Here is a 51,003-nt window from a genome sequence, read left to right as displayed (position 1 = left end):
TTTCCCTTTCCCTCCAACTTCTCCTATTCAAACATACCCTCAAGACCATGTGTAATAGTAAAGGAATTAACATTGGAACAATGGAACCTGTGTGGCTGTGTGGCTGTGCACTTAGTGCATTGTAAAGTGTCTGCTATTTGGTGAAGAGTCATTTTTGCGCACTAGGGTGAAGTGTTGAGTATTGTGTCAGACTATGTTTCTTGTCGAGGCGTGGCTCACAACAGCTTTTGTTTGTCCGTGATACTCCCCGTGACTACATTTCCTACTATAACCGTTGCCAGTTTTATGTTAATGCATGATTATAGGTTTGTCTTATGCAAAAACGTCTTTAAATTAAGACCTCCTTTTTGCCCCCCTGGTGTTTGTATTCGTCTGTTTATATGATCTGAGTTTGATATGGATACTGAATATCTTGCTTTCACCTAGCCTTGAACTTCTTTAATCGGTACACTTTTTCCTATACAAACGGTGCTTCCAACGACTATGCTCTTGATTTCTTTCAAACTTTAGGCAAACCACGAAGGTGATCCCGAGCTCTGGGACGACTCTAAAATTGTACCATCAAATGCTTAATGAGTTTCTTGAATCGGTTAACAACACATCCTCCGGTAAATTATTTTTCATTTAGTCAATAGATTTTTCGTTTTGGTCTCTCGAGATCTGGGTTAACTTTCTCTAATTGATAAATAATTCACTTATTCATACAAGTCTATATAGTTAACTTCCATGATCTCACATATGAACCGACATTGCGTCATTTCATCTACAGAGGCAACATTTTACGCTCTGAAGAATAAACAACCAAAGAAAAGGAAAGTTGTTGATAGGCGAGCCTCCAAGAGCCGCAAGATAAGGTTGATTTCTTATGCAATCTTTCCTAGTTCATGATGGTAACATGGTATCACAAAGATCTATATGAGAGCACTCAGAGCAGTCTCAGTAGTTTCTTTATGCTACTGTCTCGTAATTCTATATATTTAGTGAAATCTTACATTTTCTATTCAATGTGTCAGGTATAACGTTCACGAGAAGATTGTCAATTTTATGGCTCCTCGACCAGTGGATATGCCTGAGATGGCCCCCAAGTTATTTCAGAATTTGTTTGGGCTGAGAACTCAGAAATCGTCATCAGCCGCATAGAATGAATGCTGTTCCTGCTAATTTTAATCTGCATTGTAGTAATGATACCGATCACCGATTCAATTATAGGAATTTTTTTTTGGGATCCCGTACATGTAATGAAATTCAATTTATTTTGAGTTGGACAGTACCATACACTTGATTGTGCTGGAGGTCCAAAATATAATCACCTTCTGTTTCATAAATGTTGACTTTGAAATGCCCAAAACTCGCTCAAGATTTCGTCTCGGCCTCGTAGGTACACAGCGAGTGTCGAACTCTTGAAAAATCATGATTTTACCAATGACTAGTGTAGCTGGTAAAATAATTGAGGGTAGTATGTTGTGCTCTTGAGTTCTGACCAGTTCAAAGTTCAAAACTCATCGGTATACTAGTGTTTTGGTTCAAGTGTACTCGTCTTGTACGCATCTTGGTTGTAAACCAACGCTGGTTCAGCGTCCCACTTTCTAAGTTCGACCTGCCCTGACCCGCCAAGAAAAACAAAAAGGAAAATAAAATTTTGCTTCGGCTTGGTCCAACCTAACCACAAGTCAATCTAGGGCCAGGCTTGAGCCATGCCATCCCTCCCACCCCAACCTAACCACGTGTCAATCTTATATTTTCCGTTTCATGCATCAGGTGTAACGTTCATGAGAAGATTGTCAATTTAACGCACCTCAATCGATGGATATCAAAGTTATTTCAGAATTTCTTTGGACTGAGAACTCGGAAATCATCATCATCAGCAGCGTCGAATAAATGCTTTTGGTTCGTGCTAAATTTTAATTTGCCTTGTAGGAATGATCACAAACCGAGCATCGCCAATTCAATTATACGAAAGTTTATTGGATCCCATACATGTAATGTAATACTTCTTTCAAATGTAGCCTTTGAAATGCTCAAAACTCGGCTTAATATTTGTCTCGAGAGTCTCGTAGTATTGACACAAAAAGTAAAAGAAAAAATCGCTCTTTTTTTTTTTTGAGGGGAAAAAAATCATGATTTTATCCATAGCTAATAGTACAAAAATGACGCAAGGCATTAAATGATTCACGGTTCCTGCAAATATCGACTTGTTAGAACTTGAAAATTACCGAGAAAAAGAATTCAATCGGTTAGTAAATATTGGTCATGCTACAGTACTTCATAAGCAGAGAGCATTACATTTCTTCACTTGAACTCGACTACATTGAAATTTTTTGATACAGAATCACAGAAGATTGAATCAACATAACTTGATCGCTTTCAGCTAAACATAATGCCAATGGCCAAGAGAGCAGACGCCCCCAAACAAGTACGTATATGATTCAATTGGGTCCACGCAAGGCAGTGACAACGACTTCCACCATCTCCGAAAATTACCCGAGGCCTCTAACATATTGGTCGAGGGTAGTGTTGAACAAACTCGATCCTACAAGATTGCATACACATTTGCATAATTAGTAAATACCCAAAATCAAAATACATACTGAAAATGAGATTCTCTTAATGAAAATGAACTATATCTGATAATGAAAGCGTTAGAAGAGTTAGAAATCAACTCCATATTATGGGAAAATAGCTTTTCTTTTTCTAAGTCGGAACTTCCATGTATGATTCGCCGCACGTAAATCGAGAGCACTAAAGCAAAATCTTACTAATTATTACACATGTGATTATGTGATTCTGTGACAAAGGTTTACACTGTTCTATGAAAATAGTGGGGGTACATAATTTTGGGAGAGAAGTTTTGGTAATAAAGATTTACTCTATATTCTTTGGCTCTAGATTACAATGAAAATGACGAAAAGTGATTCACTAAATTAGTTATACTTCTTTTTATTGTGACGTAGTAGTCCTTGAGCGCAATTCTCGACATAATTTTCAGTATGATCCAAGAAAGCTCTAAATGAGGTTAACACATGCATAATGTTAGTATCTCTTAGTCCCCAAAATCTCATATGAGACGGTATCATGATAATTATATCTTGGGATTGAACTATTTAGGGCTCGCTTGGAATGGAGTAATTATTAAGGGAGTAATAGAGGCTAAAATAAGAGGATGGAAGGAGATTGGTGGTTAGTGGTGGTTGTGGAGGATGGAAAGAGGTGGTGAGGGAGGAATTATTACCTCCGTATGGAGGTAATGCATTACTTGAGGGGGGAGGTGGGTAATTATTACTCCTTAATGAATAGACTAACACGCTATCTTCCTCCATTTCTATCTCCACCCTCCATCACTTTCCTCCATTTTCTAGTTCATTTAAGCTCTATTACTCCCTTAATAATTACTCCCATTCCAAGCGAGCCCTTAAGGACATCATTCCTTCTCACTTGTTTTCTTTGTTGTTTTCCGGTAGAGTTTTTAATCAAATGGGTTGGTCTTGCATTATATGAAAATAATCCCATTACTTGGGAATCTAATTGTTCATGGGCATTTAATAGATGAAACACGAGCAATTGAAGGATAGAACAAGATTGTTGGCCTTATTCGGGGGAAAGAATAGCAAGAGTTACGAGAAGGCATAACACAACTTTATTAGCAGGAAGAAGGATGGCTACAAAATATGCATTCCTAAGCATTTGGCGAGATAAGAGATCACATCGTTCCTACTAATCGCACCAAGTTAATCGTGAAAGATAAAAAAGAACACCTTTTTCTTGTAGGATTGGTAGAAAACTTGGAAAAGTATGGATCCAGGTGTTCAAAGTAACAAAGTACTAAATCATGAAGTCAATCACTTACCGGATAGGAGTTCCAGGAGTGAGTAAGAGGATTCTTGACTACGTATTCAACATACATGTTGTAAATATACTTCAGTGATTCACGTAGATCGCCAGTTCTAGGATTAGTGACCAGAATAAGCTGCAAATACAGAGACAGATAGGATATATATCAGAGTCGATGAAAGAAAATAGCTTGCATATAGAGAAATGTTACACGAAATTGTTATGCTAGACAGCTCCCGAGATCAAGATACAATGTCCATGTTATACATGCAAACACAGAAAAACAAGATATTGATCAACGAAGGTTTGTCCAAAAGCTGGTCCAAATTTGAGGTAGAGATAATCCCTTTGGTTAGATGGACAGATAAGGTAAGGAAAGTTAGGTAAGAACATAGTCCAATGGCCTCAACTATACCTCGAGCTAAGAACATAGTCCAATTGCCTCAACTATACCTCCTATGTCAGGGTAAGAAGGCCGTGTGTACAGATTCTAACCCCTGTGTTGGAAACGATATGCTATTTCTGGATGATCAATAATAAAATGCTTCGAGACTTGAACCAGCCATGTGCTACTTCGCAATATGCTCCAAGGTCAGCCATTAAGTCTTTGGTTTGAGACAAAAGAAAAAAAAAGGAGAGAATGGGAGATCTTTGCGTTTGTAGCAATGAGGAAGGAGTGGGATCGGAAGAAAAAATAACAAAAAAAGAGGGTAATCGATCCCTCAATAATCCTAAGTTGGAGATACATGAAAGGAAAACTCCTTTCAATTTAGAGGAAATTGATAGCTCCCACCTTTTCTATATCATTTTGTTAGAACTTCCACCTTTTCTAAGAGGATTTCAAAACTCCCACCTTTTCTGAACATTTCCTCTAAAACTCATACCAAAAACCCATTTTCACCCAAATAAATGTCATTCTTTTAGCAAAAATCATCACGATATATCTTTTTGTCGAAAACTAATGTTTGCTAGAATAAAAAAAAACATTTATGATTGATATGGACAAAAAAATGTCTCTTATTTTGGCAACAACTGGCTTTTGGTGGGACTTTTAGACGAAATGTTCAGAAAAGGTGGGAGTGGTGAAAAAAAAATTCGAGTAGGTGGCGAGTTTTGAAAAATCGCTAAGAAAAAGGAAAGTTGTCAAATTTCTCTTCTTTTTATTTTAAGTGTTGTCCATTATGAATCTGTCCTCTCCCCCTTCCCTTATCTCTGGCTTAGAATTGAGAGTAGTCCGTTCCTTTACCATTGGATTTGGTAATGTGAGAGATAATCTGGTAATCTAAAAGTAAATCAGGAGTCAAGCTAATCTAAAAGTAAATGTAAGATTTCCAAAGACACTGTTGCAAAATCATAAATACCAGGGTTACGGCTGGCAATTTGGAAATACTTGAACAAAGTAGCTGGAAAAACATTGAGGGTTAATGGTTGTCGTAAGCTTACAAGCCTAGTTTCAGAAACACGGAAAGCATTCAACAAGAGATCCCTCACAGTTGGATTCCTAATGCAAGAAAAAAAATCTGACTACTTTTGAACTCCTAAGACACGAAAGGATGCAACCATAGGAGCACAAATGACTAGAGAACAAAGTTGATCAAGTACAAAACAAAATCACAAAATTATTAGAAAAAAGAAACTCAAATTACAACCAAACAAAAACAGCAATTGGATTGTGAGAACCAAAAGGTCTAGAATATAAGTGAATGCAACATACCTTTATTCCAGATGGCGTCTCCATGAAACTAAGCTTATAAGTATTGGTGCGGAAACTATGAAACGAGCACCCCTGGCCTGGCAATTGCGGCACCCCAAGGTTGACCTTTTCCGCACTGCCTCGACATCAGAAATGTAAACATCAGCAATGTTCTATTTATTCCACCTTACATTCAACAAAATGCAACTTATGCAATTTGGTCAAGGATTGGTGATCTAGATGATATTCAAGTTGCACGAAATTGGTCAAAATATCAATACAGAAAGAACATATTATTTGCAATCTTGTAGCTTAATTTGATCGTGTTTCTTTAAATTGCACAGGTTCTGGTACTGGGATTTATCCTTTCCCCCAAGTTTCAGCTATATTACTCTATCTCTTCAAAATTACCTCACATAACCAACACTGGACACACGAACATGGTTATGATACTTGGACACTTCACTTCAAGCCAAAAATATGAGTTTTTATAAAATATGAGTCGGACGCTTTCTAACCAAGGTTGGGTAACAAAAATTCCAGTGTAGGTTATGCTAATAAAACTTTAGGCATTGTCGAGAGTCTGATACAATATAAGTGAATGTGGACAAACTATCTCGCTCTCCAAATTCCAAAGGAATCAAAGACTAGTCATCAAATTTACACTTTCTAGTTTCTACACAACACCAGAAGAAGATTACACTTTCTGAATTGGAATTCATCTTCATCCATCAAGTTTCCATTATACAGCTCTGGACACTTCTATAGTCAAACAAATCACACCTCCACCATCAAAAGCTCAACAAATAACCCACCGTCCAAAAACCCAAAAAGATCAAAACTTCAACAAGTTTGATCTATTCGATTCGTGCTAACCCATATATACAATATCCTAGGCACATCTTATGACACATCACATTAGTCCATCAATCACCAATGAATTCCTGCAACCTACCAAATCATACACCCACCATACAAAAATCATAAGGGTGTGTTTGGATTGAGGAATTTGGAGGGAAAAGAAAGGGAGGGAGAATAGGGGATTTAAAATCCCTTGTTTAGATAACAAATGAGGGTGGAGGGAAATGGAGGAAGAGATTTGGAGGATCCAATTTCCCCCTCCAAGCCTAATCAAAATCTTTTCTTAATAGGCAAGATTTTGAGGGAAATTGTATCCAAACAACCACATTCCATTCCCCCCTCCCCTCCCATTCTCTCCCTTTCAATTCCCTCCTTCCCCCTCCCCTCCCTTTCCCTCCACTTTTGCTATCCAAACACACCCTAAGGGTGTGTTTGGATAGCAAAAGTGGAGGGAAAGGGAGGGGAGGAGGAAAGAGAGAAGAGAAAGGGAGAGAAGAGAAGGGGAGGGGGAATGGGAAGTGGGTGTTTGGATACAATTTCCCTCCAAATCTTGCCTACTATGGAGAGATTTTGATTTGCCTTGAAGGAGGGAAAATGGATCCCTTAAAATCTTTCCCCCTTCATTTTCCTCCACCCTTATTTGCTATCCAAATAAGGAATTTTAAATACCCTACTCTCCTTCCCTTTCTTTTCCCTTCAAATCTCTCAATCCAAACACGCCCTAAAAGATCAAAACTTTGCCTAATTGATTCATTCTAACCACATATACCATATTCTAGCCACATTTTGCGACAAATCGTATCAATCACAACAACAACATTACCCGAGTACCTCAATGGCTCCCGCAAATTACAGGATAAGGGGAGTCGGATGTACACAAAGAGACTGTTTCCGAAACCAATAAACTCAAACAAATTAACAAATCCAAAATCAGGAAAACGTTAAAAAAGTTGATTATTACCAAGTGGGGTCCATCTTAGCAAAGAAGAGATTTGAGGAAAAGAGCAAACCAAACATAAGTTTGTGATCTTGTTGAGGATCTAAAGTATGAAGATGACGATTCCATTCCTCGTAAAGCAAACAAACACCATTTCTATTGAAGATATAAATCATATGTGCATTGTTTCCTCGATGTCTTTATCTTTGGTGGTGATGGGTTTATCTCTGTTCCTCCAAAAAACTGCATCTTTCAACCTTACTTCTAATAATAATAATAATAATCAAACTAAAACAAGAAATTATTGTTGCACTTTGATCACTATTTATAACCCAATTTGTAGTTTTTATAATCGAAATCAGAATTCAGATGAGGTGATGATTTAGAATTTCGGACGGATTTAGGAGACTCTCACTGGCTTTCTACCTAGGTAGCACCAAAACGGACACGGACACGGGACACGGACACGACACGGACACGTGACACGGCATCCCTTGAAATTTAGGACATGGGACACGTTATTTAAATTTAATAAAATATATATTTTATAATTATATACGTTCGATTTTATTTTTATAAAAGTATTTGATATTAAATTTAAATAAGTGAAGCTAAAACTTGCCTTGATTATAACTCATTTTCATTTACTATCCAAACGAATCTTCTAATCAATCTCTTTCGACAACTCATTTCACGCTTAAAGAACATCATTCACCCCAAATGATGTCCAAATGTCATGGACACGCGTCGGACACGGCCGAAATACCATGGACACGCGTCGGACACGTGCCCGAATAAATGTAGAAAGTTAGACACGGCTTTATAGGTGTCCGACACGTTTCGACGTGTGTCCGAGGAGTGTCGGTGTCCGACACAGTGTCGGACACGGGACGGCTGATTAGGAGAAGTGTCCGTGCTACCTAGCTTTCTACAATAAGGTCGGAGATTTTTTTTTTCTACAATCGGCTTGGCTTCGGGTCGAATTATTTCGAGATATATTTAGGACTCGGAGTGATAATGAGACGAGACAGTTTGCGACAACTCAAGATCGGCTCGAAAGCTTAACGAGTCAAGCCAAGCAAGCCCGGGCTCGACTCGAAAAGCTCACAAGCCGCAAGCGGTTCGAACTACGTGATTAGATAAGATATTGTTCATGTTGTATAAAAATATTATATTATGATTATATCTTTGTATCATACCTATCAAATGTCCACTAATTTGTCAAATATTTTTAACAATCAATCAATCATCAATCATCTATCTATCTATCTATCTATCTATCTATCTATCTATCTATCTAATCTATCTATCTATATTAATCTATCTATCTATCTATCTATCTATCTATATTAATAAAGGAAGCTTTTTTCGATCGTTTATAGAGAGTCCAGGTTCCCTGAACGACTTTCGACCAATGAAATAAAAGATAATATCTAAATTAATACTTCCTCCATTCAACTCCACTCTACCACTTTGCTTTTTCACGTTCGCCAACGCGTGTTTTACGCGGTAAATATCGTTAGCTACGTATTTGCAAAAATTATAAAAATTAGATATTTTTAATGTACTCGTAAAGACGGATCAAACAAGATCCCACATGAATATATTTTCACTTATATATTGAGAGAAAATCGAGATTGAATGTGCATTTGTGAATAGTGTAAAAAATAGAAATAGGTAGAGTGGAGTTGAATGGAGGAAGTAATTATTAAAATACGATATGGAACCATCAATTAATTAATACGGAATCAATATCTATAATGAAAGATTTTCGAGCAATCAATATTGTTAATGTTATACTCCCTCCTATCCATGGTTTTTTTCCCCTTTGAAGTGGGCACGGGGATTAAGGGTGGGAGTATAATATTGATAAATATATGAGTGAAGTTTGGTAATTGGAGAGAGGTATGAATAATTATGATTAAATATTAATAAAGGTGATGGGTGGGGTTTGGTTATTGGAGAGAGGTATGAATAATTAGAATCAATCTATATATTAATCTCATAAGTGGGCTGCTTACATGGCATCATATTAAGCCACCAAATATGACGTGGCAGCTCATGGTTAAACTAAGTTATAATATACAGCAAATTGTGAATTATGATTTCAGAAGATAAGAGATAGAGAAGCATATTGGATGGATTGGATATTGGATTGACGTCCAATACATCAAATCTTCTTCAAAATCCAATAAATCTTTTCAAATCTTTTCCAAAATCACACCAAAATAATCGTCCAACAATACATCAAATCTTCTTCCAAAATCACAATAAATCTTTCCCAAAATCACACCAAAATAATCGTCCAACAATACATCAAATTTTACAATAAATCTTTTTCAAAATCACACCAAAATAATTCCTAATTTGCTAACCTTAAAATCGTCCAACAATACATCAAATCTTCAAAATCACAATAAATCTTTTGCATCCTTTTACCTTTCACAAATGATATACCATTGATTTTGTGCTGCAAGATAAACAAGGAAACAAAATATTAGGTGTATATTATATTATTACGAGATCACATCAAACAATATTTTTGCATATCACAATATAGGAGTATACGAGTATATTAACGTTGATGGTAAAAATATGAGACTATATAAATTATATTATATTCCTATTTTGATGGTAAAAATATTCCTATTCCTTTCCTATTATATTCCTATTCCTATTCCTGTGAATTATGAATGAATATGAATATATATTTACTTCAAATACTTCACAATATCATTTATACGATTATCACCTAGAAGCCCTTACACAGTTTATTAATTTGGAGATCAAATCACACAAAATATTAGGAGATCATAATCACAATATTATTTATATTTATACGATTATATTTATACGATTATGTATATAAATACATACCAACACACGGTTCATTACTACACACTACCGAACAAAGCATACAAATCTAATATCTAAGCTTAAAAATGGCCCAAAACAACACCCTCACCACATCCATGACCTCAAAGACTACCCCTGTGACATCCACCATCAGTCAACTAAAGCCAAATGTGAGACACCAAACATTGCTTGCTAGAGTGGTCCGCAAATGGTATCGTCCTGAATTTCTTATCCCAAACCAGCATTCAACTATTGAAATTCTTTTACTGGACATTGAGGTAATTTTTTTGCTTAATTTTTGCTAGATTGATATGTTGATAATGGTGATTATTTTGATCTCTAAATTATTGTACAGAAAAATATCATTCAAGCAACGGTGCGAAAACTATTAGTCGACCGATTTGACCCAAGAGTAGTGGAAGGTGTTGCTTATAAAATAACTGGATTTAAAGTGGCTGAAAACAATGGATCAGAGATTGCAACCCCTCAACCATTTCGTCTGTACTTTGAATTTGGCACCTTAGTTTTACAGTCACCGAACTCTCCAATCCCTAGGTATGGATTTTCATTCCAGGAATTCGGTGATATAATTGCCAATGACTCTCTAGACAAGCATTTCATAGGTACGTATTATTACTCATCCATACGACATATGTATGACTCATACGACAATTACAATTAAAAAATGTAACTGACAATTACTTTCAATGAAGATGTTGTTGGCCAGTTTGTTGGAGTCGGAGAACTCAAGAAAACTACAGGGGGCCATCCAATTAAGACGGTCAAACTCGAGAATATTGAGTATTTACTTATATTTTCCTTAATTTCTTTCATATTTATTAAACATAATGCATACACCTAAAATGTCTAACCCAATTATAATTGTAGGAAGGAACAAATAACATGCTCACTTTGGGGAAAATATATTACTGAAATAGATGAGTTCATGAAAACTCAAACAGCATCAAGTGGCCCAACATTCATGGTCATACAGTGTGCACAACGGATTATTTTCCAAGGTCAGTAAACTTTTACTATCCATAAACCAACATACTTTATCTTAAAGCGCGCTAATTTCTATGATAATTCAAATATAGGAGTGCGCATTCAAACCTCAAGATATGCGGCTAAGATTTATATCAACCCAGACATCCCCGAAGTCGATGCTCTCAGAAAAAAGTAACATATTATTAACTCCATTTTTATCCTTTTAACTTATTTAATAATTTAGTGTGTATCTATCAACTTATTTAACGTACTACAGGTTGAATGAGGGTAATGACCCAGTGTCATCTCGCATAACTCAGATCACTGATGAGCATACCGACATTCTCTCCACTGATAATATACTTAGCATCAAGGAAATCAAGAATTGCCAAAGGGTATATATTTTACATACGATTTGACTTTTATCGATATCATATAAATGTATCACCGAATTTACTCTTATTTTGTTAAAACACAAACAAACAGGCTGATGATTATGTGACACTTGCAAGCATTGATGACTTAGAATCGAGCATTGGATGGTACTATGATTCATGCAAGTTATGCAGAACGAAGGTTGAACTCCATCAGGATAACCTTTGGCATTGCAAAAGGAAGCAATGTGATGGTTTTACAAAAGGGTTGAAAACTAAAGTACCAAGGTAAATATGTATATATATATATATAATTTTTAAAATATAGTTTTTTGCTGAATTTGTTTAAGAGTGTAAGCAAATATCTTAACTGCTTAGACAAAATAAAATACACCACTTCAGGAATGACAAGGCACAGACAGATAAGGCTCTTGCCTTCTAATCACCTAGCCTGCAGCATTTACGCTGCAATATCAGAAACTTCAACCAGGTAAAACAATTGCAATGAAGGTCCACAGCACCACACTATTACCCATTTTCACTCATTCATACAAATATAAAACCGATAATCACCCTTCCAGCAAATCATGTTTCATGTTTTCAACTAAATCAAGTTCCATTCTCTCTTCCGACAAATTAATACTCCGTCTATCCCAAAATAATCTTCCTACTTTCCTTTTTTAAGTCATAAAAACCGAAAAATATGTATATATATATATATATATATATATATATTTTTAAAATATAGTTTCTTGAATGAATTTGTTTAAGAGTGTAAGCAAATATGTGTTAATAACATACCTTCTTGGACAGGTACCAAGTCAGATATCATGTTGTTGGGATAGAGAATGATTATGCTGAATTCACCCTATTTGACAACCACATCGCAACTTTGGTGAAAGTGACCGCATCAGACCTTCTTGCTGCACAGGAAAAACCAAAGATACCCGACGAATTAGGCGTATTTATCGGGAAGACGTATGTATTCAAGGTCCGGGTTAAACAGGATTTCAACATTGAACAGAAGTCAAGTAGCTATGCTGTGGTGAGTATGAGCGATGATCCCGAAGTGATAAGCCAGTGGGAGAAGAAATATCAAGCACTCCAGGTATTCAATTATATACAAATAACTCAATACAAATGCTACATTATACAACAAAAATCGTCACATCATTTATATTACTTAGGATTGTTCTAAGCCTGCAAACCATCAGACAAGTACCGAATCTGATCCGATCATCCAGATTGAAGATAATACTGCTCAGATTGAAGATAATATTGCTAGCAGCGAAATGGTAACCTTTACTCCTATTCACATCTCTATTTATGTATTGAAAGTAATTTTAGGTTTACAATTATTTATTTATTTTTGTATTTTTTCAGATTCAGATACACGCATCCTCTGAGACCGGTGAAACTGGTGACACTGACGGTCAATTGCTCGATGTCCAAGATCATACCCCTCCTCTGAAAAGGAAGGTCTCAAGGATGCTAGAAGTTGTCGAAGATGAACACGATGAACCATCTATGACTGACCAAGAATCGGCAACTAAGAAAATCATGAAGATCAAAATGGAGAAGAATTAAGCATCTTTTTAATATAGGTTATAGGTAATACTTATAGAATAAAAGCATGATAATACTCTGCTAATAGGTATTGGTGACATTTATTTTGCTTTGATTTTGGTTCCAGTGTGTGTTTAAGTTTATTGCTCGAACAACTTATTCATGGCTTCACATTTGATGCAGTACTATTGAGATAATTAATATAGATTGATAATTGTGATGATTATTCAAAATTGGAGATTTTTGCACTAAAAGGCATATAAGCATTAATTTAAGAAGATTACAACTCAATGTAAAATATGGAGATCATTGCACCAAAAGGCATATAAAAATATTGACAAACACAATTCGAAATTTTAAACGCTTTGTACCATAAGACAGAAAAAAATTGAACAGGCGACTACGGAGTTTCCTTTTCCCTTACTCTGCTCATTTTCATAAAAAGTCCTTTTTATAATTTGAAACTTTAATCAATTGGCGCAAAAATCCACTTGGACATTAAAAATAATGGAGAAATTAGAGTTGAAAATACTCTCCTCATATATACATAAAAACACTCTCCTCATATATACATAAAAACTTCAAAACCTAATTTGAAACTTAAATCGTTTGCTGTCAAAACGCGCCTGAGCATGAGCCGTATCTTAAATTAGATACTCTGCTCATACAATGGAGTATGGAGAAGACTTTCCCCTCAGTCTGCTCATTTCCATAAAAACTCCGTTTCCGATTTTTTTACAATAATCGTTTGTCGCCTAAAGGAACTTGGACAAAAATTCAGAATGTTGGGAGTATATTTTCCCCTCCAAAACAGAAATTCAATTTGAAAATACTCTTCTCATTTAAATCCCATGCTCATTTACAAAAATTTAAACTTTAATAGTTTGGCACTTGGACAGAAATACAAAAAAATGGAGTGAATATTTTTTCCCTCCAGAACATGGCGTATATTTGCCCTCGAAAACAGAAAATAAATTGGAAAATACTCTCCTCATATACATAAGAATTCCTTTTGCTAATATGAAACATTAATCGTTTTGACTCCAAAAGGCACTTGGACAAAAATTATATTTGAAAATACTCCTCATATACATAAAAGCTTGATTTCCTTAATTGAAAATTAAGGAAATTGGCGCCAAAAGGCACTTCAAAAATTCCAGTTTTTAAAAATATCCAAAATTGAATTTAGAAATCTGTTGGCGCCAAACAAAACTCCATCTTACATTTCAATACTAAGAGCCACCCATATATAAATAAAGAGGATGTCACTCCATTAAACTACACAAAGCTGTACACAAATTATCATTATGGATCCACCTTCATCTGAGCATAGTCAAAAGAAAAGAAAAGACATTGAAAGAGAAACCAATCAAGGTAATCATGATATCAATATTCATATCAAATTCGATATAATATCAATATGTTTTAGTTATCTATGAGTACTATCATGTTACTATGTTTGTTTAATATGACTTACACAGGTGCAAGAAACATACGCCGTTCGCCACACCTATGGCGGAACCACACTAATCGTAGTAGCCATAATAAAAATCAAAATTCTGTCAACCCGAGAGGTAAAAGACTATATTATCTATGTAATTTGCATGAAAATTAATGTTTATATAAATTTAAAATAATGTATCACCATCATATGCCGTCTTCATACAAATAATTTAACTACCGAACAGATTTGTCATCAACATATCCAAATCAACAACTCGCTTCCAACTTGGACACACACCTCAATAGTAGATCTAAAAGTACAAGTAAAGGAAAAGCTCTTATGTCTGGAAACGCTCAGGGTATTTACCAAAATCTAACTTCTATATTAATGTAGACAAAGAACTTTAACCTAAATCTCTATTAATTCGATTGTGTTTGTTTTTCCATATTCTATCATGTGCTTATGACGACATACACAGCTTCAGGAAACAGGCGCCACATTGCCACACCTCTAGCAGACATAAGCAATCTCAATCTCAGAAGCATTAATCAATTCCCTAATTATGGTAACACAAGAGGTGAAAGAATATAATTCATCTACGTCCTATAGAATTATCTTAAGATCATCATAGTGTTTACCTCAATATCATCATTTATGCTTTACCTTCCCATATTGTGTGCTTAGATATTATTTAAGTGACTAACAAAATTTATATGATGTGTTTGAGTAACCAATAAGCAGAGAAGTCACATCCACAATTTCCAACTCAACAAATTGTATCCGACATGAACTCGCAGCGCAATGATAAGTCTAAGAGTAAAAACAAAGGAAAAGCTCTCATAACTGAAAACAATCAAGGTATTCGTGAATACTCTCACTTCTTTACTATTATGATCAAATACTTTCAACTACATTTTTGAATTACCGTATATTTAACATTCACTCTGTTATATACCCCATTTTACACGTAGAACATGTTGGACAATCAGTATTAGAGCTAAACAAATACAATGAGATGGTCTTCAGCTACGTTCCGCTTAATATTCCACTTACGGACCACAATCATGGTAATTATATACATCCTAACGTGAAATTCTGTTAAACTATGATTACAATTATATACATCCAACCTTTTTGAAAATATGTATTTACTAAGATTAGTCATGTTTATGTTTGCAAGCATGTTTTTTATGCTCAAATATATCAAGAAGGAAGAGAAAACTGATCCTTTCAAATAAGAGATCGACAAATGCAAGAGATTCACATCAATTACAGAGTTATCCTTTAACATGTCCATTTCACAGAAGTACTTACGATATAACGGGTCCCTTACATGTGGATTTTAACGGTAAGATCCACTTTTCGTTATAGTTAATAGTTAATGACTAATATGATTGTTTATGTCGTTGACATTATTTACCATTCTTACTGGTGTGCTTAGGAGTATTCAATATTGATACACTAACACGCAAACTTAACGCGAACAATGCAAGAAAAAGGAGAAGTTATATCTTATCTGAAAAGAGATCTGGAAATCCCCGATCTGGTCTCGATGAACTTTCTACTTCATCCACGCCTTTGAGCTGCATTAGCACAGGTACAGTAAAAAAAATAAGTTCCACCAATTGCATATTATGTTATTATCAAAATATCATATTAACGATTGTATCATTTATAATGCAGACGTATTCAATTTGAGTAGCAAAATGAATTGCTCAGGAAACATAAACATGAACATGTTTGCAAACAGTACTCCAACATTCGCAAGTCATTCCGGTTAGACCTAACTTCTCTAAATATAATTCAGTTTTAGTTCTACAATTATTTTTTTTTTTTTTTTGCATTGGAACCATTAACATATAATTATTTATGAAGTCAAACAAAGTCAGAGTAAAAAAAAAAACTTAATTGAGTAACTATAAAAATGATTATAACCGAGTCAGCTAACTACTCTAAATAATATATAGTTTCCTACCTCTTATAGGTTATAACACACAAAGTGTTATCAGTAATTTCAAGAAGCCAACAATGCAAAGCACAGAGGTTATTCAATCACTGATACGAAATCTTAGTTCGTCCTACGAAGAACAGGTGAACAGAACACACAACAATGATGCACAAGATACTGTCAACAATTTTGAGCAACCAACTTTACAAAGCACAGATATCATTCCATCAACTATAGAAGATATATACGATGAGTCGCTGTACGACACGGACAGCGATAATGATGGTACAGTCGACGAAGGTATTTAGCTTAATTTAAACTGTGAACAAATATACATTGAGTTTAACATTAAGTTATATTGTCAACTCTGCTTATTAACATTCCCCTTCACAGCTCTACTCCAAGGTTATTGGGATATCGGAGACCCAGATTTTGAGTGTAAAAAGTGCTATGCACAAATGTGGTATGAAGAGAGAACACCCAAGAGTACCAAACCTAAACAACCTTTGTTCTCAATGTGTTGTAGTGGTGGTAAGGTACAACTACCTTTATTGAAAAAACCACCTCAATTACTCCACGACCTACTAAGTTCTGTACATCCACAAAGCAATCATTTTTATGAGAACATTAGAGCATATAATTCAATGTTCTCCTTCACATCAATGGGTGGCAAAATCGATCATTCGGTAAACCGAGGTCGAGGTCCATACACTTTCAGGATGGGTGGTCAGAATGTTCACCTGATTGGCAGTTTGTTACCAACAAATGGGTCCCGTCCAAAATTTTGTCAACTATACATATATGATACTGAGGAAGAAGTCAACAATAGAAAGGATGCTGCAAGGTTAGCCAGATACATCTTATATTCTTTGAGCTAGCATGAATTTAATCAGTACTCTTTCTAATTTAAATTGTATGAATTGTTTCATAAGCCTATTATTGTATTTTTAATTTTGCAGTTCAGGGGGTGATCCTCAAAGGTTTGATGACGAGCTCATCAATTCTCTAAAATCAATGATCGACGAAAAGAACACGTTGGCATTAAATTTCAGGATGGCTAGAGATAGAATTAGTTCGGGTGTTGCTGGTGACATAAAGATGAAGCTCATTTCCAAGCGAACGACTGACGGTAGAACTTATAATCTCCCAACGGCTTCTGAGGTTGCAGCTCTTATTGTTGGAGATATTGAGAACACTATTGATAAGAGAGACATTATAATTGAGCGTCAAAGTGGCAGATTACAACGTATATCAGAACTGCATCCTAAGTACCTAGCGTTACAATATCCATTACTTTTTCCATATGGGGAAGATGGGTTTCGACTTGGTATCTCACATAGTGATGAATCGATTGCCTCATCTAGCAAGTCAGCTAAACCACATAATGATCTAACATTGCGTGAGTGGTTTGTATTTCGTCTACAAGATAGGCCAATTGATAAGGAGGCCCCAACCATATTGCTTTCCCGACGACTATTCCAGCAATTTTTAGTCGACGGTTATTTAATTGTTGAAGGGCAACGATTAGCATATTTTCGATTTAATCAGCCAAAACTTCGATCAGAGAATTATAATAACCTTGCTAACGCAGCAGCTAGAGGCGAAACAGAAGCTGGGAGTCGCATTATTCTTCCGTCCACATTTCTAGGATGTCGGGGGTACATGAGGGAAACGTATCAGGATACTATGTGTATCTGCAAGTGGTGTGGCTACCCTGACCTCTTTATTACTTTCACATGCAATCCAAAGTGGCCAGAAATAACTAGGTTTGTTAAAAAAAGAGGAATTAGGCCTGAGGATAGACCCGATATTCTATGTCGAGTTTTCAAGATCAAGCTAGATGAGCTTATGAAAGACTTGAAAGAGCGACACATATTTGGACGCACAAGGGGAGGTAATATTACAAATACTTTGTTTTATTACCAACTATTTGTAATTATGCATTATAGTAATATTATATTACTGAAACTTATTACTTTCTGCTCCATTCAATTTGCAGCCGTCTACACTATTGAATTCCAAAAACGAGGTCTACCTCACGCTCATATATTACTGTTTTTACACCGCGACGACAAGTTCCATCAAGCTGAGGAGGTTGACAAAATTATATGTCTTTGAACTCGGGATCAAAGGATGATCCACTCTTTATAATGCGGTCGAGTACATGATGCATGGTCCATGTGGGTTGGAATATCCTAATTCGCCATGTAATGTTGGATCCATATGCTCTAAAAACTTTCCAAAGGACTTTTGTGAAAGAACAACTTCTGATCGTGATGGGTATCCTATCTATAGGAGGAGAGACACCGGTGTTTCAGTCGTTAAAAAGGGACACAAGCTTGACAATAGATATGTCGTCCCATACAATGCGAAGCTGCTTTTAAAGTACCGAGCCCACATCAACATGGAGTGGTGCAACCAATCAAATTCCATCAAGTACTTATTCAAATACATCAACAAGGGATATGATCGCGTCACAGTCCACACATCCTACCAGCGTCCAAATGAACAGAATCCTGGCGTAGTTGATGAAATTCAGCAGTATATGGATTGTCGTTATGTGTCGGCATGCGAGTCTGTATGGAGATTATATGGGTTCGAAATCCATTTTAGAACTCCACCCGTCCAACGACTGACGTTCCACCTGCCAGGTGAGCAACCGGTAGTATTCAATGATGACGACCCAATAGACGACGTCATCAACAGACCCAAGGTACAAAAGAGTCAGTTTCTTGAATGGATGAAGTGCAATGACATATTTAAAGAAGCAAAGGATTTATTGTATAGTGAGTTCCCCACGAAGTTTGTGTGGAACAAAAACACTAAAAAGTGGACTCAAAGAGAGCGTGGGTTTTGTATTGGCAGAATACATCATATCTCTCCATCTTGCGGGGAACTTTATTATATGAGAATTCTTTTGAATTATGTCAAGGGACCTAAAACCTACGAGGACATACGGACTTTCAATGATTTTGTACATCCTACTTTTAAAGAAGCGTGCTACGCTCGAGGGCTTCTAGGTGATGATAAAGAATATGTTGAAGCAATAAAAGAAGCGAGTTCTTTTTGGGGTTACGGTTTTATCTCAGAAAGCTGTTTGTCATATTGTTGACGTCCAACAGTTTATCTAAACCCGAAACAGTGTGGGCTCAGACTTGGGATCTGCTTTCAGACGATATCCTCCACAGGCAACGAACATTATTACAAAATCGAGGTATTTATCCTTTTTTTAACTAAATGATATAGTTTTGTGCAAAGTGTTTATATGTAATAATATGTGATTATGATTGTCTATGTGGTTTAATTTAATGCGTTTAAATAAATTACAAATTCACAGAACTGGAACTAACTCCTGAGGACCTGCAAAATTTTGCATTATGCGAGATTGAATCCTTATTACAGAGTAATGGTACCAGTCTGCGCAGATTTGAAAACATGCCATTCCCTGATTATGAAATGGCTGCAGCACAAGGGAACAAGTTGATAATGGATGAGTTATCATACGATAGAGAGGCCATGCGTGAAGAGCACATGAGACTTACCGCCTCTATGACCGAAGAACAGAGATCTGTTTATGAAGAAATAATGGATAGCATTCTAAATTGCCGGGGAGGTGTTTTCTTTGTGTATGGTTACGGCGGGACAGGTAAGACGTTCATTTGGAAGACCTTATGTGCAGCACTAAGAAGCCAAGGAGAAATTGTTCTACCCGTAGCTTCAAGTGGAATTGCAGCGATTCTACTTCCTGGAGGAACGACTGCACATTCGAGATTTGGTATACCCATTAATATAACAGAGAATTCAACATGTTATAGGATTAAACCGGGTACCGATTTGGCGGAGCTCCTAATCAGGACAAAACTGATCATATGGGACGAAGCGCCTATGACTAATAGGCATTGTTTTGAGGCTCTTGATAGGAGTCTCCGTGATATTATGAGGAATTCAGAGCATGGAGACCCGGATAAACCCTTTGGTGGAAAAGTCGTCGTCTTCGGTGGTGATTTTCGTCAAGTACTACCTGTTGTCCAGAATGGCAGTAGGCAAGATGTCGTTGGCGCTTCAATTAGCTCTTCTCCTCTATGGAATGACTGCAAGGTATATATACGTATTTGATCCTCTACTGTTGTAACTATTTTATAATTTTTTATTTCTTGAATATTATGAACAATGTTTTTTTTTGGCTATTCCGTAGGTACTTAAACTTACAAAAAACATGCGTCTACAAGTTGGATCATCCAATTCAAATGTTGACGAGATAAGGGAATTTTCAGAGTGGCTACTAAAGGTGGGCGATGGATTAGCCGGAGATCCTAATAATGATGGGGAAGTCGATCTAGAAATGCCTAGCGACGTCCTTATCAATGAAGCAACTAATCCTGTTGCATCAATTGTTGATAGTATATACCCATCACTGAAAGAAAATTTAGGTAATCCAAATTACTTGCAGGAAAGAGCAATTCTTTCACCTACTCATGAAATTGTGGAGTTGGTTAATGAGTATGTATTGTCTCAAATTGAAGACGTTGAAAGAGAATACCTTAGCTCAGACGAGATTAGCAAAGACGAGGTGAATATAGGTGTTCATGACCTTTATTCCACTGAATTTTTGAACACTATTAGGTGCTCCGGTCTTCCAAATCACGTCTTAAGGCTGAAGGTAGGCGCTACAGTCATGCTCCTTCGAAACATCGACCAAAGGAACGGACTATGTAATGGTACTAGATTGGTAGTCACTCACCTAGGAGAACGTGTTATCGGAGCTACCGTCATATGTGGGAGCAGACAGGGCGACAAGGTATTGATCCCTCGGATAACATTGTCCCCTTCCGATAATACTAAGTTCCCAGTAAGGTTTGAGAGGAGACAATTCCCTTTGTCAGTTTGTTTTGCAATGACAATTAATAAGAGTCAAGGGCAGTCTCTATCTCATGTTGGTTTGTATCTGCCAAGACCGGTGTTCAGCCACGGTCAGCTATATGTAGCTCTCTCCCGAGTGACAAGTAAAAAGGGATTGAAAATCCTTATTACTGACAAAGACAGGGAGATTTCGCATTCTACAACCAACGTGGTTTATAAGGAGGTTTTTAATAATTTGTAAATTATGATATTTACCATAGTAAGAGCTTTACATTTTCAACTTTTTAATCAAGTAATGAGGATACATTTATAATTTTTAGTTTTTACATTTGGCACCGATCAATAAAATTTGTGTATTAATATTGTATATTGTTTATATGACTTCCTACATCATGTCTACCATAATTATTTCTACTTTAATCGGTTTAACGTAAGCTACTAGCACACATAGTAACAAGAGCAACCACCAAATGAAATACAAGAAAGAAATTCAAAATTTAACAATTAAATCGAACTGATATAAGAGGAACCAATTTACTATAAGAGGAACCAATTTACTGAAAGTAACAAAAAACCCAAAGTAATTATTTGCAAAAATTCCCAAAACCATGGACACTACAGGGTTTTAGTAAACGCTATTCTCTAATTTTTATAGTTCAACTATTCTATATAGATTCATTTTCGGAAAATACGAAGAATACCATGAGATGGGCGGAAAAGCCAAGGAAAGATTAACAGTAAAAATAATCGAATTCTTTCAATGCAATTATAACGACATTTAATAAGCCACACCAATTAAAAAAATCAAGAATTATAAAATCAGATAACACTACTGGCATCACTCTGTTAATTATAATGCCAACAATAAAAAAAATGCATCAGAATTATAATGCCATTCAGAAAGTTAAGTATACTTTTATCGGATGAAAAATACTAATATTAACAATGTTTTTATCAGAATTATAATTTATAATGCCCTATGTATTCATCCATCAGTTACAAATTATCACACAAGTTAAAGCACCACATGTACAAATGAAAAATACATGCTTCATAAAGACGAAACATTATACTAACTCCAATCAAGAAATACGATTGTGCAAAGTAACATTAAGAACGGTAAGTAGAGAGCGATGAAAAATACTTACACAGAGCAAGAAGTTGAACTTTTGAATTTTTTACTGCCATGTCTCTACTTAATTATCTTCAATGCGTCCTTTGCTTGCCTGCAAGATAAATGCTTGATTATATGCAAAATTTCATCTTCGGTTTTTCCCATAATACAAAAAAAATAACAACCAAACTTTTTACTCTAAAATCACACATTAAAAGATATGATTAATAATGATTTATTTTTCTTACCAGGAATAACAATATCACCCAGTCCCAGCACGGAAAACGGTCGTTCAGCAACTCCTCTAGGGAACAAAAGCTGTCGACAAAATGAAATTAACAATATTGGCCTAACCGATTAACTCCATATTAAGAAACAAAGCTATTTTTGAAGGACCTAAGAAACTCATCTTTATAGGAGCATCGATATGATGACTGATGTTAAAGGGGCAGCTGCTGATATCTAGAAGAGCTTAGGTTTCTGCAAGCTCTACCAAATTACACAAATTAACACAACATAAGAGGAAACATTAGATCAATAATGTAATACAGACATGGAAAAATTCAATTTAATTCAAGAGGCTTACAATTTGTCTTGCTGATAGCATAAACACCAGAAAACTGATCCCTGTGATAATTATTTGCCATGACCACTACAAAAAAAAAAAAAAAAAAAAAGATGAAGTTTGTTCATCTGTATATGTCCTTAAGTTGCTAAGTAGTATACATCCTTAAGTTGCTAAGTACTCCATATTTTATTACCTCATTCTTGTGGCTAAAAACAGATTTTAGGACGGGAACAATCTGCATTTTGTTGGTGAAATGAATAATACCAAGCAAATCTTTAAGCTGTTGGAGAGAAACGATGATTGCTATCCCGGCTGTGAAACCAATAAGTGTCGCCTTCGATAGGAAATCTATTATGATACGCAACCTACATTCATGTGATTCCGCCATGGATTATGAAGAAAAGGTTCACCAGTCCATTTTAAAAACAGTAATGAACCAATTATAAAGCTTATAGTTACATAATCATTTGATTAGAGAGGTACCTGAAAAAGCCCAAAGAATGGCACCAGTTTTGAAATAGCCGAGAGAAAGCTTCTCAATAATGGAGGTAAGGATGAGATCTGTCGTCGCGCATGCCGATTGAACCTATTTCGATGGTTTATAAATCAACAGGTATTATGCATGTTTGGCGAGAGAGAAGGGCAAAACGGTGAGACGGAGATGACGATTAATGGCCGGCGGAGGAAGAGCAATCGCCGATTTAAACTCTGAATCGGTGTGAGGGACATGAATCGTTAGGGAGATGAGATGACAGATTTGAGGTGGAGTTTTGTTAGTAGAAGGAAGAGGGTAGGTGAGGAGCAGATGAAAGGACACGGTGGGGAAGATGATAGAGTGGAAGTGGAGTTTTGTTAGGTAGAATGAAGAGGGTAGGTGAGGAGCGGTGGATTAATGTATCTGGATGCGGTTTATTTTTGTTGTTCTGTTTGTTATTCGAAATAGATCATAATTTTACGGTGAAACGATGTTAAAATATAAGACGGTTTTTTAAAATAAAATGATATTAATATGACTAACTGATAATATGTTATGTCAAACGATCTTAAATAAAAAGAGAATCATTAATTATGAAAATGTGAATATATTTTTTTTAATTTTAATTATAAACCTTCTTGCGGTTCAAACCGTCTAACTATACGCTTTTTGAATAGTTGTTTTCCCGGCTTCACGTATTATTTGTTTCCAAGAATTTTTACTCTATATGACTAATACAAGGATAAACGGATTACGTTCTTAATTTATATTACATTTGTCTCAATCATTTATTTACGTTGTTAGACTCTTTATCATTTAATGCAACTTATATGGCATACAAATTGTATACTTAACCATTCTATTTTGTTTCATTTTATATTTATAATAACGATTTTATCAATTATAATCCATTTTTGAGTGTTAACAAATATTAGCCGTATTTTTCTTAACTTACTATAAAACAGCCCGTGAAGTTCACGGGTTTAAAACTAGTTAAATATTAATAAAGTATATAGTGGGGTTTGGTGAGTGGAAAGAGGTAAGAATATAATATTAATAAAAACTTTCTAAACCATCTAATACAATTTGGTGAGTGGAAAGAGGTAAGAATTAAACTTTCTAAAGTGGAAAGAGGAAAGAGGTAAGAATATAATAGCAAGTAGACATGGAAAAATTGACCCGCTCCAAATAACCCGACCTGAATAACTCGGCCTGATACCTGACCTCAAGACCCGAGATTGACTCGAATCTAAATCAACCTGACTCGAATATTTACTGTTGCACACTGATTATTATCTATAAATAATTTGATAATAGTTAACCCAAAAATAACCCGAATCCGAAATGAACCTGCCCCAACCCCGAATTCAAGCCGAAGTCTGTAACACCGAAATTAATCCGACTCGACCCAACCCAACCCAACCCCAATCCGATTAACCCGTTTGATAGGTCTAAATTGGCCCCTAAAAAAAACAAGGGCTTCACTTTCGAGTTCACAATCATCATATTAAACGTTCTGAACATCTAACAACTCAAAAGAGTCGAAGTAGCATCCATTGTTTTTGTTCCGGGTGTAATTCAGGAGGTTTATCAAAGGTTTTAAGCAGCAACTTCCGCCATTTTCTCTTTTCTTTCTCTCACCTAATATTCTAAGTTCAACCCTAATCAGTAATCATTCTACTTTCTATTTGATTTTAATTAATTTTTATTTGCTATAAATTAGGTTTTTTTTTAATTAATTACAATTAGCAGGATTGCGATATGGTACTGAAGCGAGCTCGGGTAAGCGAAAGCGAAAGCGAAAGCGATAGGGAGATGAGTTCTGAAGAAAACGAGTTTTTGAATGAGGTACTAATTTTAAGGAATTATTATTGTAATTATGACAGTTTTGGATGGTTGAGTGAGTTGTTATTTGATATTTTGATTGATTTTTGATTTTGTAGGTTAGTGAAGAAGATGAGGAATTAGGTGCCGATGATGGTAGTTACGAGGACGGGAGCGGTAGCGAAAGCGGTGAGGGTGAAAGTAGTGGGGAAGACGAAGAAGAAGAAGATGATGAGGATGGGGACGGGGACGAGGACGAGGATGAGGATGGCGAGGGTAGGGAATTTGTGATACCGAAAGACGATGAGATGGAGGAACTTGAGAAAGAGTATCGGGATCTTCAAAATAGGGAGGAGTATGTTTTGTTTTGTTCAAGTTTTGATTTTTAGTGTGGAAATTAATTTGTTTTGATTATTAGATATATATATGAGGAAATTGTTGATAGAAAAATTTCATTGTTCGTACTATTTCGTGTGTGTTTGTTTTAGTTATGATTGTTCAACCCCGAGATTGATAGACTGTAAAAGACTAGAAACTGAGTTGATTTGGGGTGGAGAATAATAGAATATCACCTACGATTCTAGTAGAGAATAATAGAAATGGAAATAGAAGTGTTGAAGGAAGATGGTGGAAGTGTTTTGTTTTTATTGACCAAATATTTTTTGGATAGCTACATGAAATGGTGCAAGTAAGCTTATAAATGAAAGCTAGGGATAGAAGGGTACTATAAGAAAGTAAGAAAATAACAAAAATGCAAATTAACTTATATGACTAGTTTGCTGTGTATCAGTAGCCTTCGCGTAGAATGCCACTTGGTTGAAGATGTGTGTGGGTCGTTCTAGGTAGCCTTTGCATAGAATGCCACTTGGTTGAAGTTGTGTGAGGGCTGTTCACTTGTTCTAGGTAGCCTTTGCGTAGACTAACACTTGGTTGAAGATGTGTGTGGGTCATTCTAGATAGCCTTTGCGTCGAATGACACTTGGTTGAAGTTGTGTGTAGAGATGCAAAAGTTATTTGGTGCTCTGTAAGTTAATGAATAGCAAAAGGACTTATTTGGTTGCACAATGAAAAGTTGGAAAATTTCTGTTTTGGTATCTTGAAGTTTTGCTAAATTTCACTTTGGTCGCATGATTCAAGAGAGATTGATATTTACCCATTTCCACAGGGTAACTAGAGGTTTTTGACGGTTTTACAGGCTATCAAACTTTGTTAGCTAATTTGCATGAGCAACAACCTTTGGCTAGCTATTTGATCTTTTTTTAGTTTTTTTGAAACTTAGGGTTTGCGATCCTTACTGGTCTTCCATTTTAACTTTTCGTGATTTTAATGCATCATTAGGAAACTGGTACATACTCTCAAGCGGCACAAGGATGAAGACGTTGTCAAGGGACAGGCTATCAAGAGCCAGAAGGTAGTTTGCATTTATTTATCTGAGCTATTTTCCCAAACGTGCACTGCTCTATACTGTGTCAGTGCTGCTTGTATCTTATGAATAATTTCCATAATGAGCTCATCTATTATGACGCTCTGAAATCTGTGTGCTCTTTGTCAGCTGTTCTTGCCTGATTTGTGCCCTTGTGGCTTATTTGCAACTTTTCGTTTAGTTTGGAATCTGAATGAATCAGATTTTTTGTAATTACTTTGGACGGTCGACGAAGTTACTACTTACTGAAGTCACTGCATATATGTGAATTCTTTTTTCTGCTGATTTTTCAAAGCTCTATTGTCATGCTAGTAGTTTGAGGCTTACTTTATTCTGCCCATCTTTTCAGGCTCTTTGGGACAAGGCCCTTGAGATCAGAATTGTATTGCAAAATCCATATACTAAGTCAAATAAACTACCACAGGTGATTGTTTGTTTCTTTATAATTCTCGCGCCTTCCAGTTTTCTCTGCCCATGTCTGTCCTTGAAAAACACTTCCTTTTCTAATTGATATCCGGCTTTAGATGGTTTTGTTTAAACCTGTCATTGTTCATCCTAGGAACCAATTAGATCATTGTTCTTGGAGTCCGACAAAGCAGTTTCCAGTGGATATTCGGATCTAATTGCATCTTCGAAGAACGCGATAGATTCACTAGTGCAATTGCAAGAGGCATGTTATTGAAACATCTTATTGTTTTGTTATTAAATTTTAACTTCTTTACTCTTGAGCTGTCAAATTGGTGTTGTATATTGATAGTTGGCCATATCTACAATGCAGGCTCTGCTTGACAATAATCCCTCAATTGCTCGAGCCTTTGAAGGTGAGTTTCAGATTGCTTGTGTTTTTTTGTGATAATACCCATTTAATGACAACACTTATCCCTTTATTCTGTAGTTAGTAGTCACATGTAGACTCTGACGAACTGTTACACTACCGAGGAAGCAAGGAAAATTTGGTGATAGTGCATGACTGCATGCTTAGCATTTGTTTTCTGTGGTTCACTTTGAAGTAGTCAGTTGCTGAAATGCATGGAATAGTATAGATGTAATGATCCGTATACGCTTATCAAGTGCTATCTTATCTATAAATGATTCATATAGGGTGTCAGGAGTTGTTCCATAGCATGCGATTCTTTACATTCTATCTTTCAGGAGAGCATGCGATTTCCTTGTTTCTATTGATTTAATCTTTAGCCGCGTTGATGTATATGTGTCATTGCACCCTCTTCCTGGTTCTTTCAATTTTGTATTACATATTAGCTCTTTCAACCATCGTCCTCATGATGGTAGATTAGAAGGTGGATGGTTGTGCTGTGCCATGTTCCCTTTGGCTAGTGCGGTGATATTGATTTTATTTTTAGGAAATTCTACAGTATATCATTGAGTTTTTCGGTTTTCTACCTTGTACCCCTGTTTTTTCTAAAATTTAGGTGGTACCCCTATACTCTCATACTTAGTCTGGAATGTAACCTTAATGATTAATTTCGTTAATGTTTCCATTAAGTCCATCATTTTCCACAACCTTTCTTTAACCTATATTCTTAACCACCAACAATACCTCACCATCCTCCATAAGAGCCATTAGAAACCACTCTTAACAACCAAACAGCCTATATCATCCACCACAAGATCTGCCTAGAACCAAAAACCCCTGCAAATTGGGGGAGATGAGTAGAGGACGAGGGGCTTGGCGTTGTGGTGGATATGAGAGGAGCAGTTGTTACCTGTTTATGGACATGTGCTCATGGTGGTATTTAGGTTGGTGCTTGGCCAGAAAAGTGAAGGAGTTTGACAGGGGAAGGAAGATGATAGTCATGTGAGGATGACGACCCATCTTGCTCCTCCATTGACCAATGGAAACTGGTGTTACGTCACTTAGTAGGTGGTTTTCAAGGGTGATTGAGTGGGGTAATGGATACTTTACTTTTTTTTTATGGGTCAAAGTAAATTAGCAGACCGATTTCACGGTTTAGTTAACTTGGGGACTAAGAAAGCGAGTTCAGGGGAATATGGTATGTTTAATAAAAAGTAGGGGTACAACGTAGAAAACCGGAAAACTTGGGGGGTGCATCATTGAGTTTCCTTTTTTTCTTTTTCTTGTAGTTTTGATAGCGGAATTCTCTCTGTCATAGTTCATCTTTGCTTGAGTAGATTTGGGATAATGAACGCAAGACCTATAAAGATCTAGTCATGCCCATTATGTAATATTGTTCTTGCCATCTTTGGGCGGTGTATGCTTTACTTTCTAGTTTCTACGAATATATACAGTCTTACATATTAACAGTTTAATACATTGTTCTAGCTTTTTAGATAATGTTCCCGGGATTCTTTTAAATCGAACTTTTGTTCATTTTTCTGTTTTGAATGAATGTTTTTAGAAGGTGGCCCTCAGTCATCTCTCGTTTCTAACGGCGAGTTAGAGAAAATCGATGTTGATCAGGAGTGGTTACAAATTTCCCAAATTCAATCAAGGTGATATACGAGTCCCATCAAAGAGTTTTATCTGTTTGCTTTTGGTTGTCATTTATAAATTTCTTTCGCATAATTATATGTAGTAGTTGTTTGTTACGGAAATCGTCATTCAATTTCACACAGAAAATAACTGGGTTGGTATTAGATCTGCATGTGTGCAATCTGTGGATTGTAGTTGCAGACTTGATTTTTGACGTGTTGTGCACAAGGTGACTGGTTGGTGCTGATCTCAAACCCCTCAGATAGTCATTTTGTTTTTTACTTGTGTTCTTAATGATCACAAACACCTCAGATACTCTTTACATTCTTAACTCAATCTTTGTTACAAAAACGTGGCTGATAATGCCCTTAAAATGCATGTCTTTGATATATTGCCCTTTCTTGTATGGTGATTTTATGAACTGTAATAGGTGAGATGTAAGCCGGTTACAGTTGATAAAGTTTGGATTACTATTTGTTATATGATTCACATGATAATTTAGTTTGGTCAGTTTAGGGGTCATTTGCTAGAATACATGATAAGTAAATGGTTTATCAAATTGTTTACATGTTACATTACATGTTACATTAATTTTGACGATTCGTGGCTGGGAGGACTCGAAGTTACTCCTCACTGAATTGTGGCTTTCGTGTTTGTATAAAATGCGATTGACAGGTTGTTGATGCTTTGTTGGGGATCACAGACGAGCTAGTGAGCAAGGAACCTTGGACCTAGTTTTGGCTATTCTATTAGTAACCCTTTTATCCTTTGGTTTGTATATTATTTGAAGGGACATATGTCTCCCTTTTCTATTTTGGGTTTGTATCTTTTTACTTTCTATTTAGCTATGGCAAAGTAGTTCATCAGCTTTTGCAGGGTTTTGGCACCCGCTTCTGGGAATGTTGGACTTCTTGAGTTGGATTGGTTGTGAATGGTTTAGTTAGAATTTTTTTTGAAATTGCAGGTTTTTGGATAGTTGAACCATTTACAAACATATCGTACCAGTTTTTCCGTAAAATGTACGCATTTAAGTAATTAGATAACGCTAAATTTTAAGGGTGTCACAGTTGGTATCAGAGCCTATTGCTCCCGATGCACGTTTGTGCACCCCACTTAGAATCACTTGACCTCTAAATAATAAACTTGAGAGAAGGGTAGGATGGGTAGAATTAGGATTTTATGTGGTAGTCTGTTTGTGATTGCTAATTGTTAGGTACTAATTGATTTTCTCTTTTGTAAGATGGCTCTCCAATAGATGTAGATAATGCAATCTAACCTTAGTCTTCCAATCTCGTTGTTTACTTGTCTTTCAAATTCCTCTTCTCTCGCCGTGGTAACTACCTTTCAATTCTTTCTCCCGATTCATTTTAGGTTCGTTTTCTTCTTATAATAAAGTCCATGTGGACACCTTCCTTTTATTCCGCAGGATAGTTCCCTTGTTCAAGAGAACCCGGTTTTGAGAGAATGTAACATTGGAGGGCGTGAGTGAGTTGAGAAATTGATTGTTTAAGGTTTGAGTTGTATAGGAGAATATAACTTGGGATCCTTTGGTTAGTCTTATTGGTTGTGCTTGATATGGGAGTCTAGTGAGTTGTGAAACACTTTGGGATTTATGTCTTTTGAGAGCTTGTTTGTCATAAGTGATTGAGCGTGGGTACTACCTTAGCACATAAGTTGAAATGAACCTAGCTACTTCATTGGAGAGTCTCGATGTTTCTTGTGGAGAATTAAAGGAATGATAGTTAGCCCAATCTTGGTAGGCCTTGAAAGGAATACAATAGGACATGGACGTTGTTTAATGGATTGGTATCGTACTTAGGAATTAGTTAGTTTGTTAAACCTTTTGAGTTGACCAAATCTAGTATAGAGTAGCCCTTGTTGACCTTTCGAAATTTGAGAACACGTGGTTGACTTTATTTGTCATATCTGGATTTGGGAATTTTGGTGGAATGTTGTTTGATGTAGTTCGTGAGTTCAAGAGTGTGATTCTAATTTATGGTATCGAAGACTAGAAGTGTTAAGTGGTGAGATGATGGAGTAGACAAGTTATGGTACTTGGGAATGACATAGTAAGTGAAGTTCAATGACGAGAATTGAAAAGGAGATACTTTGTGACATGGGTAGTAACAAATAAATTTGTGTGGTGAATTGATTTTGGCTCTTAGAACCAATTGAGTTGAGGAATACCTGCCCTCGTGGAGTCCTTGTTAGTCCTATGATTTGGTGGACTTTTGAGGTTTTGTTGAGCACCTTAGTGAGGTAACCTTACCATATCGATCATAAGCTTTGATGAGTGTTTGGTAAGCAGTAACCCTTTCATTATCTTTTCTGTTCTCCTTTCCTTCTCTTTAACGATCTTTGAACCTTGTTTTTATGCCAAAGTTTACGTATCTTCTTCTTGCCCGAGATATCTTCTTAACTCGAATACCTCTTATTTATGTCAACCGTTACCTTTACTTTAACCGACTCCTTAGTTTCCTAACTTGTCAGATTCATGCACCCTTCGGAAATGTTTTACCGTTTCTCAATTATTTTATCACTCCTTATCTCCTTAGTATAGTTGGTACCTTTTTGACCATGTTTACGGAGTTAGTGAGACGTGACTTGAGGATATAGGATTGATTAAGTAGTCGGGTTTGTGATTGGCTTCCATAATCACTTTGGATATGAGGGTTTGATAATGTATATGTTATCGTATGGGAAATGTTAAATGTGGGGTTATTTGTTGGTTTTAGTGGGTGATATTGATTACTACTTGAAGTATGTTATGTGAGTGAGAGTAAGCTACATTATTGGGAGGTTTTAGCACTTGTTTTGGTAACTAGAAAGGGTAGTGGTATGGATGACACCAATTGTTAGGCTAAGGAACATAATTTCAATTTATGGTTTTAGAAATTCTGAGGTGATAAAGTGTTGTTACAATTATGACCTTGTACCTTGAGAATTTGATGGTAAGTAAGTTTAGGATGTCAAATTTGAAAGAATACACCTTGGGGATGTTGATGACCAGAATGGATTGGTGATGTGATGTGGTATTAGTTGGCTCTTGAGAGTTCTTGAGTTGAGAGAGACTTAGTATTGAGAAGAATTTGTTAATCCTATAGTTTTATAGACCTTGAGGTCGCATTGAGTGCTTGAGATGATGAGACGATGTTGGAGCTGGGTGTAGTTCTACTTTTGAGAATCCTTAATAAGTAAAAGGATAGAGAAACTTGAGATCCTATTGATTTTTCATAATTTGAGGTTGGTATGTTACTACCTTGTTTTGAAATGAGAACCTTGTGGAATATTTGAGGAACCTTCTCTTGGAGTTTAGAGCATGGTATTGGGACTCTTGATTGAAGGTTTACTTTTGAGGAACCCATAGTTGACACTAGTGGGATACAAATACAGCTTTGTTGGAAGTCTTGACCTTAAGCTTGTGAAAGTTGTTTCGGGATGTTTGAGAATTTGGAGCGATGAGATCACACTTATAGTGAAATATCTTGTTCCAGGGAATATGTTAGGAAGAAGTAACATAAGCGATTGAGGAGACTCTTGGGAGTGATGTTGTTATTTGAGATATGAGTGTCTGGCGTTTCCTTGGTGTTTAATCTCCCTTCTTCCTTGATCATGAGCGTTACCGCTCATATCTCTCTTCCTTACATCATCATACTCCTCTCGTAAGTTTGATGTTGGTAACCTATGAAACTCTATCTTTGACATCCTTGTAATTATGACTTCAATTCTTACCCCATAAAATTCATCATAGCTCTTTTTGATTAGTTAAGGTTGAATCATCTTAATATACTTTGTTTTATATGCTATCTAAGTTATTTTCCGTGTTGTACAACTTCTAAATTTTCAAGCCACCAGTTTTGATTCATTCATAAAAGTTTATGTTACTTCTGCAAACCTAACCTATTTTTAAAGATTTGAAAATGAAATTTTGATTTATTTCCATAAGGTATTCCTTTTCTTACTCTTTTTCCGAGTTACTAAGCCTTGTATAATCATAATTAGTAAAGATAGTATTCTTACTAAAGAATTTTAAACTAAAAGTTTGAAAATGCTTGTATGATTTTCAATGGTTTTAACATTAGTGAATGTTGAATCTCGTTGTTGGTGACGTCCCAATAATGGGTTTTCTCATTTATTGGTGTAGAAATATTTTTATATCTTGATATGAATATGGATGTTCTTGTCTGATCAACAAGAGTATCACCGTTTCATTGAAAAGATACCTATATTTTCTTATAACTATAATTTATCCTTCTAAGTTTCGAGGACGAAACTTTTTAAAAGGAGGGGTGATTGTAACGCCCCGTAATTTTGGACCGTTAATATATTTCGGAAATAATTTATTAATCAAATAAAAGTTGATATTTAAGTATTTAAAGTAAAAATAATTCAAAGAAATATAATTTTATTATATTTTGAAGAAAAGTATTTATTTTGATGATTTCGAGATGTTTAAAAATAGTTTAAACCGTGTAAAACTTTTTATTTCGAAATAAGGGCGTATCGGGGGGAAATGACAATTCGTTTGAACGTTGGGTAAACGAATTTGGAAATAGGTCGTATGAATACTCAATTTTATTGTAATCTCGTGTTTAAGAACTTTGGTCTTGACGGAATTTGCGTTTGACTTACGGTTTTAATTATTATCGAAATGAGTCAAAACCGACTCGAAAAATCCCGACGCAAACCCGCTCTTTCCTCCTTTCTTTTCCTTTCCCGCGGACCTCCCTTCCCCTTTACTCTTTTTTCTGATTTTTTTTGTTCTTAACTTCATCTTCAACCTCTAAAAACTTTCCAAACACCATTTCAACAAAATTCAAGCTGTTTTGGCCATAATTTCTTCGTTTCTTATCGGATTTTTGCATAATTTACCTTTCCGGAATTCCCTCGCCGAGATCTACAACTTAGTATGTTCTAATTTCAGTTTTCTTGAAGTTGTTTTAAGACAATTTTTGGGTATAATTTCGGTTTTGGTGACTTTTGTTGTGTTTTTGTTGTTTTTAATAGGTGAAGATTATGAGGATGATGTGGGGGACTCCTATGTAGTAGAGGATGATGGGTAGCTACTGTTTTTAGGGTTTTCTCAAGGGTTATTTTGCCTTTTTCTAGCTTAAGGTAACATATTTCGAGTTACTCGACGAAAGATCGTCACATGTTTTTGATTTTTGTATGTTTGGTGATTTTTACTTGAGTAGTAATTTTCACATGATAAATTTGTTGTATGCATGTTTAATTTGTGCCTTTTGTTAGTTTAAATTATTAAAGTTGAATTGGGGACGATTAATTAATTTTCAAACGGTCTCTTACTAAACAAAAATGGAAAAATAAGGTGGTGTAGGGGACGGCAAAGGTAGGCGTGGCAGTCCCGTGGCGGCCCACGGCTAGCCCACGGCTGCCCGGGTTAGTCCGTGCTTGTTTTGCGGTTTTCGTACAATATTGGTCATTTTAGGTTGAGTAATGTTATAACTAATATAAGTAACAAAGAGGTAGTATTTTGAATTGATTCATACTAGTAATAAAAAGTATGTTAATGATAAAACTATGCTTATGTTAATAGTTATCACATGTTAGGATAGTTTACAAAATGAATTTGTAAATAATAGGCTAAAAATGAATTTTATAGCGATAATTGTAATGTTTTGTTGATTGTGCCGAAAACTGAGCCTTAGTCCCTTTGACTGGTGCGATGTCAGTTAATTGAGTGATTGGTCAGCCGCAATTTGACCCGTACCTGTCGCAGGGCTGGGGTTGTGGGTAAAAATTCGGTTGAATGATTTAGATAATCGGCCTTTTTCTTGTTTTAGGCCATTTATCAAACTTTAGTTCACATGTATAGCTTATTGAATTTAATAGTGTCTTGTATTGTAGAAATGGCCCTAAATTCCCTTAAGCCTTTAATATGGTTACTATTGTTAGAATTAGAAATTAGTATTGAGGATTCTGTTGGATTGTATGCTGTATATAGACATTTATATGGCCTTTCACATGATAGAATATTAGATTTTATGTTTGTAAGTAGGACTTATTGCCCTCTTATGGTTAAGTGGGTGTCTTAATTGACTTGTGTGGTGAGTCTTGTGTGGTGTGGGCTAAAGTGTTCAAGCTGGGACTAGCTGGGACTAGGTCCTAGGTGAGTACTTCGGCCTTCATCATAGATAGGTCTTTATAGTCTTTGACGAGTATATGTTCACTGCTTGATAGCCTTTGTGTTCCTGACTAGTGGATTTATATCCAAGTTGGGGCATGACCTCAGGTACTTATTTTGATAGTATGGGGTCAGCTTAAGTACTAGCCAACCCTTCGGTGGTGTCCTTAGGGTACTCACTTCACTTTGTTTTAAAAAAAAGTTGTGGGTCTTGGGTGCGGTGGTGTGTATCCGCATGTCTAGGTCTCAAGCGTGATTTTAGGCTAGGGTTGTGTTGTCTCTTGGCCATGTTTTCTTAATAGTAACCGCTGAGCCAAGATACCGGTTCGATTACCTTCCCTACCTCGTGGTATAGACTCGAGTTACAAAGTGACTATTGACCGTGCTAAGAACTTATGCATGTCTTTGATATATTGCCCTTTCTTGTATGGTGATTTTATGAACTGTAATAGGTGAGATGTAAGCCGGTTACAGTTGATAAAGTTTGGATTACTATTTGTTATATGATTCACATGATAATTTAGTTTGGTCAGTTTAGGGGTCATTTGCTAGAATACATGATAAGTAAATGGTTTATCAAATTGTTTACATGTTACATTACATGTTACATTAATTTTGACGATTCGTGGCTGGGAGGACTCGAAGTTACTCCCCACTGAATTGTGGCTTTCGTGTTTGTATAAAATGCGATTGACAGATTGTTGATGCTTTGTTGGGGGTCACAGACGAGCTAGTGAGCAAGGAACCTTGGACCTAGTTTTGGCTATTCTATTAGTAACCCTTTTATCCTTTGGTTTGTATATTATTTGAAGGGACATATGTCTCCCTTTTCTATTTTGGGTTTGTATCTTTTTACTTTCTATTTAGCTATGGCAAAGTAGTTCATCAGCTTTTGCAGGGTTTTGGCACCCGCTTCTGGGAATGTTGGACTTCTTGAGTTGGATTGGTTGTGAATGGTTTAGTTAGAAATTTTTTTGAAATTGCAGGTTTTTGGATAGTTGAACCATTTACAAACATATCCTACCAGTTTTTCCGTAGAATTTACGCATTTAAGTAATTAGATAACGCTAAATTTTAAGGGTGTCACAAAAATACAATTCAATTCATACTAAGCAAGCAATGATTCGTACTAGGCAAGCAATGATTCAACGTCCACATTCATAATTGATTCATACACTACTACAGATACAAGCTATAACAACGGTCAAAAACCGTTGTTATATAAAAAAGCGGTCGTTGTTAAAGCGTCCGTTGTAGAAGGTTTTAACAACGGTTGGCTTACTTAAGGAAACCGTTGTTAAAACTATTAACCACGGTTTTATGTATAAAAACCCGTTGTGGAAAGTGTGACACAATTTTGGGGGGAAAGTTATAACAACGGGTTTTAATATACAAAACCGTTGTTATAACTAAAGACAACGGGTTGTTATAAAATAACCGTTGTTGTTTGTTCTTAAAAAATAAAAAAAAATTAAATTAAATATTACTAGATGCATGCATAATTACGGCTGTTAGAATTCGATGCATGCATTATTACTGACATCACTGTACATATGAACGGATAATATGGAATGAGAAGGGTTAGTAATAGGATTTGAAGCAGCATTATTGAGAGATATGATGATGATTATGGCACAACTTCCTAACATATTTATTAATTAAAAAGCAATTAACTCAACCCACACATTGCTTAGTATAAATACATTGCATATCTCAACTAACATTTCCATTATCTCATATATTCATCTCCAAACTCTAACTGTTAATACAAACTCTACTTAATCTTTCAAATCAAACTCAAAAAACTCTAACAAAATGAATGATTTCATCCTAAAGACTCTTACCATGATCGAGAACAACAACAACTTCATCCGCCGGTTCCTCCATATTGAGGAAAGTTTCAGGAGCTACCTTCCTAAGCTCGATCCGCACCGAAGCACGCCAAAGAAAATGGCTTGACGGAGCAGCGATTAGCAGCTTGCGGCTATATGACGATATAGCAATCACTGAACGGAACCTCCAAATAGCCAAGGAGGAGAGGATGGATACGATAGAGCACAATAAGATCCTCCATGAAAATATAAGAATTGCATTTTTACATATGTAATTTTTTTTTTTAATTTATGTATTTATAAATATATATATATATATATATATATATATATATATATATTAATTATGTTTATCTTACTTCTTCATCTTGCTTCTTCATTGTTTTAGTAACTAATTATGCGAACAATACTTAAACAAATAACATAATGGTCGATAAAAACACATATATGCAAAAGAAATAAATAGAAAAAGAAAATAATGACGATGAAACTAACAAAGTGATTTGCGAGATTTACCTGATAAATACAGAACGTAATAGACGATGAAATCACAGTGACGGCGAGAAGATAAAGCGACGATGAGAAAGAGAGAAATAGAGAAAGAGAGAAAGAGAGTGTGTATGTGTTTTGTGTTTGTTTGTCTGCTGTGTTTGTGTTTGTGTATTAAGGGTTGTGTTTTGTGGCTACAGCAGACTTCTGTTTGTTTGGTTTATAGTATGGAAGGTATTGACAACGGTTATTAAACAACAACCGTTGTGAAATATGTTTTAACAACGGTTGTAAAAAACACCCGTTGTCAAATATGTTTTAACAACGGGTTTCAAAAGTAACCGTTGTGATTACTTTTCACTAACTTTGCGCCAATTTTGCGCCAAATTATTAACAACGGTTCCGCATGTGTGACCCGTTGTTAAAACTAATAACAACGGGTTTTATAACCATACCCGTTGTAATTGATTTTAGTAAAATTCGCGCCATACATTCTACAACGTCTATTGTGATTTTCGTGAATAATCGTTGTTAAAGGGGCGTTGTAGTTGCCTAAATTTGTAGTAGTGATACTAGGCAATAACTCATACTATGCAATGTCTGATTCAAATGAAATTACATTGTGTAGTTAATTAGTTAATTTACGGATGATTCGTCGCTAGCCATTGATTTAGATGATTCATTGTTTGACATTGATTCCGATTAACAAAGTCTTGATTTTTTTATTTTTTATTTTTTTTAAAAAAATTGTTGTTTGGGAGGATTTTGAAGAAATATAGGAGGGAGAGAGTGAGTAAGAGTAGTGATGGTCTTTTTTTAAAAAAACATCGATGATTCGTTACAAAACGTCGAGAACGTTTCGCAACCCGGTTTTAAAACCGGAAACATTTTTTTAAAAAATACGGAATATATAAAAATGAAAAAAGAAAAAAAACCCTAAAACAAGATTATTCACAGTTAAATTACTCAAGTTCGAACTCTATTTCTGTACTATAAAGTGCACGTGTTGAGCACTTTAGGTTATGTTTACCGTACTCTGTGTCTTCTGAATTATCCGCCGCCTCAAATCTCTGCATATTCACTTGTTCTTTAGATTTTGTTCTTAGTAAGATTCATTAATCTTCTTATAATTATTTTGTTATTTTTTTTTTGCTTATTACCTCAAATTTAATTCATGCAATACCTTGATGTTCTTCATGATTCAATAATAGTTTAATAACATTAGCAGTCAATTGTTTTTGAATAATTGAGTCATTGAAGCACTGGGTTAATGTGGTGGTTGTTGTTTTTGAATAATTGGGTTTTGTTTAATTTTAGTGGGTTATGCTTGGAAAGAAAATTGTTGCGAATATAAGGGTAAGACTGTTTACATTCGACCAATTTATCTCACAATTTGTGGGAGCTCTTAGAGCATTAGGGTAATTTTGTGATGGTTGTTATATAATTTTAGAGAAAATTATCAACCATTAGCTTAATTGTAATGAGATTTGCTCTCAAATATGTCCTTGTATACTTCTCTTTTTATTCCTTGAGCAGTTGAGAGGAAGTGGTGAATGATTGGCATTTGGCAGTAACGGAGCAACGTGACAGCCGCTAGCCGGGAGGGGGGATGTTGTCCCCTGGGCTATAGAAAATTTGAATTTTTTGTTCAGATTTGAAATCTTTTTTCCAATTTACTGTATTGCAGTAAAATTCACGGGACTATCTATGTTTTTACGTTGATGATGTTTTGTAAACCCAGATTCGCGATCGCATTGGGCCTTGAGGAACAAAAAAAGACTCGTAAGAAATTTTTTTTATTAATCAATAGGTATATTATCATAATATATCGCCAAACATATGTTATGTTTATGACCACAATTTACTAAATTTTATCACAAATTACTAATATTTTGCTATGAATATTGTTACGTTTATTAGTCTTTTGCCATGATTTTTGTTATTATTGTTGTTTGTCAGTCGCCAATTTGGCGACTGAATTTCAGTCGCCAAATCCCCTTTCAGTCGCCAAAGCCACTGTATGTTTTGGTGGTTTTTTTCGTTTTCATTGCTAGCCAAATATTTACAACCTGCATACAAACCGATGTTCCACAACGCCATACATCCCAAACTTCAACACACACAACACCATACATTTCAAATTTCAACCCAACACCACACATTTTCCCAAACTTCATTTCATATATTGAAAATGAAAGTTTTACAAGCTAAGATATTCTAAAGTTCAAGTCTAAAGTTCAAGTCTAAAGTTCAAGTTTTACAAGCTTACATGCTAAAATCATCTTACTTGGAAGCCAACACCGGCTTCACTCCTCCCTTGTGGACCATGCGGATAAAAAGGATCGTAGTCGGGTCTAGGTCCGGGGTTACAACCTTGCCACCAAGTCTCAAACATTGCCATTTTTTCCTTCATTTGGCGGAATTCTTCATCACGTTTTCTTTCACGTTCATCACGCTCTCTTACTTGAGCTTGAAGTTGACTAATAATTCCCGGTTGAAATCTTTTCTAGAAGCAATGCTATCACATTTTTCACCTTCTACATCTATGATCATGTCAATTAGTTGCTCAAAGAAATTCTTTTCTATGTGCATTACATCCAAATTATGTCTTATCAACATTGTCTTCCAATAAGGAAGGTCCCAAATAATGCTTCTTTTAAACCAACCGTTTTTTTGCAGTTTCAATTCTTTAAATTCTTCTTCGGTACCATCAACAGGGGATGGTAAATCACATACCGTCTTCCATATCTCATCCCCAGGCACTCGTTTCGGAGGGGCATCAAGCACCTCTTTACCTTTTGTGAAAGCTTTCTTGTTCCTCCTATGTGGATTTCCCTCTCGTAAGAAGCATCTATGACAATCAAACCAGCTTATTTTCTTGCTATTGGGAAGCCAAAATGCTTTACTTTCCTCCATGTAACAAGGACATGCTTTTTGTCCTTGTGTAGACTACCCAAATAGCATACCATAGGCGGGAAAATCATTTATTGTCCACAAAAGGGAAGCTTTAAGTTGAAAATTTTATTTTTTAGACACATCATAAGTTTCCACCCCAACTTCCCACAAATATTTCAACTCCTCCACTAATGGTTGTAAATAAACATCCAAATTACGTTTCGGGCTTTTTGGTCCGGGAACAATAAGTGACAAGAAGATAAATGGTCTTTTCATACATAACCAAGGTGGTAAGTTGTATGGTGTGATCATAATGGGTCAACAAGAATACTTCCTCCCAAAATTACCGAAAGGATCAAATTCATCCGTACACAAGCCAAGTCGTACATTGCGGGGTTCCTTGGCAAATTCAGGATACATCTGATCAAATCGTTTCCATTCTTTCCCATCACTAGGATGACTCATCTTCCCCGGAGCACGTGGGTTTTCTTTGTGCCATCTCATTTGTTCGGCAATGTTTTTTGTGGCATAGATTCTTTGAAATCTTGGTGCGAGAGGAAAGTAAAACAATTGGTTACATGCTATTGCTTTCTTACTCTTTTTTGCCCTCTTACTACCATTGCCTTTTTTCAACACCAAAACTGTATCTCCTTCACTTGTCTCATATCTATCCGCCCCACAATCTTTACATTTGTCAAGCAAAGCGTCATCTTTCCAAAATAGCATACATCTTTCAGGACATGCATCAATCTTTTCATGCGGTAACTGAAGACCTTTAACTACTTTTTTGGTAGTGGAGAAACTTCGGGTCATGGTATTATCATCGGGGAAAGATTACTCAAGGAACGAGGCAATGCCATCAACAGCAAGAAATGGCATATTAAACTCACATTTCAAGGTAACTAGCCTAGAAGCGGCTTGTAACAATGTCATTCTACTTCCTTCATACAAGGGTTTTTCTGAGGCTTTTAACATTACAATAAAGGCTTTTGCTTGTGGGTGTGGCGACTGTTCTTCAAAAATGGTTGTATGGTCATCACTATTAAAAATAGTGGAATCCATAGCATCAACAACCATCTCTCTATATGGGTTCTCATCATTTTGTATTTGTTGGGTGTGAGCTTGTGCATGAATCGGAGAATATGCTTCTCCATGTGAAATCCAATTGTAATAATTTGGCTTAAACCCGTTTATAATGAGATGTTCTTCTACTACAATGTCAAGCTGGTATTTCAGGTTTTTGCATTTGGCACAAGGACACCTAAGTTTTTTGTCTACCAAGTCATATTCATCTTGTTGTTTAGCAAATTCAATAAACTCGCTAACACCCTTTATAAATCTAGCGGTAGGGCGTCTTTTCTTATTGGAATGGTCTAATCTTCCTTCATACATCTATGAACGTTTCAATCTCTTCATTTTAATCTAAAGAAGACCCCATAATAATTTAAACATTTTTAAAAAAATAACAATAATATTACATACAAAATTTAAACATTATACTCCACATTATACAATAAACATATGAAAACAATATATAAATATTGTCAATAAGTAATCCATCTTCGAATGGAGTCCATATCACTCTAACCTAAACCCGTCAATGTACGTTTCAAGTCACTAGCAAACACACTTGTAATTTATTAATGAGGAAAAAATTTGGCAGCAATTCCCTTCAGTTCTCCAAATACACATCAATGTAGAATATCTAATTACTCCACATATACATGTATTCGGAGAATATTAAAGGGATCGCCACCAAACTCATTCCTCATTAATAAATCACAAGTACGTGTTTACTACCTAAATAACTTGAAACGTACAAAGACAGTCCCAAAATGGGAACTATTCAAGAATTACTCATAATGAGTAATTCTTGAACGGGTACTAAGTCAACATCAAATCAAACTAACAGTCCGTAGCATAATTTGAACTAAAATTACTAAATTTAAAAGGTAACTGGTAAGAAGAGATTACCTAATCAAGTAAAAGCAAAAATAAAAAGAAAACTAGAAGCAACAGCTACCGCGGACGGTGGTACTCAGCAGCACCACGGTGACAACCTTGAAAGGAGAAAAGAAAAACAAAAAAAACAGGGTTATTCAACATCAATTCATCAATAACATGAATTATCAAACTAAATTTATCAAAATGAAGTCCTAAAGAAGGTTTCACTTAGCTAATAGCTAATTTCTCTTAATCCAAAAGACAGTTGCACTTAGCTAATTCCATTAATGCAAAAGACGGTTTCACTTAGCTTAATATTAATAATAAGAGCAAGTCCAATGGTGAAACTTAGGGACTTGCTTGCAATTTCTTAAAATTGCAAGCTAGTTGCTAGACCATTGGAGAAGGCCATGAAGATTAGCTTGGCTTAAGCTTGTTGCTTCATTAAGCTACTTGCTTATATGACCCCACAACTATCAATCAACCAATAGAAAATTTGTTCCAATAATTTTTTTTATGTTTATGGAAAACTAATTTGACATGTGGGTCCCATCAAGCTAATATTAAAGCTAACTAAACCATTGAAATTGTTTACTAGCTTAGAATGATTGTAACTTATGAATTTGCCAAGCTAGTTGATTGTTGTTTACCATTGTACTTGCTATAATAAGACGGTTTCACTTAACTTAGTAATAATAATAATAATAATATTAATTAAGACGGTTCCACTTAGCTTAATACTAATGATAATGAGACGGTTTCACTTAGCTACCCAACACCAAACACCACCCACGACCCACCCAAGGCCACCCCACGACCCACCACGGCCCACCTTCACCACGACCCAACCACGGCCGACCAACCCGCCACCCACAACCCTAAACCTAAACACAAACCTCCTTAATCATTCCCTTTTAATTCAAACACAAATTAAACTAAATCTAACTACAAATTAATCTAATATACTAACTACAAATAAATCTAACAAACTAAACACAAATTAATCAAACTAACTACAAATTAAACTAATTAAACTGAAACTAAACAAAAAAAACTAACCTAATTAAAAGAGTGGAAATGGCGGTGGAAATGGTGGTGGAAATGGCGGTGGAAGTGTGGTTGTGTCGTGTTGTTCGTCGCCGCTGTCGTCGCTCTTCCTTTTTTTTTATTTTTGTTTCGTAAAGAGTAAAGTAGGAGAGAGGAGGGGTCTGTTTCTATTAAAAAATTTGGCGACTGAAATTCATTTTGGCGACTACCACTAAATCCGTCGCCAAATCTGAAAAATCAGTCGCCACTTTTGATTCCCTTTTTAAAAAAGTCAGTCGCCAGACTAACGACTGATTTCGGTCGCTAATCTGAAAATCAGTCGCCAATTTGGCGACTACCGCTATCAGTCGCCAAATTTCGGTCGCCTGTTTTGGTTTTTCTTGTAGTGAAGGAAGACTTAACAATTTGTAAACTAAAATGAGAAAACTAATGAGAGAGATTATAATGCTTAAGGCTATTGTATAATAAAATGAGACGTAAGAATTGGATGCCCTAAGCCTTGGAATGCCTCTCCTATTTATAGGAGAGGAAGAAGAAACGTAAACAATCAAGACGCATGCGGCCCCGATCGGGGTTGGGCGGCCCCGATCGGGGTTTGGCTTAATTTATTGTTTAATGCTTGAAGGAATCCAATGTTTGCGATAAATGATCCTTAATGCACCCGGTTAATGCTTCATAAATCCTCCTAAGAGCATCCAAATGAGCATCCTAAGCTTTGATATTTTCCACATAATTTTTGGACTTCTTATTGGGCTCTTTGTAGGATCATTTTGCATTTCTCACACACACTTGCTTGGGCTTAGAAATACCTTTCATTGTCATGCTTGGTCCATCTTGTTTCCACTTAGCTTAGTGAACTTGGTGTATGCTAATGTGATAGGAAAAAGCCTCTAAATGCTTAGATTCCTACAAAAGGTAACAAATACAAACAATATACATAGAACACAAGATTAGCTCACAATATACTAATTAAAGTACGATAAATAATAGAAACCGGGCTAAAATGAGGGATAGAATTATATATAAAATGACCATATCAAACTCCCCCAAGCTAAACCCTTACTTGTCCTCATGCAAGAAACCAAATCCCAACAATTGCAATATCCCAATTAAGCTAAGCATAATGATTTAGAAACCCGAAACAACATGGACAAGGGATAAATCAAAACATGGATGAGATTTACACGACGGCGTAGCATAGAGAACTTTGAATGAACCTTTAAGCTCTTGCATGATCTTTTTGACTTATGGACTTTCACGGGACACTCAAACTTTTTATATGTGAATAGGACAATTTTGTGAATGAACACTCAACTATCCTCAACTTATAACAATGTGCCCGCAATCTAATATGGTAAACACGTCAAAATTAGCAAGCAAAGACAATCAAATGTAAGCATGATAAAGAAGCCAAATGGGTAGGAAGAAGGCAAATAAACATGGGTAGGAAAGGGGAACAAAAGGGTTATGGTAATGTGGAACTAAGTCAAGCTAGCAACTACCAAAATGCAAGGATGTTCAATCCCAATTCTAACCCAATTTTCTATTTCAAATCAAATCATAAGAAAATTCTCCAAAATAATATGAATAATGCTTGAGAATTTCTCACATCTTTTCTTCTTCTCTTTTTCTTCTTTTCAATTCATACTTTTTTTTTCACGCTTTTTCTCATTCATTCATTTTCTTTTTTTCTCATTCTCATTTTTTCAACCTTTTTCGTTTCATTTTTTTCTTCGTTTTCTCATTCATTTTTCATGAGCATTAAAACCAAGCTCACATGATATTCAAACTTTAAAACAAATCCCAACTGAGCACCTAAACAAGACCAAACAAGCTACTAGCTCAACAAGGTAGGCAAGTTATGATGTAGCTAGGGAAAATTGTTTGTGAAGGGGTCAAGAAGGCAATTATATTCATGTGAATGGCTCCAAAATGTTATAACAAATGAATGCATGCTTACCAAGAGATGACATGAGAACCATACTTGTGCAGTTGTGCGTTTTGATGAAACACACATTATAAGGAGACACCTACACTCACCTAAGAGAGACCGGATATGAATACATCGGTCAAAAAGAGGTTCTACCTTACCATTTTGTAGCTTGCCACAAGTCAAGATCAAGCATATTCGGTTCATTCTTCATCTCCCACCTACTATGTCAAGACATCCCCATGTAGCTAATATCCCATCATTAAAGAATAAATAATTAGCAACAAGGCATTATTAGGATAAGCAAAGAGGAAAGTAGGTTACAAGCAAGCACAAAGCAAAAATTTCTCTCAAAAAATTTCAAAATTTCTACACTATATGCAAATGCAATCTCCCCCTAAGCTAAACATCACATTGTCCTCAATGTGCTAACAATTCAAATTACCCAATCAAATCATAAAAATGGCTCAAAACACAAAACAAGAAGGACTAGAGGTTATGTTTAATGGGTTGCAAGATCTAAACTAAAATGCAAAGCAATGAAAAACTTGCTCGTCTTGCTAGCCTCCCCCAAGCTAGCATGAACTCGGGGGATGGAGATGTTTCCTTGTGATCTTTAGTGAAGGAATGCGAAGAAACGAGAGAGAAAGGAGGAAATGAGTACCGTCGGGTATGCTTGAATGATAGAAAGAAATCTATCCTTTTTTTTTAACCGATTAAAGCATAGGCCGGGAAGTCACAGAACCACGACCCCGATCGGGGCTGGCAACCCCGATCGGGGTTGACTACTCCTTCTAGTTTTGACTCTTTTCCGCGTATGATTCAATTTCCTTCACTTTTTTCGAAAACCACGTCCCCGAACGGGGTTCTTGCATGGGGAAGCGTGCCAAATTTACTTCTAATTCTTCTCCCTTCATTTTTACCTAAAAATCACAAAAAGAAACATCGCCAAGTCGAGCATTTTATTTCTAAACTACGAAAAACAATAAATTGCAGAAAATTAAAAACAAAAACAAATAAAAGCAATAAAAAGCTTGGGTTGCCTCCCAAGAAGCGCTGGTTTAACGTCCCGCACGACGTAAGAAGCTAATTGATTCAAGTTTTGTTCTTGAGCTTGCCACCAACCAAGCTCCATGTCATAGTTCCTTTAGCATTCCGTAACCATTTGAAAATTTTCAAATAAAATTTCTCTTTCTTCTTTTTGGCACTCTTAGCAATAGTGCCATTAGCATCGTCACCTACAAAACAAACAACACCCATATCGTCCTCCAACGGATCCATTAGTAAGGATTCAAGCGTAGTAGAGGCATAAGAAGAGTTCACAGTGCTAAATAAACAACAAGACTCGTGTAACATTGGGCTTATAATGGTATTGTTTTTGCTAAAGGAAACCCGGTCATCACTCACTTCCAACGTCAACCTCCCGTTTTTCACATCAATTAGCGCACCCGCGGTGCGTAAAAATGGCCTACCCAATATAATTGGGGTTTGTGAGTCCTCGGCCATATCAAGTATAAGGAAGTCAACGGGTCTGAAAAACTTGCCAACTTTGACGGGTACATCTTCTAAGACACCTAAGGGTCGCTTTAAAGAACGGTCCGCCATTTGCAATGTGATACTTGTGCATTTTAAGGCACCCATGTTAAGTTTTTCATAAAGGGAATAGGGCATGACACTCACACTAGCACCTAGGTCGCAAAGGTCCTTATCAATGGTATATGTGCCTATAGTGCAAGGAATAGAATAGCTACCGGGGTCCTTAAGTTTCGGGGGAGTCTTATTTTGTAAGAGTTCACTACACTCTTCGGTAAAAGCAATGGTCTCAACTTCATTGAAGGATCGCTTCTTTGATAGGATTTCCTTCATAAACTTTGCGTAAGAAGGGACTTGGGTAAGCAATTCCATAAACGGGACGGTGACTTGTAAATTCTTACACATTTCCATAAACTTACCGAACTTACCTTCTTCCTTGTGCTTTGCTAGGCGATGGGGAAATGATACTTGAACAACTACTTTTGGAGGAGCATCCTCCACATCTTTCTCATTCTCATTGGGAGCATCCACCTTCTTTGAAACAACATCACCCTCCTTAGTATTAGGAGAGACTTCTTCAACAACCACCTCATCACTTTCTTTGGGCATATGAGACCCAACATCTTTGGCATCAAGCTTGCTCTTCCTCTTTAGCATCAACAACCGGTGGGGAAATGGTACACGGTCCCTAACAAGAGGCTCTTTACTAGCCTTTTTTTTTTTTTTTTTTATCATCTCTCTCAAGCTTGGTCTTTTTAACAACCACTTCTTCATCCAAAGTCATGGATGGCCCATCATAGTTTGTGCCACTTCTCAAGGAAATAGAATTAACAGTTTCATGTGGTGGGTTACCTTGGAGAGGTAGTTGACCGTTCTTCCTTTGAGAGCTAGAAGCGGCTAGTTGAGCCACTTGTTGTTCTAACATCTTGACCGCGGCACTATGAGCTTTATCATTCTTTTGAATTTGAGCCAATAGTTCCCTTTGCATTTGGACTATCATGCCCTCCACCTTACCACCTCCTTGATTGTTTTGTTGGCCAATTTGTGGTGGATTTTGTTGGTAATTGTTTTGTGAGGGCCTTTGTTGATTTTGATAACCCGGAGGAGGAACATATTTTTGTTGAGGAACATAGGCATTTTGTTGTGGCGTGGGTTGGGGGTTAAGGACATTGTTTCTAGTGTAAGACAAATTCGGATGAAATTTTGTATTCGGGTTATAAGTGTTGGAAAATGTACCCGGTGGATATGAACTTTGTCTAAAAGTTTGAAAAGCATTTACCTCTTCGATAGGAGCTCGGCAATGAGCGGCATAATGACCCACACCTGCACAACCATCACAAACAACTATTTGACTTGTTGAAGACACGGCGTTGAGTTGTTGAATGGAATCTCTTCGCCAATTGTTGTTGGAGCAAGGCAATTTGAGCTAGCAAAACGGAGTTGTTGAAGGATTCTTCTTTACCTTTGGATGACACAACTCGGGAATTGACATATTGTGCATCATGGACCGCCATAGATTCAATCGTGGCATGAGCAAGGTCGGTGTCAATTTGATCAAACCGCCCATTGTTGGCGGAATCAAGAATCCTTCGGGACTCGGCACAACATCCATTATAGAATGTTATTGCTAGAAACCAATCATCTAGCCCATGATGTGGGGATTGTCTTTGAAGCTCTTTTTACCTCTCCCAAGCCTCATATAAGCTCTCAAGAGCTTGTTGACGGAATCCGGTAATTTGCACTCCTCAAAGTTTGAGTTTTCTCCGGTGGAAAAAACTTTTGATAAAAAGCAAGAGCCAAAGTTTCCCAATTGGTGATTCCCATGGCGGTGCGGTCAAGGCTATTGATCCAAAGCTTGGCCTTGTCCTTCAAAGAGAAAGGGAAAAGTATTTCCCTTATTTGGGCTTGAGTGATGCCCATTTGACGGATCATGGAGCAATAGTCACAAAAGTTTTGCACATGCAAATTGGGATCCTCCAAATGACTTCCCCCAAATTGCTTCCTCTCCACAAGGCTAATGAAAGGGTTTGATCTCAAATTCCGGCGCGGTGATTTGAGTGGTTGTGATACCGACCGGAAGCATGGCCGCGGTGGGCTTTGAGTGATCGGAAAGTTTCACCATCTTTTTGGTAGTAGATGGTGGTGGTGATGGAAATGATGAACTTGAAACCTCCTCCTCTTCAAGGGCTTCTAAATCATCTAAGTAAGACTTTCTAGCACTTTCGGCTTGTACGGGAGAAGAGGCCTCTTTCACTTCCTTCCAAAAACGTCGTCTTCTCCTAAAGGTTTTCTCGGGGTCGGAATCCGGTGAAAGCAATTCTTCACTACGAGAGGACATGGGCATAAGACAACAATTTCTAGGAAAATGATAAGTAACGGTCTCAAGGAACAAGTGTTCCCCAAGACAAAGGACAACAAGATAAAAATCGACAATTCAAAATGCAATAAAACCGTTTTCCCGGCAACGGCGCCAAAATTTGATAGGTTTATCGCGTACCTATGCAAATATAAATTTCCTAAACACAAATAAATGTAGTAATAGGGGTCGAACCACAAGGAAACGGGAATTACGTTGTGAATTGCTATGGGTAGATTTTTATCAAGGTCGATTTCGTTTTTGGTTTGACTTGGTTGTTTGATTGACTAATAAAACTATGATGTGAATTATATGATTAAAAGGGAGTCTAAGGGGTTCGGGTCACACATGCAAAGGTAAACATATGATCATGATAAACTTGGTACTAAAAACATTGTCAATTGCTTAGGTTTAGAGACACCCACCTTACGATATTAGTGTCAACCATAGACCGAGTCCTAGAGAAACTCTCGTCCATGACTAGGTCATCCTACTATACATGCTTAGTCTAATTCAATTCCGTGCATCTCGACTTATAGAACGAATGAACAAACTTAATCAATTGAATAAGGCCTTAAACAAAGATTAAACGTTATGGCACAAGCATGTGATAGAAACAATTTGAACAATATTATTATTAACCTATTTTATCATGTTATATACTTGATTTGCATGGATCCCTTAATCCTTAGACTAAGAGATTTAGCTACTCACGTTAAGGTGTGAATTGTAAACTATAAAAAGAGAGATGATAGACATGGTTGAGTGATTTATATGAACTAAATGTTTTAACATGTAAAAGAAATTTAACTAAAGTAATCTAAATGGAGTGCTTAATTATAAATTAAATATAAACTAAATAGAAATGTAGACTATAAGTGGGAATACTTTAAAGAGATGAACTTGTATGGAAGAAATGAATAATAACCAAATGCTTGAATAACAAATGCTTGAACAATAACTTGAGTACAAAATGTTGAAAGATTAAACTAAAGGAAGACTTAACAATTTGTAAACTAAAATGAGAAAACTAATGAGAGAGATTATAATGCTTAAGACTATTGTATAATAAAATGAGACGTAAGAATTGGATGCCCTAAGCCTTGGAATGCCTTTCCTATTTATAGGAGAGGAAGAAGAGACGTAAACAATCAAGATGCATGCGGCCCCTATCGGGGTTGGGCGGCCCCGATCGGGGTCGTGGTTATCCGGGTATTTTGGCTTAATTTATTGTTTAATGCTTGAAGGAATCCAATGTTTGCGATAAATGATCCTTAATGCACCCGGTTAATGCTTCATAAATCCTTCTAAGAGCATCCAAATGAGCATCCTAAGCTTTGATATTTTCCACATAATTTTTGGACTTCTTATTGGGCTCTTTGTAGGATCATTTTGCATTTCTCACACACACTTGCTTGGGCTTGGAAATACCTTTCATTGTCATCACTACTACAAATACAGGCAACCACAACGGCCCTTTAACAACGCTTATTCACGAAAATCATCAAAACAAATGGTAGAATTGATTCCGCGAATTTTACCAAACTTAATTACAACGGTTATGTGTTGTTAACCGTTGTTATTGGTTTTAACAACGGGTCATACTTAAACAACCGTTGTTA

The 51,003-nt window shown here is 36.2% G+C and overlaps 2 protein-coding genes, 3 long non-coding RNA genes, 1 other non-coding gene and 1 pseudogene across 7 annotated transcripts; 5 read left to right on the top strand and 2 right to left on the bottom strand.

Moving 5' to 3' along the window:
• Positions 1 to 510: 510 nt before the first annotated feature.
• On the top strand, positions 511 to 1,325 carry LOC141592267 (uncharacterized). Its single transcript, XR_012521096.1, has 3 exons — positions 511 to 608; positions 770 to 854; positions 1,014 to 1,325. It is a non-coding gene; the product is annotated as an uncharacterized LOC141592267 (long non-coding RNA).
• An 840-nt stretch (positions 1,326 to 2,165) lies between these two features.
• Positions 2,166 to 7,568, bottom strand: LOC141591125 (uncharacterized; annotated as a pseudogene).
• Positions 7,569 to 9,530: 1,962 nt separating this feature from the next.
• Positions 9,531 to 23,952, bottom strand: LOC141592266 (uncharacterized). 2 transcript variants are annotated; one of them, XR_012521095.1, is made up of 6 exons: positions 23,520 to 23,952; positions 23,230 to 23,401; positions 23,055 to 23,120; positions 22,717 to 22,957; positions 22,503 to 22,580; positions 9,531 to 9,789 (listed from the first exon to the last, which is right to left on the bottom strand). It is a non-coding gene; the product is annotated as an uncharacterized LOC141592266 (long non-coding RNA). The 2 variants fall into 2 exon arrangements; XR_012521094.1 differs by lacking the exon at positions 9,531 to 9,789 and adding an exon at positions 14,635 to 16,129.
• Positions 10,262 to 13,985, top strand: LOC141593136 (uncharacterized). The gene is made up of 10 exons (XM_074414090.1): positions 10,262 to 10,453; positions 10,531 to 10,798; positions 10,889 to 10,976; positions 11,064 to 11,194; positions 11,273 to 11,354; positions 11,440 to 11,557; positions 11,649 to 11,824; positions 12,350 to 12,644; positions 12,724 to 12,831; positions 12,920 to 13,985. Exons 1-10 carry the CDS (start codon positions 10,262 to 10,264, stop codon positions 13,121 to 13,123), a joined length of 1,662 nt encoding a protein of 553 aa, XP_074270191.1. The 3' UTR covers positions 13,124 to 13,985.
• Positions 23,953 to 25,272: 1,320 nt separating the features above from the next.
• On the top strand, positions 25,273 to 29,234 carry LOC141590177 (uncharacterized). The gene is made up of 7 exons (XM_074410783.1): positions 25,273 to 25,359; positions 25,455 to 25,690; positions 26,674 to 26,746; positions 27,108 to 27,182; positions 27,318 to 27,428; positions 27,537 to 27,579; positions 29,137 to 29,234. Exons 1-7 carry the CDS (start codon positions 25,273 to 25,275, stop codon positions 29,232 to 29,234), a joined length of 723 nt encoding a protein of 240 aa, XP_074266884.1.
• Positions 29,235 to 33,968: 4,734 nt separating this feature from the next.
• On the top strand, positions 33,969 to 36,417 carry LOC141591124 (uncharacterized). The gene is made up of 3 exons (XR_012520673.1): positions 33,969 to 34,117; positions 34,218 to 34,325; positions 36,053 to 36,417. It is a non-coding gene; the product is annotated as an uncharacterized LOC141591124 (long non-coding RNA).
• A 12,252-nt stretch (positions 36,418 to 48,669) lies between these two features.
• LOC141593194 (small nucleolar RNA R71) lies at positions 48,670 to 48,777 on the top strand. Its single transcript, XR_012521298.1, has one exon. It is a non-coding gene; the product is annotated as a small nucleolar RNA R71 (small nucleolar RNA).
• The last annotated feature ends 2,226 nt before the right edge of the window (positions 48,778 to 51,003 follow it).

Source organism: Silene latifolia, chromosome 7, assembly GCF_048544455.1.
Source record: "Silene latifolia isolate original U9 population chromosome 7, ASM4854445v1, whole genome shotgun sequence".
Lineage (NCBI taxonomy): Eukaryota > Viridiplantae > Streptophyta > Magnoliopsida > Caryophyllales > Caryophyllaceae > Silene > Silene latifolia.
Note: the sequence above shows the minus strand (reverse complement) of the source record. Positions and strands in the feature narration are given on the sequence as shown.

Excerpts from the sequence above, each read along its gene's own strand:
- LOC141593136 (XM_074414090.1), top strand. The coding sequence starts at position 10,262 with ATGGCCCAAAACAACACCCTCACCACATCCATGACCTCAAAGACTACC. Across the intron at positions 11,558-11,648 it reads AAATCAAGAATTGCCAAAGG|GCTGATGATTATGTGACACT; the intron begins GTATATATTTTA and ends ACAAACAAACAG. Across the intron at positions 12,645-12,723 it reads AGAAATATCAAGCACTCCAG|GATTGTTCTAAGCCTGCAAA; the intron begins GTATTCAATTAT and ends TATATTACTTAG.
- LOC141590177 (XM_074410783.1), top strand. The coding sequence starts at position 25,273 with ATGGTACTGAAGCGAGCTCGGGTAAGCGAAAGCGAAAGCGAAAGCGAT. Across the intron at positions 25,360-25,454 it reads AAAACGAGTTTTTGAATGAG|GTTAGTGAAGAAGATGAGGA; the intron begins GTACTAATTTTA and ends TTGATTTTGTAG. Across the intron at positions 25,691-26,673 it reads GATCTTCAAAATAGGGAGGA|GAAACTGGTACATACTCTCA; the intron begins GTATGTTTTGTT and ends ATGCATCATTAG.